The sequence below is a fragment of the Lithobates pipiens genome, unplaced genomic scaffold, assembly GCF_037356315.1.
Source record: "Lithobates pipiens isolate NorthernLeopardFrog02 unplaced genomic scaffold, aLitPip1_a1.2 Scaffold_1, whole genome shotgun sequence".
Lineage (NCBI taxonomy): Eukaryota > Metazoa > Chordata > Amphibia > Anura > Ranidae > Lithobates > Lithobates pipiens.
In genome coordinates this window covers 98,004,417-98,076,505 of record NW_027507685.1, presented here as the reverse complement: position 1 = coordinate 98,076,505, position 72,089 = coordinate 98,004,417, and the positions used below count along the sequence as shown (strand labels likewise).

The following is a 72,089-nucleotide window of genomic DNA, read 5'->3' as shown; positions in this document are numbered from 1 at the left end:
TAAATAGGTGCGAGTTAGGTAAAGTATATTGTTGTTTCAAAAGTCTGTATTTTGCCCTCAAAATAGATCTGAATAATGTATTTGATTCCCCTGCTTGCCCACACGCTAGGGTTAGGAATGGAACCGAATTCTGGTAAGTTTGGGTTAAACCAAAGAGGATTATGCAGGGAAATGTGTCCTGAGGGTACGGGGTGTATTGAATTAGCCATTGACCATGCCCTTATGACTGCTCTCATTGCAGAGGTGAGAGGGAAATGAGCTCTGGGGCCTCGGTAAAATATGTTCCGTAGCGCCTCATACGATCCCAAACACGCTGCTTCCAGGACCACTGGCGCATTGGACTCATCCGAGACCAGCCAGTTGTGGGAGTGGGACAAAAGAGCCGCCAAGAAATAGGAGTGGAGGTCCGGGCAAGCCAAGCCACCCTCTCCCCAAGGTCTCTGCAGCACCGCCAGCTTAAATCTCGACTGACTGGTGCCCCAGAGAAAGGACACCAAGATGGAATTTTTCGTGCGGAATACTCTTTTTGGGATCCAGACTGGTGCATGTCTGAGAACATAGAGGAAGGCAGGCAGAAGCTTCATCTTAAATAAATTGATCCGCCCAGTTAAGGAGAGAGGGAGATGTGCCCATGCCTTCAGTCTGGCCCGCATCCCATATACCAGTGGCTCCAAGTTGAGAGCATGATAGTCAGAGGTAGAAGTGGAAATGTGGATACCCAGATATTTGATTTTGTCTGTTCACAGTAATGGCAGGTTGGGATCTGCTACATCTTTTGCCTCTCTATCTATCGGCATAATTTGAGATTTATCCCGAACAGCTAGTAAAATTAGAAAGAATGGTTAGCGTCACTCTAAGAGACTGGGCAGGATCACTCAAGAAGCGGATAAGATCGTCTGCATACAAAGCTACCGTATATACTCGAGTATAGGTCGATCCGAATATAAGCCGAGGCCCCCAATTTACCACAAAAAAATGGGAAAACGTATTGACTCGTGTATAAGCCGAGGGTGAGACATGCCTGTCCATCCCTGTGTGTCCGTCCATCCCTGTGTGTCCCTCCATCCCTGTGTGTCTGTCCATCCCTGTGTGTCCGTCCATCCCTGTGTGTCCAGCCGCCCTGTGTCCTGAGCCTGTGTCCTTCTGCACATACAGCGGCCATGCCAGGATCGCCGCACCTCTTCTCGTCTGTGACAGACGGCGGCCATTCCACTGTTCAAAAGCCGTGCCTCCGTCTGTGATAGGCGGAACACTCAATTTCCCAGCAGTCTGTGTTCCGCCTATCACAGACATCCTCTCATCCTCGTCCGTAGTATGAGGATGAGCAGATGTCCGTGATAGGCGGACCACTGACTGCTGGGAAATTGAGTGTTCCGCCTATCACAGACAGGGAGGCGCGGCTTTTGAATAGTGGAATGGCCGCCGTCTGTCTGCACGACACGCTGATCGGGTAGACAGACGGCGGTGACTCGAGTATAAGCCGAGGGGGGCACTTTCAGCCTAAAAAAAGGGACTGAAAATCTCGGCTTATACTCGAGTATATACGGTACTTTCTCTTGTATAGATCCCACCTGTATCCCTCTAACCTCGTCCGCCTGTCTGAGGGCCAAGGCAAGTGGCTCCATCACCAAGGCAAAAAGAGCCGGTGACAGTGGACTCTTCTAACGGCAAAAGGTGCTGACAGAGCACCACCAATCTTAATCTGCGCCGTTGGTTCCTTATATAAAATAGTGATCCATTTGCGAAATTCTTCTCCAAAACCCATAACCTCCAGGACGGAGGACATAAACGGCCATGCTACCGAATCGAACGCCTTTTCAATGTCTAGTGTAAACCATTACCCTCTTGGAGGACTCAGTGGGAGGTAATTGAATATGGGTAAACACTCTACGTAAGTTTATATCTGTGGATTTCCCTGGAATGAAGCCCGTCTGGTCTATATTAATCAGGGATGGTAGAACCATTCGCAGTCTGATGGCTAGAATTTTTGTCAAGATCTCGAGGTCGTAATTTAGTAGAGAGATTGGTCTGTAAGAAGTGCAGAGAGAGACATCCTTGCCGGGCTTAGGGATAAGAACTATGTGTGCCTGATACATGGAAGGGGGGGTAATGCCATCTGTTTTTTACTGTCAGAGAAGACTTTTAACAATTTTGGTGCAATTAAAGAGGCATACATTCTGTACCACTCACCAGGTAGACCATCAGGTCCTGGTGTCTTCCTGCTAGGAAATGAGCAAATTGCCTCTTCTATTTCCTCTGTGGTAAAATCCTTATCCAGAAACTCAATATCCTCAAGAGTGGGTAGATGTAGGGAATGGAGAAACTCCCTATGCCTGTCCTCAGACCAGCCAGGGACTACATTATATAAATTTTCATAGAAGGATCTGAATTCATCAAGAATCAGTTCGGGTGCAGATACCAATTGACCATCCGACCCACAAATTTCTGACACCACTGTCTGCATTTTTGAATCCGCCACCAAATTCGCCAGGAGTTTGCTATTTTTGTCACCGGACTCAAAAATCCTCCCCGCCAGAGTCTTTAAGTCTAAATGGGTAGCCGCTGCAAGATGTAGAGATAAAGCCCTTCTTGCCTCAGCTAGCCGGCTGTAGTGATCCAGTCGGTGAGTCAGAAAAAGCCTCATCCGCCCTAGCCTCTTCCTCCTCGAGTGTCTGAACCTGGCAGAACATCTCAGAGCGGACCACTTTAATAGCCGAGATGTATTCGCCTCTGGCGTTGGCCTTAAAGGCATCCCAGACCATCTGCGCTGAGGTTGAGTCCTCATTAATCTCCCAGTATTGTTGCAGCTTAGGAGAGACTTCCTCCCCCACCCTCGAGTCCTGCAACCATTTGGGAGCCAAACGCCAACACTCTCATCCCATGGTGTCCGACAACTCCAAGATGACCTCCAAGAGTGCGTGAGCAGAGAGGCCTGCAGGCAAGTACGAGGCCCCTCTCACCACCGCTAGGGCACCGGAGTTGCCAAAAACCAGGTCAATCCTGGAGCCCGATTTATGAGTGGAGGAGTGAAAGGAATAAGCCCTAGCAGTTTGATGCCTCCATCTCCAGATCTCAGTATAATTAAATGTTTGTGCCCATTGAAGCAGGTCCGATTTGGATTGGACGAATCCAGGGACGGATCCAAAATAGAATTAAAATCCCCAGCTATATATAAAATTTGGAGAATTGTAGTGGAGCCAGAAGTTCACACAGCCTGTAGAGGACCTGTTGGTTAAAGGGGGGAGGCACATATACATTTACGAAAGCATAGACCACCTTTTTGATCTCTAACAGTAGGATTATGAAACAGCCCCCCTGGTCAGTATGGAGGTGAACGACATTGTATGCCTGGGATTTAGCCAGGATCTTGTTCCCCAGGAGATGGGTCTCCTGCAGAAACAAGACATGGGGCCTATGATTGTTCAAATATTTAAACATTAATGCCCCTTTTACCTTGTCGTTAAGACCTCGGACATTCCATGATATCAGTCTTAAAGAGGGATTCCACCTAAAAAAAAAAATATTAAAAGCCAGCAGCTATAAATACTACAGCTGTTGACTTTTAATAAATGGACACTCACCTGTCCCGGGTTCCAGCGATGCCGGCAGCCGAGGCCGATCGATCGCTCGGCCCTCGGCTGCTGCCGCCACCATTCTAGGTGAGGGAATCAGGAAGTGAAGCGAATCGGCTTCACTTCCCAGTTCCCTACTGCGCATGCGCAGTAGGGAAGTGAGGTAAGTGAGGCCTGCATTTCTTTAGATGCTGTTCTGGGTTCTTTTATGTCCTGGTGTTCCCTGTTAATGCTGTCATACACTAATACAAGACTGATGGAGTGCTTGGTAAGTGCAGCTTTTGGAATGCTTTTGACTGTGTAATATTTGTACTTATGAGCCTAGCTGGGGGCCAAATAAAATCTTATAGTGGGCCGGATGTGGCCTTTGGGCCATAGATTGTTGACCATTGTCCTAGGTCAACAGATTTTTCTTCATCCTGCATGTAAACCTGGGTTTCTCAACCAGGCTTTAATGGAACCCTAGGGTTCTTTCAGAGGTTGCTATGGGTTACATAGATGGCTATGGTTCCTCTAGAGATTGTTGCAAGTTCCATGGAAGCCTAGGGTTCCCCCAGAGGTTGCTATGGGTTCCACTGAAGCCTAGAGTTCCTCCAGAGGTTGCTATGGGTGCCATGGAAGTCTAGGGTTCCTCCAGAGATTGCTATGGGTGCCATGGAAGTCTAGGGTTCCTCCAGAGGTTGCTTTGGGTGCCATGGAAGTCTAGGGTTCCTCCAGAGGTTGCTATGGAAGTCTAGGGTTCCTCCAAAGGTTTCTAGGGGTTCCTCCAGAGATTGCTATGGGTTCCATGGAAGCATAGAGTTCCTCCAAATTTGCTATGGGTTCCATGGAAGCCTAGGGTTCCTCCAGAGGTTGCTATGGGTTCCATGGAAGCCTGGGGTTTACCCAGAGGTTTCTATGGGTTCCTTCAGAGGTTGCTAGGGGTTCCTTAAGCAATGAAAAATTTCTGCCTCTCAGATAGGTTCCCACTGACACCATTGATCTTGAGCTATCTGTAAGGGGGTAATTCTTTACAATGACCACAAGTGCAAGGAGCATTCTTCCCACTGACCATCACACTAATGTTTCATGAGTTGTAGATATAGAAATTTCTAGCAGGGCTTCCCCGAGACCGAAGTTATTTCAAGGGTTCCTCCATGTTGAAAATGTTGAGAAAGGCTGCTCTAAACAGAATATACTAAGTAACATTTTGGTTTCCTCTCTGCTCCATTCCTGATTTGCAGTCACTTGTTTGTTACTTTTCTTTTCCACCTTTGTTCTATTTCACATTGGTGCTGCGCCCTCATCTCTCTCACCATCTGTCTAGATCGCAGCTGGCCCTGGATCTAGTTTTGGGTGCTGACTGGTGTCAGGCACGGACAGCCCCCGGAGCCGCTAACACGGACTCCCAGCCAAGACACAAACCACAAAGCTCCCTGTTTCATCGGGAGCACAAGGACCCGGCTATTATAGCTGCCTTCAACTTACTACAGTACTATGGAGGAATCAAACGTTGACTTCATACACAGCAGTTTTACAGCGGCACGGACGGCGGTCTGCAGCTGGCGTAGCAGAGTGGTGATAGTCATTGGTTGTTGCCCTATTCATTATTTCTTTATGGAAATCCTGGCTCTTATTAAGCTATAGAAAAACAGGGCAGGGAAATAGTAAAATTATATATATATATATATATATATATATATATATATATATATAATACAATGTGTCTATTTTTATTTACCGTATTCATCTTTATTTTAGGCTCCTTTGTAGGTCTTGAAATCAATACAGCATTAACTGCTTCAATACCGGGTACTTTTACTCCCTTCCTGCCCCGGCATTTTACAGCTTTCAGCGCTGTCACACTTTGAAGGACAATTGAGCAGTCATGCACCACTGTACCCAAATTTCATTTTTTATAATTTTTTGCACACAAATAGAGCTATCTTTTGGTGGTATTTATTCACCACTAAATAAACCAGAGTGATTCCACTTTATAAATCCCTATGGGAGCTGCTGCATCCACTAGGACAAACTAGCAAAGTAGAGTCAAAATAAAAATATATGGAAGGTGGTAGGTGTGGCAGTGCTCTACTAATTATATTGTACTTACAGTGAGGGGGAAAAAAAAAGTATTTGATCCCCTGCTGTTTTTGTATGTTTGCCCACTGACAAAGAAATGATCAGTCTATAATTTTAATGGTCGGTTTATTTTAAACAGTGAGAGACAGAATAATAACAAAAATATCCAGAAAAACGCATTTAACTAGATGCTGACCGCCGGCCGTCAAATGACGGCCAGGCGGCGCACCTATTGGGGCGGGAGGCCGTCATATGGCGGCCTCCCGTTTAAACAGGGAATGCGCGCGATCGCGCGCGCGCATCCCTGTTTCTTCGGTGGCGGCATGTCACGGAGACACCGCTCGCCACCGAATGGGGTGAACAGCCATTGGTTATGGCTGTTTACCACGTGATCGGCCGTGATCAAGTCACGGCCGATCACAAATGGTCACACCCCGGCTGTGCACGGTGCATGCGCGCGATCACGAGCGCGCTGCGCTTGCACGTCGGTAAACAGCCATTGGCCGGCTGTTTACCCACGTGATCGGCTGTGAAAGGATCCCAGCCGATCACTAAAATGTAAACAAACCGCGGTAACGAGATGTTACCGGGTTGTTCTCCTCCTCACACACCGATCGTGTGTGAGGAGGAGATTGCGGTAACATCTCGTTACCGCCTAGTGTACACCAATCACACTGATTGCGCCCCCCCAATAAAGAGGACCTGTCACCACCCCTCATAGTACCCGAGTACCTATCACGGCCCATCAGAGTACCCAAGTACCTATCACGGCCCATCAGAGTACCCAAGTACCTATCACGGCCCATCAGAGTACCCGAGTACCTATCACGGCCCATCAGAGTACCCGAGTACCTATCACGGCCCATCTGAGCACCCAAGTACCTGTCACGGTCCATCAGAGTACCCGAGTACCTGTCACAGTCCATCAGGGTACGCGAGTACCTGTCACAGTCCATCAGGGTACCCGAGTACCTGTCACAGTCCATCAGGGTACCCGAGTACCTGTCACGGTTTAACAGTGTACCTGAGTACCTGTCACAGCCCATCAAAGTACCCGAGTACCTGTCACAGCCCATCAAAGTACCCGAGTACCTGTCACAGCCCATCAGAGTACCCGAGTACCTGTCACAGCCCATCAGAGTACCCGAGTACCTGTCCCAGTCCATCTGAGTACCCGAGTACCTGTCCCAGTCCATCTGAGTACCTGTCCCAGTCCATCTGAGTACCCGAGTACCTGTCACAGTTCATCTGAGTACCCGAGTACCTGTCACAGTTCATCTGAGTACCTGTCACAGTTCATCTGAGTACCCGAGTACCTGTCCCAGTCCATCTGAGTACCCGAGTACCTGTCCCAGTCCATCTGAGTACCCGAGTACCTGTCCCAGTCCATCTGAGTACCCGAGTACCTGTCACAGTTCATCTGAGTACCCGAGTACCTGTCACAGTTCATCTGAGTACCTGTCACAGTTCATCTGAGTACCCGAGTACCTGTCCCAGTCCATATGAGTACCTGTCACTGCCCTTCAGAGTACCCAAATACCAGTCACCAAGCCATCAGAGTACCTGTCACCAGTCCATCAGAGTACCCGAGTACCTGTCACCAGGCCATCAGAGTACTCGAGTACCTGTCACCAGGCCATCAGAGTACCCAAGTACCTGTCACCAGGCCATCAGAGTACCCGTGTACCTGTCACCAGGCCATCAGAGTACCAGAGTAGCATGGGCGTCTGCAGAACTTTTTCCAAGGGGGGGCATCATTTTAAGGCCACTCATGCTCCGCCCCTTTTTGACAATCTCATGAAAATCTTTACACTGGTAATACATTTGTGTTATATAAGAGATAATTCATCTTCACTTTGTATTGGGAGTGACTCTGGCGGCTGTGTTCCAGGCCCATATAGCCTAGAGAATCTACATCTCTTTACATTGCAATACATCTGTTGTGGTCATATATTGATCTCATACTCTCACTGTATTGGCTGTTTTCATCAAGATAAGAATATGGCCACAACAGATGTATTGCAATGTAAAGAGATGTACATTCTCTAGGCTATATGGGCCTGGTACCCAGCCACCTGAGTAACCTTGCGGACGCCCATGCTTTCAAATACCAGCCCTGGAAAAAATGTCACACCAGCCCCACATCATTATTATACCAGCCCAACAGCATTACGTCATTATTTTCTTGTTCATGAAAGGAAAACCATACATTTTACCAGTTAGTAGTGGTAAGTGATCAATCATCAAGGGGGACCCCAGGAACTCAGAAGGTGGGGGGGGGGGACCACCTTCTGCAGAAAGAATACTAGAAGGTAAGGGGGGTGGGTTACTAATATAAGGAGGAAACCCTTTATATCAGTGCCCCTTACATTATCGTATTCACTCCCCCCCTTACATCAGTGACCCCCCCCCCCCCCCCCGTCTGGCCTGGCGGTGCTTTCACTGACCTCCTCTCAGGTGCACTGTGCAGGGCTCAGTCAGTCGGCTCCAGCTTGGTGGCTCTGGTTTTATCCTATAGTCTCCTGTCCACAGTCCACACAAGTTCTCCCATGACCCCCATCCCAGCGGCGCTCCCACTCTTGACTCCTCTCCAGACTCCCTTAGAGACTGCAGACATGCTACAGGAGATGGACAGAGACTGCAGACTTGATGCAAGAGTTCAATGCAGCCTCACCAGTGCCCATCAAATGCAGCCTCACTGTGCCCACCAAATGCAGCCTCACTGTGCCCATCAAATGCAGCCTCACTGTGCCCACCAAATGCAGCCTCACTGTGCCCATCAAATGCAGCTTTACTGTGCCCATCAAATGCAGCCCCTCCTGTGCCAATAAGAACAGGGGTAGAGAGCACGGTAGGCTGAGAGCACTGGGGGGGCTAAGAGTGTGGGGCGGTGAAGAGCACTGGGAGGGCAGAAAAACAGGGGTGGAGAGCATGGGGGCTGGAGAGTACTGGGGGGGTACAAACAGCCGGGGGGAGTGGAGAGTACCAGTGGGGGCCAGAAAGAACAGGGGTGGAAAGCACTGGGGACTGGAGAGCACTATGGGGGAGTGGAGAGCACTGGTAGGGTTGGAGAGCACATGGGTGGGGGCAAAATGCAGGGGTGGAGAGTACGGAGGGTAGAGAGCACTGGGGGGGGGGGGGGCTGGAGAGCACCAGGGGGGCAGAAAGGACAGGGGTGGGGAGAATGGGGGGCTGTAGAGCACTGGGGTGGGGGCTGGAGAGTGATGGGGAGAGCTGAAGAGCACTGGGGGGGAAAGAACAGGGAGGAGAGCAGTGGGGGGGGAGTGGAGAGCATAGGGGGGAGAAAGAACAGGCGGGGGAAGAACAGAGGGGAGAGCACTGGAGGGTGTGGAGAGCACTGGGGAGGAGAACAGTGGGAGAGCACAGAGGGGAGAGGACTGGGGGGAGTGGAGAGCACTGTGGGGGGAGAGCACTGGGATAGTGGCTAGAGAAGGATGGGGAGAGCTGGAGAGCAGGGGGGGCAGGAGAGTGTGGTGGTGGAGGAGAGCACGGGGGGGCAGGAGAGTGTGGTGCGGTGAAGAGCACTGGGGGAGCAGAAAAACAGGGGTGGAGAGCACAGGGGCTGGAGAGTACTGGGGGGGTACAAAGAGCAGGGGGGAGTGGAGAGTACCAGTGGGGGCAAGAAAGAACAGGGGTGGAAAGCACTGGGGACTGGAGAGCACTGGAAGGGTTGGAGAGCACATGGGTGGGGGCAGAATGTAGGGGGAGTGGAGAGTGCTGGGGGGAGCCAAAAATAACAGGGGTGGAGAGCACTGGGGGGGGGGGGGGCTGGAGAGCACTGGGGTGGGGGCTGGAGAGTGATGGGGAGAGCTGAAGAGCACTGGGGGGGGAGCACTGGGGGGAGTGGAAAGAAGAGGGGGGAGAAAGAACAGGGGGAGAGCACTGGAAGGCGTGGAGAGCACTGGGGGGGAAAGAACAGGGGGAGAGCACGGAGGGTAGAGGACTGGGGGGGGGGCGGAGAGTGCTGTGGTGGGGGCGGGGGGGAGCACTGGGGGAAGTGGAGAGCATTGGGCGTGGGGAACAGGGGGGTGAGCACTGGGGGGAGCACTGGGATGGTGGCTAGAGAAGGATGGGGAGAGCTGGAGAGTTGGGGGGGCAGCAAGAACAGGGGAGGAGAAAACTATGAGGGGGGCAGGAGAGTGTGGTGGTGGAGGAGAGCACTGGGGGGGCAGGAGAGAGTGGTGGTGGAGGAGAGCACTGGGAGGGCAGGAGAGTGTGGTGGTGGAGGAGAGCACTGGGGGGGCAGGAGAGAGTGGTGGTGGAGGAGAGCACTGGGGGGGCAGGAGAGTGTAGTGGTGGAGGAGAGCACTGGGGGGGGGGAAGCGAGTGTAGTGGTGGAGGAGAGCACTGGGGGGGGGGGCAGGAGAGTGTGGTGGTGGAGGAGAGCACAGGGGGGCAGGAGAGTGTGGTGGTGGAGGAGAGCACTGGGGGGGGGGCAGGAGAGTGTGGTGGTGGAGGAGAGCACTGGGGGGGGCAGGAGAGTGTGGTGGTGGAGGAGAGCACTGGGGGGGGCAGGAGAGTGTGGTGGTGGAGGAGAGCACTGGGGGGGGGGGGGCAGGAGAGTGTGGTGGTGGAGGAGAGCACTGGGGGGGGGGCAGGAGAGTGTGGTGGTGGAGGAGAGCACTGGGGGGGGGGGGGCAGGAGAGTGTGGTGGGGAGGAGAGCACTGGGGGGGGGGGACAGGAGAGTGTGGTGGTGGAGGAGAGCACTGGGGGGGACAGGAGAGTGTGGTGGTGGAGGAGAGCACGGGGGGGCAGGAGAGAGTGGTGGTGGAGGAGAGCACTGGGGGGGGGCAGGAGAGTGTGGTGGGGAGGAGAGCACTGAGGGGGCAGGGAGCACAAGGTGAACTGGGGACAGTAAAATAAGTTGGATTACCCCCCCCCCCCGATCCTCCTCCTTGGGGATTCCAGGGGGAGGCACTTGACCCCCCTTGCCCCTTGCTGCGGACGCCCATGCAGAGTACCTATCTCCAGCCCATCAGAGTACCCGAGTACCTATCTCCAGCACATCAGAGTACCTATTTGCAGCCCATGTCTCATAGAATATACGTTGGGATGTTTGCTTTCCAAAATGGAGTCATTTTGTGGTTAATTTCATTGTCCTGGTGGTCCAGGACCTTCAAAAGTGTGATGGGTAGGAATGAAATGAGATGTGTCATTTATGCTCCTAGAACGCCTGAACGTACTACTTCAATGTTCGGCCTCTCTATGTGACCAGGCTGTGTAAAAGTCCTACACATGTGGTATCGCCATACTCGGGAGGAGTAGCAGAATGTGTTTTGGGGTGTAATTTTTGCTATATACATGCTATGTGTTAGAAATATCTCATAAATTGACAATTTTGTGTAAAAAAAAAAATGCGGTTTAATTTTTTTCCACATAATCCAAAAACTTCTGGAAAAAAATTAACCGTTCAAAAGACTCATTATGCCTCACAGATTATACGTTGGGGTGTTTGCTTTCCAAAATGGGGTAATTTTATGGGAAATTCCATTGTCCTGGTACTCCAGGGCCTTCAAGAGTGTAATTGGTGGTTGAGAAATGAGATGCGTCATTTTTGCTCGTAGAACGTCTGAAGGTACTACATCAATGTTAGTGCTCTGTATGTGGCCAGACTGTGTAAAAGTCTCACACATGTGGTATCGCCGTACTCGGGAAGAGTAGCAGAATGTATTTTGGGGTGCAATTTGTTGCATGCATATGTTGTGTGTGAGAAATAACCTGATAATATGACAATTTTGTAAAAAAAAATAATAATAAAAAAAAAATCTTCATTTTGCAAAGAATTGTGGGGAAAAAATGACAACTTAAAAAAACTCATCATGCTACTTACTTAATACCTTGGAATGTCTACTTTGTAAAAAGGGGTAATTTGGGTGGTATTTGTACTTTCCTGACTTGTAAGTGTCTCAAGAAATGAGACTCACCTGATGTACTGAAGGCCTGATCAGATGTGATCAATTTTCAGCGATTGGCACCATAGTTTGTAGACTCTATAACTTTCACAAAAACCAAATAATATATACTAATGTGGGTTATTTTTACCAAAGATATGTAGCAGTATAAATTTTGGCCAAAATGTATGAAGAAAAATTACCAATTAGCAAAAATTTATGACAAAAACAAAGAAAAAGGCATTTTTTTCACAAAATTTACGTTTTATTTTATTTATAGCACAAAAAATAAAAAACTCACTAGTGATTAAATACCACTAAAAGAAAGCTCTATTTGTGTGGAAAAAAGGACGCAAGTTTCATATGGATACAGTGTTGCATGACTGAGTAATTGTCATTCAAACTGTGAGAGCGCTGAAAGCTGAAAATTGGTCTGGTCAGGAAGGGGGTGTAAGTGCACTGTATTGAGGTAGTTAACAAACGTTATAAGTTGCATTTTAATGGGTGAAATAATTATTTGATCCCCTATCAACCAAGAAGATTTCTGGCTCCCAGGTGTCTTCTAAACAGGTAACAAGCTGAGATTAGGAGCAGTCTTAAAGGGAGTTCTCCTAATCTCAGTTTGTTACCTACATAAAAGACACCTGTCCACAGAAGCAATTAGATTCCAATCTCTCCACCATGGCCAAGACCAAAGAGCTGTCCAAGGATGTCAGGGACAAGATTGTAGACCTAAAATTACTTTTGTTTTGGCAGAGTGAACCCCATCCACAAGGGTTATTCACTCTATTTTTATGGCCCATTTGCCAGTTCTGGATGTCACCTCAGCTTCCGGGGGATGCCAATATACACCTCCCAGCGCCTCCGATTCATACCACCACTACCATCTACTTTATATTACTTGTCATCCATAGGTAAGAGTGGTTAGGACCATTGTTATGCTCCCCCTTTTTTCTATGTGTATAATCAATTACCATTGATTATTACTATTAATATATATCTACCACAGGTGTTTCCAATATACAGCTGCTCCTGATGAGTGGAGACAATCCACAAAACACGTCAAGCTTTTTACCAGTGGATGTCATGCCCCATTAGCCATGATTTTATTATGGGTTTGATCTACTTCAATCATTAATTAATTTTATTGGTTATTACTGTGTACACACTTTGGAATGTACTGTCTGTTTATTGTTTATCTTATCATGTGTAATAATACCTTTGTATCATGAATTCTATTGTGCTATGCGATTATCATACTGTTTAATTCTGATTATTACATATTTTATTATTTATTATTAATATATCCACTGTACTACCTCTTGATATGCTCCCAATAAACTAGTAATTTAATATATAATATTGATTGAATTCATTTACCCCAAGTATCTGGTTTCATATAAAGTCCCGCTGCCCCTTTCTGCCCCCTTTCCCGTCTTTTTACCAAGTATCGGGGATGGAGTCTTGTGTACTGGATGGTCATGGCTCATATAAAGTCCCAATTGCATTTATTTCTTCTAAGATTGTAAACCTACACAAGGCTGGAATGGGCTACAAGACCATCGCCAAGCAGCTTGGTGAGAGGGTGAAAACGATTATTCCCAAATGGAATAAACACAAAATAACTGTCAACCTCCCTCGGTCTGGGGCTCCATGCAAGATCTCACCTCGTGGAGCTTCCTTGATCAACGAGAACGGTGAGGCGCCAGCCCAGAACTACACAGGAGAATCTTGTCATTTATCTCTAGGCAGTTGGGACCATAGTCACCACCACCAAGCTAAGGGGACAGGACAACTTCACTGCATTAAAGGGATGATGGACAGGACCATGTACCGTCAAATTTTGGACGAGAACCTCCTTCCCTCAGCCAGGGCATTGAAAATGGGTCATGGATGGGTATTCCAGCATGACAATGACCCAAAACACATGGCCAAGGGAACAAAGGAGTGGCTTAAAAAGAAGTACATTAAAAAGGTCCTTTAATGGACTAGCCAGTCTCCAGACCTTAATCCCACAGAAAATAAGTGGAGGGAGCTGAAGGTTTGAGTTACCAAACCTCAGTGTCACATACCTGGTGGAGATCGAGCTGTAGAGAGGGCTTTCTCTTGCACCGGCTGTCCAACTTCCCTGGTAGAGATGACAGGGTGTGAAGGACACAGAGTGGCACGAGGGCCGATGTAGCAGGTAGCACCGGCTGGGCCTTGGCAGGAACCCGATTGGCTGCAGATCACGGGATAGGCACAGAGAACAGGAACTGCGTGTCGCTGGATCGGCACGCGGAAGCGTGGTTGAAACATAAGCCAGGGGGTCATCAACAGCCGGGGAGAGCAGGTACTGGAACGTGAGGCAGAAGCTAAGACAGGATGCAGGCCAGGTTCGGTACACAGTTGGGCAGCGAGGTACAGAAGCATAAAGCAGGAGCAGGGTCAAACACAGGCTGGGGTCACAGGTAGGCAGGTGGAAATCCAAGGGAAAGATGAAGTGGGGCCAAACACAGGGTCAGGTGAGGCCGGGCCAAACACAGAAAACTGGAACAGATCAAGGCACAGGCAAACAGAAACAAGCATCGTTGGTCCATTTAAATAGGCTGACTGGCGCCAGTACGTGCACATGCGTGCTCGTGCCCACGCATGTGCCAGTACATGTTATTCTTTGCACACACACTGGTGTGCCCGCTCTTGTGCGACGATGCGCATCTGTTAACCGGACTTCTCTTACATTCAGCCTCAAAACCTTAATGACTTGGAGATGATCTGCAAAGAGGAGTGGGACAAAATGCCTCCTGAGATGTTTGCAAACCTGGTGGCCAACTACAAGAAACGTCTGACCTCTGATTTCCAACAAGGGTTTTGCCACCTAGTACTAAGTCATGTTTTGCGAAGGGAATCAAATACTTATTTCACTCATTAAAAAGCAAATAAATTTATAACTTTTTGAAATGCGTTTTTCTGGATATTTTTGTGGTTGTTCTGTCTCTCACTCTTAAAATAAAACGACCATTAAAATTATAGACCGATCATTTCTTTATTAGTGGGCAAACATACAAAAATCGAAATTTTAATTTAAATGAATCACCACAAGATGGCATTGCAGATACAAATAGGCATGAGTACGCCAACCTCCTAAAATACATTGCAAAACGTATTCGAAAGAAGGAAACATGGACGTTAGAGGCACATCTATAGCATTGAAATACAAAATGATAGGGCTGTTAATGATTAAAATGTTCGTGTTCGATTCATTGTTTTTTTTTTAAATCGATTAATCGACTAATTTCAATTAATTATAAAACGCACACACAGTTTTAACAATACTGTAATATCCACATCTGCCCCATACTGTAATGTTTACACTCTGCCCCCATACTGTAATACCCACATCTGCCCCCATACTGTAATGTCAACATCTGCCCGCCCCCATACCATAATACCCACATCTGCCCGCCCCCATACCGTAATATCCACATCTCCGATTGTCTGCTCTGTCTAGAATAGACAGCAGTCAGACCCATCCGCAGAGTAGAGACGGCACAAGCAGGCGGGTGATGATGACGTCAGCGAGCCGCTATTAGGCCGCCACCAGGTGGACCAAGATGGCTGCTGCTCCGGAGCTAGGCTGAAGCTGCAGCCTTTCCTATGGGCAAGGCCGCGGAGCTCAATTCGCGGATCGTCCTCGATCAAAATTATTTTGATTGATCAAAGAAATTAACGATTAATCTAGCAATTAATCGTTAATTTCCGCCGCCCTACAAAATGAACTTTTATTCATCTTTAAAATTCAAATCATTGACGTGACGTGTTAAAAAACAAAACATTGTGTTTGGTCTAAACGATGCTCACACCACCTAACACGATCAACTATTACCGCAGTGGAACCGATCGATCAATAATGATTTAAAATGAGATGATGTCAAATGGAAGAAGCTGTTCGGTGGTAGAGATGTAGTGAAGAAAACTCTACATGTTACGCACCATTAAGGGCTTCTTCAGGAGGTATGCAGTGGTGAAAAAGTATACGAAACAATATATGCAGGCAAACTTGGCGGGATCATCCACCAATCAGCGGTTTCTCATGACTTAAGCAATACAGAGCCTGAAGGGTCCTTATAACTTGTGTGGGACGGGGGTAATAACCATATCCTCAGCAGCCAAACTAGGGAACTTTGAACCAGGCACTAGCACCATACACATGGAAAGGGGAAGCCCAATATGGCTATTCCTATGTAAAGTCCACTTAAAGTGTAGGGGGCCAGTACAGCTCCAGCAGTGTTAAGGCCAGAGCCAGTAAATGTAACGAAGACCCACCATGCGTATCTCTCCAGACAGAGTGAATCTAATTGGGACCCCTGTCTTTACACAAACAAGAACATTAATGACATCTCAGTCTTAGTCCGTAGGGTTCAATATTGAGTTGGTCCACCCTTTAGCAGCTATAAGAGCTTCAACTCTGGGAAGACTGTCCACAAGGTTTAGGAGTGTGTCCAATGGGATGTTTGACCATTCTTCCAGAAGCGCATTTGTGAGGTCAGGCACTGATGTGAACGAGGAGACCTGGCTTGCAGTCTCCGCTCCAATTCATCCCAAAGGTGTTCTATCGGGTTAAGGTCAGGACTCTGTGCAGGCCAGTCAAGTTCTTCCACTCCAAACTCGCTCATCCATGTCTTTATGGACCTTGTTTTGTGCATTGGTCCAAATCATTTGGTGGGGGGGGGGGGGGGGGGGGATTATGGTGTGGGGTTGTTTTTCAGGGGTTGGTCTTGGCCCCTTAGTTCCAGTGAAGGGAACTCTTAAGGTGTCAGCATATCAAGACATTTTGGACAATTTCATGCTCCCAACTTTGTGGAAACAGTTTGGGGATGACCCCTTCCTGTTCCAACATGACTGCACACCAGTGCACAAAGCAAAGTCCATAAAGACACGGATGACCAAGTTTGGGGTGGAGGAACTTGACTGGCCTGACCTCAACCTGACAGAACACCTTTGGGATAAATTAGAGCGGAGATTTGAGGCAGACCTTCTCATCCAACATCAGTGCCTGACCTCACAAATGCTCTTCTGGAAGAATGGTCAAACATCCCCATAGACACACTCCTACACCTTGTGGACGGCCTTCCCAGAAGAGTTGAAGCTGTTATATCTGCAAAGGGTGGGCCAACTTAATATTGAACCCTATTGACTAAAGTACACACGATCGGATTTTCAGCAGAGAATGGTCTGTTGACAGACTGTTGGCCTAAAATCTAACCGGTCGCACCATCAGACAATTGTTGTCCAACTTTCCACTAACAAGCGTTGGATGGGAGGCTAGTAAAGTTTTGGCAGACAACAGTCTGTTGTCAGATTTTCTGATGGTCTGTACACAGGTCTGTCACACAAAAGTCCAAAGTACAAACACGCATGCTCTGAATCAGTACTCACCAAACACTGGAAGTGCGTTGCTGGCCAAATCACCAGGTGAAAATAGAAGGGGGGGAGCCTAAAAAAGGAAAACGAATGCAACCACCACATCTAATAATTCGTAAGCTGCAGTATATGACATTTTTGTTTTTGGGTTTAATAACGCTTTAATGGAGACAGGGGATCCTTGTCTGCTTTTTGCATCACTCCTTGTCATGAACATTGTACCAACATGTGCAGTTAAGTCATTGCGAACATCTATGAGTACACATGTGCATCTATTGCCGCAGCCAGCCTGAGTGCCCAGCAGGCTTCTAAACACTCCTGATTGGGGCAGGTGTGCACTGCAGAGACCCCCATGCTGCAGTACTGAACTAGGACCAGCAGATGGCGAAGGCCTATAAATTCTATATAGATTCCTTACAATAGCTCATTGCATCTGTTCTGGGGAGACAAAGGAAAATTTAGTTGGATCTTAATATTCTTAAATTTAAACTAAAGTTGAGGTGGGGATTGTTGATTTGCACTGTATGGCACATCAGAAAGAAAAAAAAAAAAAAAAAACCCTCACAAGATCGAGAAGTTTTTGTTTTGCTAGCCAGTGAATGTAATATGTACAGTGCATGCGTAGGCTGAGGCACATGACATCACACAGAGATCTTGTATGAGACTAACCTTACCGGTTTGGCATGTTTTATCACAAGTTTCAGGAAACGTGGCAGAAACATGTTTTTCTAACCGTGTTTTTAATGCATAATCATAATGCAAACAGATGTCAGACAGAGCTGAATCCACGGCATCAGCAGACTAACCTGTTGATCAAGAACAGCCTGAGTGTCCAGCAGGCTTCTAAACACTTCTGATTAGGGCAGGTGTGCACTTGCAGAGCATCATGTGCTGCAGTAACGAACTATGACCAGCAGATGGCGAAAGCCTATACATTTTGTATAGGTTCCATACAATAGCGCATTACTGTGAGATCTTGCAGTTTAGGTAAGAGACGTTCATTATTACTATTATTATTATAATATAGGATTTATATAGCACCAGCAGTGTGCACAGCTCCTTACCTTACAATTTTTGCATGTTTCAGGAAACATGGGTAGAAACAAGTGTTTCTAATGCATAATAATAATAATAATAATGAAAAACACAAGTCAGACAGACCTGAATCCACAGCATAACCTGTTGATCAGGAACAGCCTGAGTGTCCAGCAGGCTTCTAAAGACTCCTGATTAGGGCAGGTGTGCACTGCAGAGCCCCATGCTGCAGTACTGAGCAAGGACCAGCAGATGGCAAAAGCTTATTGCATCTTTTCAGATTGGCACAAAAGAGCAGTGGCAGTGCGTCCATAAGGGCACACGGGCACCGCCTTCTCTCTCCTGTCACCCCTTTTATCACCAATAGATTCATGCATTGGCTGCTGCTGCCACTTCTTACTTACGCGCCCGGCCCCTTTTCGGGCACCTGAATTACAGCGGCGGAAGGGGGTTTTGAAGAACCTGATTAGGCTTTAATAGGCGTCAAGAAAGGTGACCTGCGAGCGCCATGCTGGGCACTCGCAGGTCACTCAGCTGTGTTAGAAAAGCAAATGAATATTCACTTTCCTAACACCTCTCCGCCAATCAGGTGCTCGAGTCTGTTACCCGTCACCTGAAGCAACAGGCGCTGTGATTGCACGCCTATCAGGCATTCAATCATAGCAGAGGATGGGAGAAGACATTGAGGAGCATCGAGGAGCTGTCCAACCGAGCCAGGGTAAGTGGAGATGGCGGTAAAGCGGGGGGGGGGGGGGGCACATTGGCAGCATTTGACATAGTACAGTGGGAGCATTTGATGGGCAAATGGCTGCATTTGATGGGCACAGTGGGAGCATTTGATGGGGCACAGTGGCAGCCTTTGATGGCACAGTGGCTGCAATTGATGGGCACAGTGGGAGAATTTAATGGTACAGTGGCTGAGACTGATGGTACAGTCATGGCAATTGATGGGCACAGGGGCTGCGTTTGATGGTACAGTGGCAGCAATTGATGGGTGCAGTGGCTCAGTTTGATGGTACACTCGTGGTAATTGATGGGCACAGTGGCTGCGTTTGATGGTACAGTGGCTGTGTCTGATGGTACAGTCATGGCAATTGATGGGCACAGTGGCTGGGACTGATGGTACGGTCATGGCAATTGATGGGCACAGAGGCTGCATTTGATGGTACGGTGGCAGCAATTGATGGGCACAGTAGCTGCGTTTGATGGTACAGTGGTGGCAAATGATGGACACAATGGCTGTGATTGAAGGTACAGTGGTGGCAATTGATGGGCACAGTGGCTGCGTTTGGTAGAGTGGCGGCAATTAATGGGCACAGTGGCTGCGTTTGATGTGCACAGTGGCTACTTTTGATGGTACAGTCGTGGCAAGTGATGGGCACAGTTGCTGCGTTTGATGTGCACAGTGGCTACGTTTGATGGTACAGTCGTGGCAATTGATGGGCACAGTGGCTGCGTTTGATGGCACAGTGAGGCTGCAATTGATGGGCACAGTGGCTGCGTTTGATGGGGCACAGTGGGAGAATTTGATGGGTACAGTGGCTGCAATTGATGGGCACAGTGGCTGCATGTGATGGGCACAGTGGCTGCGATTGATGGTACAGTGGCTGCGATTGATGGGCACAGTGGCTGCGATTGATGGGCACAGAGGCTGTGATTGATTTTACAGTGGCGGCAATTGATGGGGGTTTTTTTCAGAATTTTTCAGTTTGTGCCCCCCAAAAATTCTGAGCACCAGCCACCACTGCAAAAGAGTATTTAATTGGATCATAATATCCCCCCACCCCTCCCTGAAATCCCTCTGCTCACCCCCTAAGGCGGCATTTACTGTGATCCCACTTGCGATTTTGTTAAGCAATTTGCACACAAATCTCGCATGTCGCACTCAGGGCACCCTGTTCACTTCATGGGCCGACCCCATGCGTGTGTGCCACCCGAAATGGAAACTCATGTTCCTTTTTTCTTTTTTTTTAAGCGACAAGCGTTTTTTTTTTTTTAAAACGCACGTTTTGCCCCCGATCGCATTGTGCAACAGTCAGGGGAAGAATCGCATCGCGTCTGGAGTGCCGCTAAAGAGTAATGGCACCCAAAAAAGCATGTCACGTGTTCTGCTGCGAATCGGGATTGCTGATAGAATTGCTGCGATCCCAAATTGTGAGGTGTGAACGGGGGCAACGTGAAAATGCTACAAAGTTTACTTAATTTCTTGAAAGTTAAATCCTTACTTATATAATCATAGTCTTGCATGTGGATTTTACATAGCCGGGCAGGTGCTCTCTCTTGATTGGACATTAAGTTGTGGGGGGGAGGAGGCACTATATCGGAAGTTGATGTTTGATTGGTTGAAGATGATTGTGTTTTGTAGATAAAGGGGCATCCCTGGAGTGCCTTTGGATGTGCACTCCCTGTAATTTCCTCCAACAGCCACTTGGGGGCTGAATTTTAAATGACACCTTTAAGAGCTTGATCTGGACAGCTGTTTATTATACCGTGAAATAAAAAAATGAACACGCACTGTACTTTTTAATCGAAACAGACTAAGGTTTTCTTTTGGCAATATTGTTTTGTAAAAATTATTTTGTCTTCACTGTTGTCACCATCAGGAAGTGGCTGCAAAGAGGCTGAGGCAGATCAGCAGCACCGAGCTGCAACAAAGGATCAAAAGAAACCAAAAAGAGTATTTTTATATATATATATATATATATAAAAAAAAAAAAAAGAAAAGAAAATCTAAATATATATATATATATATATATATATATATATATATATATATACACACACACACACACATACATACATACACACAGTATCTCACATAAGTGAGTACACCCCTCAATATTTTGTAAATATTTTATTCTTGATAGAAAAAACTATTAAACTATTTGATAAATATAAATTTGATAAAATAATATATATACAGTATCTCACAAAAGTTAGTACACCCCTCAAAATTTTGTACATATTTCCTTCTATCTTTTCATGTGACAACACTGAAGAAATGACACTTGTCTACAATGTAAAGTAGTGAGTGTACAGCTTGTATAACAGTGTAAATTTGCTGTCCCCTCAAACAACTCAACACACATTCATTTCTAAACCGCTGGCAACAAAAGCAAGTACACCCCTAAGTGAAAATGTCCAAAAGTGTCAATATTTTGTGTGCCCACCATTATTTTCCAGCACTGCCTTAACCCTCATTAATAAGTTAATAATAATAATTTAATAATATGTAATAATAAGTTAATAATAATTTAATAAATGTAAATAATTATAAAGTATTATATTTAAATGATACTTAAATTAAATATTAAATATGTAAATAAATTAAATTAATATTTAATAATAATAATAAAATTCAATAAGTATAATTTTTAAATATTACATAAAATACATTAATTTAATATAAGTTAATAATACATTAATAATAATAATACATTAATAATACGTTAATAATTTAAATGTAAATCATTGTAAGTATTATATTTAAATACATTTATTTAATTAATATTTACTTAATAATAATAGAATTTAATAAGTATAAATCATTTTAAAGTATTACATAAAATACATTAATTTAATTAATATAATTATTATTATTATGATTATTATTATTTAAGGTACTTATATAGCACCATCAATTTACACAGCGCTTTAATATAATACTAATTATAATTAATATTATTATTAACAAAAATAATTTTTATTAATAATAATAATTATAAATACATCCTTCACTATTCTATTCAAGACTAAACATAGATCTATATATATTTATTTACACATTTTAAAGCTGAACTCTAGGCAAAAAAAAAAAATGTAAAAATGTACAAAAAAAAAATATATTCCTCAAGAGCCACCAAGGATATAAATTCACTTTTTTGTGCACCAAATGTCTTTGCAAGCCCAGATATTACCTTGTAAATGCAGCTTGTCCTACTGTGCAGAGTACTGGTGGACCGCGGGAGGGGCCCAGCAGGCTCCCACCCACTGCAGGAAAACTACAGGAGCGGGCAGAGACAAGACCAGTCACCCTGCATATGGAGAGGAAGCAGAGCTGTGGGACGGGCCCAACAGGCCCCACCCACTGCAGGAAAACTACAGGAGGGGCGGAGACAAGACCAGTCACCCTGCACATGGAGAGAAAGCAGAGCCGTGGGAGGGGCCCAGCAGGCCCCACCCCTTGCAGGAAAACTACAGGAGGGGCAGAGACAAAACCAGTCACCCTGCACTAGGAGAGAAAGCAGAGCTGTGGGAGGGACCCATCAGGCTCCACCCACTACAGAAAACTACAGGAGGGGGCTGAGGCAAGACCAGTCCCCCTACACAAGGAGAGAGAGTAGAACTGTGGCAGGCTCCACCCACTGCAGGAAAACTACAGGAGGGGGCGGAGACAAGACCAGTCACCCTGCACTAGGAGAGAGTGTAGAACTGTGGGAGGGGCCCAGCAGACTCCACCCCTACAGGAAATGGCAGGAGGGGGCGGAGACAAGACCAGTCACCCTGCACAAGGAGAGAGAGCAGCAGTGGGCGGTCTTTATTACAGGAAGTCTCACACTAAATGACTGCACAGATCTGGAGGAAATACACAAATTGCACAGAGATTGCAGAAAAAGGCACATGGTGAATGGATTTAGACAGGATTTGCTGATCCTTTGGGCTCCATTCACACAATGATCGCAAGTGGAATCGCTGCGATTCCGTCCTAATGATTTCAAATGGCTACAAAACACGGGGCGCTTTTACAATGCCATGACTTCTAAGGGCGTCCTAATCGCACTCGGGGACAGGAAGCCGCCAGTACGTCTAAAGGGACACCGTGGATGTCCCTTTTTTCACGTTTAAATAACCACCTATAGGTTATGAGTGGCTGTGAGTGATACCAGGAAGGATAATGGAGCCGGCTGTGTGGAAACGTTTGCTGGCCTCGGTCATTCTGGGCTTTGTATTGTATCGATCGGATGTGGCTGGACTGAAAAATGGCCTGGCCCTCACGCCTCCGATGGGCTGGCTGCACTGGCAGAGGTTCCTGTGTCAGACCGACTGCAAAAACTACCCGACTTCTTGTATCAAGTAAGTATTGGCAGGGTCAGGTGACCGAGAGAATGCTTTGAGGAAGTGCCAGAAAGACGTATTTATACATTCACCAAACATTCACTGCAGGTGTGCGCCCCTTAGGGCTCGTGTACTAAGGTTGCCACCTCATCCCTTTAAAACCGAACACATATTAATTGCACAGTTTCTGTGGCTGATTAAGGTGATAATTAACCAGTTGCCGACCGCCGCACGCCGATGTACGTCGGTACAATGGCACGGGCAGGCATAAGGACATACATGTACGTCCCTTGCCTCCCGCGGGTCGGGGGCCCGATCGGGCCCCCGCCCGGTGCCTGCGGCGGTCGGTATTCGTTCGGGAGCGATCCCGGACGAGGGGACGGCCATTCATTCATGGCCACCCCCTCGCGATCGCTCCCGACGAATAGAAATCCCCGGTGACATCACTTCCTCTCCTGTAATGTAAACACAGGAGAGGAAGTGATGTATTCTCTCCTCCGTGTCGGTATTTTTCGTTCCGACACGGAGGAGAGCGGATCAGTAAGTTGCACCAACACTCACACACACAGTAGAACATGCCAGGCACACTCACACCCCCCCTTTACCCCCCGATCACCCCCCCAATTACCCCTGCCCCCCAGTCACAGTGACACCAATGTCATTTATTTTTATTTTTTTTTGCATTGGTGTCATTTGTGACTGTAATAACTGTTAGGGCAGTTAGAGTTAGCCCCCTTTAGTTCTAATGTACCCCCCTAACCCCCCCAATAAAGGTTTAACCCCGTGATCACCCCCCGTCGCCAGTGTCACTAAGGCTGGGTTCACATTGCAGCGGTTTATGAGAACGGATGTGATTCGCACCGCACTGCAGTGCAAATCACATCCGATCTCTGTGCGATTCGAGTTCAGCCATTCGCCGCACCCGCCGCACCCGCCACACCCGCCGCACCCGCCGCAAATTCGCACGGGACCCTTTTTTTGGCCCGCAGCAGAATCGGATCGCATGGGTGTTCACACCATGCGATCCGAGTTTGCAGATCGCACTGCGATATGCGAACTGATCTGGGGGTGTCAGTAACATTTCACTGACACTCCCAGCAGTTCGCATAGGGCAGTGTGAACTGCCGCCGGGAGGCATGCGATGCGGGAACCCGCCGCGGATTCGCGGCGTTTCCGCATCGCTCCAGTGTGAACCCAGCCTAATAAGCGATCATTTTTCTGATCGCCGTATTAGTGTCACAGGTGACGCTAGTTAGGCAGGTAGGTATTTAGGTTCGCCGCAGCTTTTTATAGCGCCAGGGACCCCCATATACTACCGCATAAAGCCCCCTGATTGCCCCCTAGTTAACCCTTTCACCAGTGATCACCATATAACTGTTACAGGTGACGCTGGTTGGTTAGTTATTTTTTTATAGTTTCAGGGCACCCGCCATTTATTACCTAATAAAGGTTTAACCCCCTGATCACCCGGCGGGTGTCATTTGTGACTAATAACTGTTAGGGCAGTTAGGGTTAGCCCCCTTTAGTTCTAAGGTACCCCCCTAACCCCCCCAATAAAGGTTTAACCCCGTGATCACCCCCCGTCGCCAGTGTCACTAAGGCTGGGTTCACATTGCAGCGGTTTATGAGAACGGATGTGATTCGCACCGCACTGCAGTGCAAATCACATCCGATCTCTGTGCGATTCGAGTTCAGCCATTCGCCGCACCCGCCGCAAATTCGCACGGGACCCTTTTTTTGGCCCGCAGCAGAATCGGATCGCATGGGTGTTCACACCATGCGATCCGAGTTTGCAGATCGCACTGCGATATGCGAACTGATCTGGGGGTGTCATTAACATTTCACTGACACTCCCAGCAGTTCGCATAGGGCAGTGTGAACTGCCGCCGGGAGGCATGCGATGCGGGAACCCGCCGCGCATTCGTGGCGTTCCCGCATCGCTCCAGTGTGAACCCAGCCTAATAAGCGATCGTTTTTCTGATCGCTGTATTAGTGTCACAGGTGACGCTAGTTAGGCAGGTAGGTATTTAGGTTCGCTGCAGATTTTTATAGCGCCAGGGACCCCCATATACTACCGCATAAAGCCCCCTAATTGCCCCCTAGTTAACCCTTTCACCAGTGATCACCATATAACTGTTACAGGTGACGCTGGTTGGTTAGTTATTTTTTTATAGTTTCAGGGCACCCGCCATTTATTACCTAGTCTCACTAGTGTACCCCTAAATTTAGGGGTGTCTACTTTCCAAAATGGGGTCATTTGGGGGGGGGTTTGTGCCATCTTGGCATTTTATGGCCTTCAAAACTGTAACGCCCTTAGAAAGCCTGAAGGCGGTGCTTGGTTTTCGGGGCCCCGTACGCGGCTAGGCTCCCAAAAAGTCCCACATATGTGGTATCCCCATACTCAGGAGAAGCAGCAGAATTTATTTTGGGGTGTCATTTCACATATGCCCATGGCATGCGTGAGCAATATATCATTTAGTGACAACTTTGTGAAAAAAAAAAAAAAATAAATAAGTTTGTAATTTTCCCGCAACTTGTGGCAAAATATAAAATATTCCATGGACTCAACATGCCTCTCAGCAAATAGCTTGGGGTGTCTACTTTCTAAAATGGGGTCATTTGTGGGGGTTTTGTGCCATCTTGGCATTTTATGGCCTTCAAAACTGTAATAGGTAGTGAGGAGTGAAATCAAAAAATTACGCCCTTAGAAAGCCTGAAGGCGGTGCTTGGTTTTCGGGGCCCCGTACGCGGCTAGGCTCCCAAAAAGTCCCACATATGTGGTATCCCCGTACTCAGGAGAAGCAGCAGAATTTATTTTGGGGTGTCATTTCACATATGCCCATGGCATGCATGAGCAATATATCATTTAGTGACAACTTTGTTAAAAAAAAAAAAAAAAAAAAAAAGTTTGTAATTTTCCCGCAACTTGTGGCAAAATATAAAATATTCCATGAACTCAACATGCCTCTCAGCAAATAGCTTGGGGTGTCTACTTTCTAAAATGGGGTCATTTGTGGGGGTTTTGTGCCATCTTGGCATTTTATGGCCTTCAAAACTGTAATAGGTAGTGAGAAGTGAACTCAAAAATTTACGCCCTTAGAAAGCCTGAAGGCGGTGCTTGCTTTTCGGGGCCCCGTACGCGGCTAGGCTCCCAAAAAGTCCCACATATGTGGTATCCCCATACTCAGGAGAAGCAGCAGAATTTATTTTGGGGTGTCATTTCACATACGCCCATAGCATGTGTGAGCAATATATCATTTAGTGACAACTTTGTGTAAAAAAAAAAAAAAATTTTTTTTTTTGTCATTATTCAATCGCTTGAGGCAAAAAAATAAAATATTCAATGGGCTCAACATGCCTCTTATCAATTTCCTTAGGGGGTCTACTTTCCAAAATGGGGTCATTTGGGGGGGTTTTGTACTGCCCTGCCATTTTAGCACCTCAAGAAATGAGATAGGCAGTCGTAAACTAAAAGCTGCGTAAATTCCAGAAAACGTACCTTAGTTTGTAGATGTGACAACTTTTGCGCAAACCAATAAATATACAATTATTGACTTTTTTTTTACCAAAGACATGTGGCTGAATACATTTTGGCCTAAATGTATGACTAAAATTGAGTTTATTGGATTTTTCTAATAACAAAAAGTAGAAAATATCATTTTTTTTCAAAATTTGCGGTCTTTTTACGTTTATATCGCAAAAAATAAAAATCGCAGAGGCAATCAAATACCATCAAAAGAAAGCTCTATTTGTGGGAAGAAAAGGACGCAAATTTTGTTTGGGTACAACATTGCATGACCGCGCAATTACCAGTTAAAGCAGCGCAGTGCCAAAGTGTAAAAAGACCTCTGGTCATTTACCAGCAAAATGGTCCGGTCTGAAAGTGGTTAAAGAGGAAGACCCTGATGGGTTTACTTCCTCTTTTTTTCCCTGCAAAGGTAAAGCATAATGGACTACTATGCATCGCATAGTAGCTCATTATGTGTCACTTACCTGACACAGGAGCCAGCGAAGTCGCCGCTGATCCCTGTAGTCCGCCGCATCCATCTTGCTGGTGGCGTCTCGCAGCTCCGACCAATGACAGCGGCGAAGCCGCGATGACGTCACTCCCGCGCATGCGCACGGGAGTCGCGTCTCGCAGCTCCGCCTCTGCCATTCGGCGAAGCCGCGATGACGTCACTCCCGCGCAAGCGCATCCATCCATTCTTGGATTTGCCGCATTTAGTGCGCCTGCGCGCCGCTGTCTACGGCGCATGCGCCGTAGACAGCGGTGCCCATTTTCGGGCAAATATCTCCTAAACCATATAGGTTTAGGAGATATTGCTTGGACCTACAGGTAAGCCTTAATCTAGGCTTACCTGTAGGTCAAAGTGGTTTGAAGGGGTTTACTTCCTCTTTAAACTCACTTGGTGCCTTATCTGCATGAAATTAGCCTCAGAACCTGTGTAACTCATATGTGTTTGGGTTTAAAGGGATGAGGTGGCAACTCTATCGTGTACATACGTGGCTATGTCTACTATATTAGTTTAGAATACATTTAGGTTTGTTTCCCGAAGCTGCATTAGTCCCGGGGTCTACATGTATGCATACGTTTATTCGAATGGGCTGCGGTGCCTTGCGCTTCCTGCGGGGAAAAGTTCCTGCACCCTTTTTAAAACATAGCTGCTCAGAAATCATGCGATTTCCAAGTGCGGGAAACTGCCCACGTTTTGCAGTGCGTAGGGGGTGCCTTTACAAATGAATGGCCCCCCCCTCGTGCGTTTTCTGTGCACCACCACGTTTTCTGTGCGGCTGCGTGAAAATTTGTGATTTACACCCCCCCCACCGCCGCATGCATGTCAATGTATCGTTAACCGCTTGCCAACTGTCCCCATGTACATGTACAGCAGGGCTCTCCTGCGCAAAATCACATACATGTACTGCAGGGAGGTTGCTCTCCTGTGCGAAATTAGGTACCTGTACTGCGGGGCGCTGGCTCTCCTGAGTGAAATCGCAAAATCACGTAAATGTACTGTGGGGCAGTGGCACTCGTGTGAAATCACATACATGTACTGCGGGGCAGGGGCTCTTCTTCACAAAATCACGTACATGTACTGGGGGGGGGGGGGGGGGCGGTGGCTCTCCTGTGCGAAGACATGTGCATGTACTGCGGGGAGGAGGCTCTCCTGCGCAAAATCAAATTCATGTACTGCGGGGCAGTGGCTCTCCTGTGCGAAATCAAGTACATGTACTGCGGGGCGGTGTCTCTCCCGCGAAGAAATCACGTACATGTACTGCGGGGCAGTGGCTCTTTATGCGCGAAATTGCGAAATCATGTACATGTGCTGCGGGGCAGTGGCTCTCCTGTGAGACATCACGTACATGTACTGTGGGGAGGCGGCTCTTTCTGCACAAAATTGTGAAATCGCATACATGTACTGCGGGGCGGTGGCTCTCCTGCGCGAAACCACGTATATGTACTGTGGGGCAGCGGCTCTCCTGCGTGAAATCACATACATGTACTGCGGGGCAGTGGCTCTCCTGCATGAAATTGCAAAATCACGTACATGTACTGTGGGGCAATGGCTCTTAATGCACGAAATTGTGAAATCACGTACGTGTACTGCGGGGCGTTGGCTCTCGCGCAAAATTACATACATGTACTGCGAGACAGTGGCTCTTCACAAAATCACGCACATGTACTGCGAAATCATGAAATAACGTACATGTGCTGCAGGCAGTGGCCCTCTTGCACGCGCACACCACTGGCAATCGCAGCAGGAGCCAATCAGCAGGATGTCTGCCGGAAACCCGCCAATCTTTCCTGAGAGAAGGGCAGATCGCCGTTCTGTGACAGGAGAAGACAGAGATCCGGTGTTTCTGCTAAGCAGGAACACAGGATCTCGGCCTTCCCACAGTACAAGCACCCCCCACCCCACCACAAACTGTTAGAACTGCATACACACTATTAGATTTTCTGCAGATTTTTGTCTTCAGATTTACCACATAATATGAGGTCAAACCATAAGAGATTTTCAATTTGTATGCAATCAGGCAGACCCCTTGCACTACATGGTTTTGGTAAATCTGAAGACAAAAATCTGCAGAAAATCTAATAGTGTGCATGGGGCCTAAGAAAGCACTTCCTAGGCACACACTTATCCCATTTCCCTTTAGTACAGTGTCATTAGTACAGTGACAGTGCATATTTTTAGCAATGATAACTGTAATGGTGTCACTGGTCCCCAAAAAAGTGTCAGTTAGTGACCGATTTGTCTGCGAAAATATCACATAAGTCGCCGATCGCCACCATTACTAGTAATAAATAAAAATTCCAGTATATATCCCATAGTTTGTAGACGCTATAGCTTTTGCACAAGCCAACAATACCAAAAATATGTATACATATTGGAGTAAATTGATGAAGAAATTTGATATTTATTTATTTTTATTTATTGGAAGTGTTTTTATAGCAGAAAGTAAAAAAAAATTTTTTATTTTTTATTTTTTTCAAAATTGTCTTTTTTTTTGTTTGTTTTATAGCGCAACAAAAAAAAAAAAAAAACATAGAGGTGATCAAATACCACCAAATGAAATCGCTATTTGTGGGGGAAAAAAAGAATGTTAATTTTATTTGTGTGCAACGTCGTAATTGCTAAAACCAACGCAGTGATGTATCGCCAAAAATTGCGTGGTCATTAAGGGTAAATCTTCTGGGGCTGAACTGGTTAAAAAGCCCATAGATTATGCAATTTTCTTTCACAAGTGGAAGGAAGGAAAATTTTGCTTGATTTGTCCATTAACTCCTTATACCAGTGACGGAGAACCTTGGCACCCCCAGATGTTTTGGAACTACATTTCCCATGATGCTCTTGCACTCTGCAGTGTAGTGGAACATCATGGGAAATGTATGTATGGTACCTCTGCACCAGCCAAGTGAAAGCAATACAGGGGGAGATGGGATACTGCTGCATGCACTGAAAAAGGGTAAACTCCTGCCCAGATAGAGTAAATGTGTATATGTGGTAGTGCTGCGCCGTATATAAATAAGGGGGATGGGGGGGGGGAAGGAAGGAGGATAATATAAAATAAAAATGGATAATTAATATGGGTGGGGCTAATTAGTGAAAATGCTGAAAAGTGAGTTACCATTATCAAACTGTTGGTTGTTATTCACTTTGTGTGTCACTGTAAAGGCCGGTACACACGGTCGGACTTTTTGACAACAAACATGCAAATTAGCTGTTTTGGAGCAACATCCGACCGTGTGTACGCTCCATCGGACAAACTTTTTCTGTTTTCATCTGACTTTTGTTGGCTGTGCGAATGGACAAACTTTCTGGCAACAAAAGTCCGATGGAGCAAAGTCCGACCGTGTGTACGCAATACAAACTTGTGGACCACGCCCTTTGTACAAAAATCCACGGAAAAGTTTGTGAAAAGTGCGACCGTGTGTATGAGGCTTTAGACGTAATTGCTCAATTTAAAATGATATCACAAAAAATCTTCAGCGCAAAAAAAAATATATAGAGGACCAAAGTGCACATGTGCTAGAGTGTTAACTTCCCTATATGAATCTATAACCAATAAGTAAAGTGCCAAAGCTTAATAGTGCAAAATCCTCATTGCAAATTTCACTGTAAACCTCACAATACATGTAAATATATATGGTAGTTATTAAGCATTCATAACTGGAATGTGCAGTACATATTTCGAAATTGTGCAAACAAGCAAAATTATCATAAATTAAAGTGCTAGTGCCTTTGAAAAATCAAACAATTAAACAGGCCGGGTAGTGGTAAATGTGCCAATGCCTCTCTCTCTCTCTCTCTCTCTCTCTCTCTCTCTCTCTCTCTCTCTCTCTCTCTCTCTCTCCCCACACTATATAAAGCCGCCAGCGTGGTGGCCTTGTGTAGTGTGTTCTTTATTTGCCGATTTTGCATTCTTGCTTTTCTGTAATTGAGCTGTTAGCAATCTGCAGGAGTTTGTGGGTGTTGTCTGCGTGCCCTGACCGCAGTATACACCATTTTATCCACCTATATAGCTAGCTATATTGCTCTTTTGTAATAGAGCTTGCAGTCAGTTGTAGGAGATTCTGCGTGCTCTGACCGCAGAATACACCGTTATATCCACCTACATAGCTAACTATCTTGCTCTTTTGTAATAGAGCTTGCAGCCTGCAGAGCATATAGGGCAGGCCCCTACTTTCAAACATCCAACTTACAAACATCTCCTACTTGTAAACGGAAGGAGACAACAGGAAGTGAGATGAAAAAAGACGGACGGCAAAACTAATTATACAGGGGTGATAACCCTTCCCTATGTTTTTCAAAAAGCTTAAAAATAGTTTTTTTGACTGGAGCTACACTTTAAAAATGTACCAGTTCAAAATTACACACAGATTCTACTTAAGGCTTCATGCACACGAGACGCAGATGCAAACGCTGCTGGACACATGTTGAAACCCGCGTTTAGAAACGCGCGTTTAGCCGCGATTTTTACAGCGATTTAGCGGCGTTTTACCACGTTTGCGTCTAGAAGCGTTTAGTTAAGCTAACATCATAGACCCTCCCCAGCTCAAAAAAACAGTATTATTAACTATTTCAGCAATTTTGTGAGACCAGAGTGAGTAGCAGCAGCTGTGAGAGCTGCAGTGTACTTGTATTTAGCGTGTCACTTGCCACGGCACCTGCCACAAGTTGTGGATTGTCCACTTGCCACGTCATCTGCCACAAGTTGTGGATTGTCCAACTGCCACGTCACCTGCCACAAGTTGTGGATTGTCCACTTGCCACGTGACTTGCCACATCACCTGCCACGTCACTTGCCACGTCACCTGCCACAAGTTTTGGATTGTCCACTTGCCACGTCACTTGCCACGTCACCTGCCACAAGTTGTGGATTGTCCACTTGCCACGTCACTTGCCACATCACCTGCCACAAGTTGTGGATTGTCTACTTGCCACGTCACTTGCCACATCACCTGCCACGTCACTTGCCACAAGATGTGGATTGTCCACTTTCCACGTCACCTGCCATGCCACCTGCCACAAGTTGTGGATTGTCCACTTGCCACGTCACCAGCCACATCACCTGCCACAAGTTGTGGATTGTCCACTTGCCACACCACTTTCCACATCACCTGCCACGTCACCTGCCACAAGATGTGGATTGTCCACTTGCCACGTCACCAGCCACATCACCTGCCACAAGTTGTGGATTGTCCACTTGCCACATCACTTTCCACATCACCTGCCACGTCACCTGCCACAAGTTGTGGATTGTCCACTTGCCACGTCCCTTGCCACGTCCCCTGCCACGTCACCTGCCACAAGTGGATTGTCCACTTGCCACATCACCTGCCACAAGCTGTGGATTGTCCACTTGCCACGTCACCAGCCACATCACCTGCCACAAGTTGTGGATTGTCCACTTGCCACGTGACTTGCCACATCACCTGCCACGTCACTTGCCACATCACCTGCCACAAGTTGTGGATTGTCTACTTGCCACGTCACTTGCCACATCACCTGCCACGTCACTTGCCACAAGATGTGGATTGTCCACTTTCCACGTCACCTGCCATGCCACCTGCCACAAGTTGTGGATTGTCCACTTGCCACGTCACCAGCCACATCACCTGCCACAAGTTGTGGATTGTCCACTTGCCACACCACTTTCCACGTCACCTGCCACGTCACCTGCCACAAGTTGTGGATTGTCCACTTGCCACGTCCCCTGCCACGTCACCTGCCACAAGTGGATTGTCCACTTGCCACATCACTTGCCACATCACCTGCCACAAGTTGTGGATTGTCCACTTGCCACGTCACCTGACACAAGTTGTGGATTGTCCACGCCACGTCACTTGCCACATCCCCTGCCACAAGTGGATTGTCCACTTGCCACGTCACTTGCCACGTCCCCTGCCACAAGTGGATTGTCCACTTGCCACGTCACTTGCCACGTCACCTGCCACAAGTTATGGATTGTCCACTTGCCACGTCACATGCCAGTCACCTGCCACAAGTTGTTGATTTTCCACTTGCCACGTCACCTGCCAGGTCACTTGCCGCGTCACCTGCCAGGTCACTTGCCACGTCTCCTGCCACAAGTTGTGGATTGTCCACTTTCCACGTCACTTGCCACTTCACCTGCCACGTCACTTGCCACAAGTTGTGAATTGTCCACTTGCCACATCACTTGCCACCTGCCATGTCACTTGCCACAAGTTGTGGATTGTCCACTTGCAATTGCAATTGTTTAAAATATTTTTCTAATGGTTTTTCATCATTTGCAATCATTTTTGAGATTTTTAATGTAAAAAAAAAGGTCACCTTTAAAAACGCATATAAACGCAAACGTGGCTAAACGCGGTAGCGGCGTTTTGCCGCGTTTTACCACGTTTTGCCGTGTTTTGCGTCTGAAACGTGGAAATTTTTGCTTCTGAACGCATTTTTTTGCTTCTGGAAAAACGAGATTAAACGCAACTGCATAAAAACGGAAAAAAACGAGACTGTGTGCATGGACACATAGGATAACATTGAATGAGTTCAGGGGCAGTTGAAAAAACTGTCCAACTGCATCTGAACGCGCGTTTAACTGCGTCTCGTGTGCATGAGGCCTTACACAACAAATCTACACAGTCCCTGTCTTGTTTGTGCCATCTGTATACTGCTGTTCTGAGTATATAGGGCCTGGGGGCCACACGTCTTTCCTTTTTTTTAATATGGGTACGGGGTTCCCCTTAATATCTGTACAAGACCCAAAGGGGCTGGTAATGGGCAGGGGGGGCTACCCATGCCATTTTTCTCAATGATTTTCATCCATATTGCTGGAACCAGATATTACATTAAAAACGCAAACAGTTTGAAATTACTTTTTTTCCATTAAATATCATTTTGTGCAGGGACAGTTCTAAACACGGGAAACACGTGCCACTTCACAGGCATACTATAGGCACCCCCCAGGCATGATATTTAAAGGTCATTGTCAATGACTCTGGCGGGCGGCAAACTTGCGGCAGACCTTGTGGGCGGGAGGACTCTGAGGCTCAGCTCAGGAGAGGAGAAGTTGAACTGGAGAAGTCTGGCAGCTCAGAGTTGGGTTGGCAATGTGCTACAGCGGCTGCGGGAGTAGTTGGCGGAGGCCCCGGGACTGTCTGGCACTGACTGGGTAGTGGGCACAGGCTGGATCCTTACCACCAGTAAGTGTGGCTCTGTCTGGTGTGGTGTCTGTGGCTGGCTGCTCTCTCTCTCAGAGGCGCTGCTCAGCCTAGCAACCAGTTACACAGGCATATGCAGGACGCGGCTGCTAATGGGAACTGAGTTCCTGTTGAGGAAAAAGTACAGGAACTCATTACAAGCAAACAGATCACAGGTGAGGATGGTTACCTTTTTAACCACTTGCTTACTGGGCACTTAAACACCCTTCCTGCCCAGACCAATTTTCAGCTTTCGGTGCTCTCACACTTTGAATGATAATTACTCAGGCATGCAACACTGTACCCAAATGAATTTTGTGTCCTTTTTTTCCCACAAATAGAGCTTTCTTTTGGTGGTATTTGATCACCTCTGGGGTTTTTATTTTTTGCGCTATAAATGAAAAAAGACCGAAAATTTTGAAAAAAACCGCATATTTCTTTGTTTCTGTGACAGAATTATGCAAATTATTAATTTTTCTTCATAAATTTTGGCCACCATTTTATACTGCTGCATATCTTTGGTAAAAATAACCCAAATTAGTGGATATTATTTGGTCTTTGTGAAAGTTAGAGAGTCTACAATCTGTGGTGCGAATCGCACAAAATTGATCACATCTGATGCACTGGTGGCCTATTTTGCTTCTTGTGACCCGAACAAGTCAGGAAAGTACAAATACCCCCCAAATGACCCCTTTTTGGAAAGTAGACATTCCAAGGTATTTAGTAAGAGGTATAGTGAGCTTTTTGATGTTGTCATTTTTTTCCCACAATTCTTTGCAAAATTAAGATTTTTCATTTTTTTTTTTCTCCACAAAATTGTCATTGTAATAGGTTATTTCTCTCACGTGGCATGTGTATACCACAAATGACACCCCCAAAAAATTCTGCTACTCCTCCTGAGTATTACAATACCACATGTGTGTGACTTTTTCACAGCCTGGCCACATAGAGAGGCCCAACATGCAGGTAGCGCCATCATGTGTTCTAGGAACATAAATTACACATCTAACTTGTTGACTATTTATTACACTTTTGAAGCACCAGGACAATGACACGTGACACTGATGACAGATGACACTGATACGTGGCACTGATGACACTTATACGTGCCACTGATGACAGGTGGCACTGATGACAGATGGCACTAATATGTGGCACTGATGACAGATGGCACTAATATGTGGCACTGATGACAGATGGCACTAATATGTGGCACTGATGACACGTGGCACTAATACGTGGCACTGAAGACACGTGGCACTGAAACGTGGCACTGATGACAGATGGCACTAATACGTACCACCGATGACAGATGGCACTAATACATGGCACCGATGACGCGTGACACTGATGACAGATGGCACTGATAAGTGGCATTGATGACACGTGACACTGACAACAGATGGCATGTGACACTGACAGGTGGCACTGATGACAGATGGCACTACGTGGCACTGATGACACGTGGCACTGATGACACGTGGCACTGGGGGCAGGTAGCACTGGGGTGGATGGCACTGGGGGCAGGTAGCACTGGGGTGGATGGCACTGGGGGCAGGTAGCACTGGGGTGGATGGCACTGGGGGCAGGTAGCACTGGGGCGGATGGCACTGGGGCAGATGGCACTGGGGCGGATGGCACTGGGGCAGATGGCACTGCTGGGGGCGGATGGCACTTTTTATTTTATTTTTTTTACTTTTTTTTTTATTTTATTTTTTTACTACAGGCAGAACGGCTGCCGCTGCAGCCGTTCATCTCTCCCCTCTCACACTGTCTGTGCGAGGAGGGAGAGCGGCGCTGAGAGATGATCTCATATGTTTACATATGAGATCATCTCCCATTGGACACGCCGATCACGCTGTAAACGGCCGCTGTGATTGGCCGTTTACAGCGATCTGTGTTTGCCTGTCCCCGGGGGACACGGCGAACACAGAACTTCCGCGATGCGCGCCCGCGGCTGCGCGCATTGCGGAAGTAAACATCAGGACGTCCAGGGACGACCGCCCGGACGAACGCGCCTGCTCTACGGCCGTCATTCGGCCATAGGGCGGGCGCGAGGAGGTTAATAGCCAATCGAACCTCTTTGTGTCAAATTGTGTGCATGTTACCAAAATCACCAAGGTATGTAAACTTTTGATCAGGGTCATTTGAGTAGATTCTGTTGTGATTATGGTTTAAAAAGTGTAAACACAGTTGATTGATACCCTGTTTCCCCGAAAATAAGACCTAACGTGATTGTCGGTGATGGCTGCAATATAAGCCCCACCCTCCAAATAAGCCCTACAAAGATGGGGGTAGGGCTTATATTGCAGCCATCACCGACAATCACGTTAGGTCTTATTTTCGGGGAAACAGGGTATCAAACGTGATTGTCGGTGATGGCTGCAATATAAGCCCTACCCCCATCTTTTTAGGGCTTATTTGGAGGGTGGGGCTTATATTGCAGCCATCACCGACAATCACGTTAGGTCTTATTTTCGGGGGAAACCGGGTAATAAATGGCTTCAGCCAAACACTAACCATGAGTGAAAAAAGTTTGTTTTATTCATATTCTTTGAAAAATGGCCAAGAAATCATAAATTCTGCCAGCGTAAGTAAACTTATGAGCACAACTGTACCTTGCACTCTTACTTGTGCCTTTTGTATTGAAGCTTGTGTTCTTTCAATAAAATACTTGAACAAGTAGAAAAAAAAAAGGAATGGTGCCTCAAGGGCCTGGATAAAAGGAAGCAAACGTCAACATCTGGCCTGAAAGGGTTAACCTTTTCGTGTCATCCTGGGTCAAGCAGATGACTCAGATGTCAGTTGCTTGCTTTAGAAACACCTGACTGTGAGGTTGTGACATAGGCCAGCCTTCTGTTTTCTTCTTCAAAACATGCAAACAATGTGGGAAGAATGAGGGCACCAAAGATAAGATAAGAGTCCATTAAGTCTGTATTGTACACACTGGAAGATCACAAAAAAGTCTAAAGTGTTTTCAGGGGTCAACACCTCCCCCTTCATCAGGGATTAGGTGCTGGTAGTAAATAGAGAGATTACCGGGCAACAAATTACAAAGTAAGTCTTGGTTCACATGATGCGTTATTTCCAGTGGGTTTTGTGGTTTTAAACCAATGTTGCTGATTGGATGACCCCCGACCCCCCACCCGACCCTGGGATGTCACAGACCCAGCATGCACAGCAGCATTAGAGCGGCACAGTGGTGTAGTGGTTAGCACTCTTGCCTAGCAGTAAGAAGGGTTGCTGGTTCAAATCCCAACCACGACACCACCTGCCTGGAGTTTGCATGTTCTCCCTGTGCCTGCATGGGTTTCCTCCGGGCAGAGGCGGCTCTAGGCTTTGTGAGGCCTTAGGCAAAACCTAGACATGAGGCCCCACTCACGCCCATAATGGGAAAAATAATTCAAGCAATAAAAATTAACTGTATAAATTGTATATAATAAGAGCCTTAAACACTATGAACTATAATTTCACAGTTTCTAGAATTTTCTCTAGCAAAATCATTAAACATATATATATTACATGCACACAAATATAAATACAATTTGCGCAGCTGCTACTAGTAATGTGTAGTAGTAGAATAAAAGTCAAAAATCATATTTCTTCATTCACATGAAGCTCAGGTTAATATAACCCAGCACAGAGTTCCGCCTTACATCAGAGTCTGCAACAAGATTCCCCCTTACAGTGCAAGGGGAAATTTGATGTAAGGGGAATGCTGCAGACTGGAGTAAGGGGGAACTTTAAAGTACGGTGGGCTCTGGTGACTAGAGATCACCTTATATCAGAGTGAACAGCATTCCCATTTACATCAGAGTTCCCCTTTTTTATCAGGGTCCCTGGAGTTCCAACTTGCATTTAAAATGAGAACGCCAATGTGGGGGATACGCTGGTGACCACAGACCACAGAGTTAATACACTAAGGTGAAGGGGAGGTTACTAATATAAGGGGGAACCTTTATATCAGTGCCTCCTTACCTTACTGTATTCACTCCACCTTACATCACTGACCCTCATCAGACTATCCTGTCACTGACGTCCTCTCAGGTTCACTGGTGCAGGGCTTAGCCAGGCGGTCCTCTCTGGGCTCCGGCTTGGTGGCTCTAGTTTCATCCTCTATTATCCTCTACACAGTCTACACAAGTCAAACTCCTCCCCATCCTAGCAGCGCTCCAGCTCTTGACTCCTCTGCAGAATGCACAATAAAGAAGATGGTCAGAGACTGTGCAGACATGATTCAAGAGATGGTCAGAGACTGCGGAAATTATACAATAGGTGGTCAGAGACTGCAGACATGATACAAGAGATGATCAGAGACTGCAGAAATTATACAATAGATGGCCAGAAACTGCGGACATGATTCAAGAGATGGTCAGAGACTGCGGAAATTATACAATAGGTGGTCAGAAACTGTGGACAAGATACAAGAGATGGTCAGACTGCAGACATGATACAAGAGATGGTCAGAGACTGCAGACATGATACAAGAGATGGTCAGAGACTGCAGACATGATACAAGAGATGGTCAGAGACTGCAGACATGATACAAGAGATGATCAGAGACTGCAGAAATTATACAATAGATGGCAAGAAACTGCGGACATGATTCAAGAGATGGTCAGAGACTGCGGAAATTATACAATAGGTGGTCAGAAACTGTGGACAAGATACAAGAGATGGTCAGAGACTGCACACATGATACAAGAGATGGTCAGAGACTGCACACATGATACAAGAGATGGTCAGAGACTGCACACATGATACAAGAGATGGTCAGAGACTGCACACATGATACAAGAGATGGTCAGAGACTGCACACATGATACAAGAGATGGTCAGAGACTGCAGAAATTATAAAATAGGTGGTCAGAGACTGCAGACATGATACAAGAGATGATCAGAGACTGCAGAAATTATACAATAGATGGCCAGAAACTGCGGACATGATTCAAGAGATGGTCAGAGACTGCGGAAATTATACAATAGGTGGTCAGAAACTGTGGACAAGATACAATAGATGGTCAGAAACTGTGGACAAGATACAAGAGATGGTCAGACTGCAGACATGATACAAGAGATGGTCAGAGACTGCAGACATGATACAAGAGATGGTCAGAGACTGCAGACATGATACAAGAGATGGTCAGAGACTGCAGACATGATACAAGAGATGGTCAGAGACTGCAGACATGATACAAGAGATGATCAGAGACTGCAGAAATTATACAATAGATGGCAAGAAACTGCGGACATGATTCAAGAGATGGTCAGAGACTGCGGAAATTATACAATAGGTGGTCAGAAACTGTGGACAAGATACAAGAGATGGTCAGAGACTGCACACATGATACAAGAGATGGTCAGAGACTGCACACATGATACAAGAGATGGTCAGAGACTGCAGAAATTATACAATAGATGGCCAGAGACTGCAGACATGATACAAGAGATGGTCAGAGACTGCAGAAATTAGATACAAGAGATGGTCAGAGACTGCAGACATGATACAAGAGATGGTCAGAGACTGCACACGATACAAGAGATGGTCAGAGACTGCAGACATGATACAAGAGATGGTCAGAGACTGCACACATAGATGGTCAGAGACTGCAGACATGATACAAGAGATGGTCAGAAACTTCGGACATGATACAAGAGATGATCAGAGACTGCAGACATGATGCAAGAGATGGTCAGAGACTGCAGACGTGATGCAAGAGATGGTCAGAGACTGCAGACATGATACAAGAGATGGTCAGAGACTGCACACGATACAAGAGATGGTCAGAGACTGCAGACAGGATTCAAGAGATGGTCAGAGACTGCGGAAATTATACAATAGGTGGTCAGAAACTGTGGACAAGATACAAGAGATGGTCAGAGACTGCAGACATGATACAAGAGATGGTCAGAGACTGCAGACATGATACAAGAGATGGTTAGAGACTGCAGAAATTATACAATAGATGGTCAGAAACTGCGGACATGATACAAGAGATGGTCAGAAACTGCGGACATGATACAAGAGATGGTCAGAGACTGCACACATGATACAAGAGATGGTCAGAGACTGCAGACATGATACACGAGATGATCAGAGACTGCAGAAATTATACAATAGATGGTCAGAAACTGCGGACATGATACAAGAGATGGTCAGAGACTGCAGACATGATGCAGGAGATGGTCAGAGAATGCAGGCATGATACAGGAGATGGTCAGAGACTGCACACATAAAAACAGGAGACGGACAGAGATTGCAGAGATAAAAACAGGAGACGGTCAGAGATTGCAGAGATAAAAACAGGAGATGGTCAGAGATTGCAGAGGTAAAAACAGGAGACGGTCAGAGGTTGCAGACATAGAAACAGGAGATGGTCAGTGATTGCAGAGATAAAAACAGGAGATGGTCAGAGATTGCAGAGGTAAAAACAGGAGATGGTCAGAGGTTGCAAACATAGAAAGAGGAGACGGTCAGAGATTGCAGGGATAAAAACAGGAGACGCTCAGAGATTGCAGAGATAAAAACAGGAGACGGTCAGAGGTCGCAGAGATAAAAACAGGAGATGGTCAGAGGTCGCAGAGATAAAAACAGGAGATGGTCAGAGGTCGCAGAGATAAAAACAGGAGATGGTCAGAGGTTGCAAACATAGAAACAGGAGACGGTCAGAGATTGCAGGGATAAAAACAGTAGACGCTCAGAGATTGCAGAGATAAAAACAGGAGACGGTCAGAGGTCGCAGACATAGAAACAGGAGATGGTCAGAGGTCGCAGAGATAAAAACAGGAGATGGTCAGAGGTCGCAGAGATAAAAACAGGAGATGGTCAGAGGTTGCAAACATAGAAACAGGAGACGGTCAGAGATTGCAGGGATAAAAACAGTAGACGCTCAGAGATTGCAGAGATAAAAACAGTAGATGGTCAGAGGTCGCAGAGATAAAAACAGGAGATGGTCAGAGGTTGCAAACATAGAAACAGGAGACGGTCAGAGATTGCAAACATAGAAACAGGAGACAGTCAGAGATTGCAGAGATAAAAAAAGTAGATGGTCAGAGGTCGCAGAGATAAAAACAGGAGATGGTCAGAGGTCGCAGAGATAAAAACAGGAGATAGTCAGAGGTCGCAGAGATAAAAACAGGAGATGGTCAGAGGTTGCAAACATAGAAACAGGAGACGGTCAGAGATTGCAGGGATAAAAACAGGAGATGGTCAGAGGTCGCAGAGATAAAAACAGGAGATGGTCAGAGGTCGCAGAGATAAAAACAGGAGATGGTCAGAGGTCGCAGAGATAAAAACAGGAGACGGTCAGAGGTCGCAGAGATAAAAACAGGAGACGGTCAGAGGTCGCAGACATAGAATCAGGAGATGGTCAGAGGTTGCAGAGATACAAACAGAAGATGGTCAGAGAATGGTAATGACAAGCAAGCTCACTTTGCTGCAGCATCCATCGAACACTTGCAGGGGGTGGTTCCTTGGGAAGGGGGAAGACTTGTGCTGGGGGGTGAGGGGAGTGGATTTCATATCCATCCCCCCTTGTAGCACCAAGTCTTCTACAATCCTAAAATGCCCATATATTCTCTCCAAGTGGATATACAAACAAATCCAATTGTAATGCATGTTTACCCCCCCCCCCCCCCCCGTAAGTCTCACTTTTAGTCTATTAAAAAAGACCTCAGAGCAGCGCTGTCCCGGCAGAGCTGCGTGGCTGTCCTTCCTCCCCGCCTCCTCCTCTGTGTCCAGGAAAACATCACAGCAGGTGGAGGAGGGGCGGGGTCAGCGCGCAGAGCTCCGTATGTGAATGTCAGCCAGGGAGAGATGGCACTTTGCGGCTGTCATACAAAGCGCTGCTCATGGGAACCAAGGCATCCCGCGGGCATTCCGGGACTCTGATTCGCCAGCACTCCAGATTGGGACATTGTACAAGTTGCGTTACGATCCCAGGGATGTTGAGCTATGGGCAAATTAGGCTTTTGCGAGGCCCCTCGGATTGCGAGGCCTTAGGCAAACGCCTAAACTGCCTAATTAGAGAGCCGCCTCTGCCTCCGGGTACTCCGGTTTCCTCCCACACTCCAAAGACATGCTGGTAGGTTAATTGGATCCTCTAATTAAATGCTCTTGGATTCCCCTTACTTTCTCGACATGCCACTAAGTTGTAAGTTTTGCCCTCTACAATGTTGAACTAACTTCACATTGAGAAACCAGAAGACCTTTGGATCCCGTGCTTTCTAACCACACTTTTTTGAAAGGTTGTCTGTCCAGTGTTGGGTCTCCAACAGATGAGCAGGGCTGGTCCTTTTTGTCTTCCTTACCTATCCTGCAATAGAGGGAATCTGTTACTTTGCCATAAAATGACAAAGGGCATGTTTTCTTTAAGAGATAAAAATAAACTTTAAACACTCATGAGGCAGGTATTTTTTAACTGTCCTGCTACATTTTCTTAAGGAAGTAGTTAATAAAGAGAGAGAGAAGGTCTGCTTATATCTATAGTATAGTAGAAGGAACATGAACTAGTATTTTAGAGTTTCCGTATGACTCTAAATGGAATTTCCAGTTCACTTTGGTTACAGTAGATCCAGAGTCCATGTCTATTCATCCCAGGACCGGGTCTGTCCTATCTGCATGCATAAATGGTGGCCTGCACATGTTGGCCCATGCCCATTGAGTCCCTGACACTAGGTATGCACAGAGGCCCTGGAGGGGTTATATAAACACCTTACTGATGACTGGTGCTGGCTACCAAGTGTGTGATTACTATTTTTGCAGATTGCCCACCACTGGCCTGGATCGGCTGACCCTGATCATGTCTCCTGCCTTGTTGCTGACTCTATCCTTTGCTATTACTTTCTTGCCTGCTGCCTGCCTTGACTTCGGCCTGGACACTGACTATTCTTTTGTCTGCTGCCTGGATATGGACTACTCTTATGCCTGCCTTGACTTCGGCATGGACACGGACTACTTTTATGCCTGCCTTGACTTCGGCCTGGACAATGACTACGCTTATGCCTGCTTCAACTTCTGCCTGGCCCTGACTACTCTTTTGTCTGCTGCCTGGACACTGACTACTCGAATGCCTGCATTGGCTTCTGCCTGGACACTGACTACTCTTTTGCCTGGTGCTTTCATTGACTTCAGCCTGGACCCCAACTACTTTTACCTGCTGCCTGCCTTGACCTCTGCCCGGACATTGATTGCTCTTATGCCTGCTGCCTGCCTTGACTTCAGCATGGACACTGACTACTCTTTTGCCTGCTGCCTTCTTTGACTTCTGCCTGGACATTGATTACTCTTATGCCTGCCTTGACTTTCGCCTGGACACTGACTACTCTTATGCATGCCTTGACTTCTGCCTGGACACTGATTACTCTCCTTTGCTTGCTGCCTGCTTTGACTTCTGCTTGGACACTTACTAATCTTTTGTCTGCCTGGACACTGACTACTCTTTTGCTTGCTGCCTGCCTTGACTTCAGCATGGACACTGACTACTCTTTTGCCTGCTGCCTGGACACTGACTACTCTTTTGCTTGCTGCCTGCCTTGACTTCAGCATGGACACTGACTACTCTTTTGCCTGCTGCCTTCTTTGACTTCTGCCTGGACATTGACTACTCTTATGCCTGCTGCCTGCCTTGACTTTCGCCTGGACACTGACTACTCTTTTACCTGCTGCCTTCCTTGACCTCTGCCTGGAGACAAATTAGACTAGCCTGCTGCTTACCTTCACACCAACTGCTTTCTTACTTACCATCTGCCACAACCTCTGCTCTTAACTCTGGCCTTCCACTATATCGTACCCTGTTCCCACAGTGTAGCTACCCTGTTTCTTTGACACCTTGGTGGGGCAACCCTGAGGGTCACAACTTTGTGTCACAGACCAAGTTGTCACATGTATTCTGTGCCTCAGGTGAGCTTACGTCACCTGACAGGGGGTGTCGATCATTACATTGCAGAAAATAATCCCTGAATTGCGCCGGCAAGGAACCTCCTGTGTTCGGGACCCAAAAGGTAGCGGAGAACATGGTAGCAGCAGTGTAGTAGCTTTGCCTGCTACAGTGATTTCCAGCTTTCACAAGGATCCCACAGTTATGGTCCATACAGTGCATGGTTACTTTGGTCCAAGCTGGAACAAGGTAACTATGTAAAAATTTCCATACCTGGAATTTTTTATTTATTTTTGCTTTTTATCAGTACCTCCAAGGGGCAGCTTCAGGGTTGTGCAGCAGTGAAATTGAAACTTGGCTTACAGATTCAGTACTAATTTATGGTGGGCTCTACATGACTTGCCGCAGCTCCATTCAGCTGTTAATATTGGGGTTTCTTTCACCAGTGACCAGCTCTTCATGCAGATGGCGGATATCATGGTGTCCAATGGATGGCTGAAAGCGGGATATAAATATCTGTGCATCGATGATTGCTGGCTGGCTCCTCGTAGAGACAAGAACAACAGGCTACAGGCGGACCCTGACCGCTTCCCGGGAGGCATGAAGAAACTCATTGATTATGTGAGTCACTCACAGATGACATTTCGTTTTTAGTAAATTTTTGTTACTCAAAGCTGTAATTAACCCCCAAAAAAAAAATATAATAATATATTGTAGTTTTCCAATCCTTAAATGTGGTGGATGTGTTTCATCATTTGGCGACCCGTCAGAATGTGTAACAGAAGTGACATTTCGTCTACACCATCTTGCTACACCCTGCACTCTCCCACAGTAAGGAGACACTGAGAAGGGGGGGAAAGCGGACATCTTGTTACACCCACCGAAGTTTTGCATTTTACACTTATTTTTAACTGTAAACTGGTTGTAACGTTAAATACAGCACTTAGAACTCTGACAGTTTTGATGCTGAATTTTAAAAGGAGAGAACTTCTCCAGATTAGCAGACCTGTGAGATGAGCAGGCATGCCGCTTCTTTTAAAATTCAACATCTAAACAGTCAAACGGAGTTCTAAGTATCATATTTCACTCTATAACCTCAGTTTACAGTTAAAAATAAGTGTAAAATGCAAAACTACGGTGGGTGTACCAAGATGTCCACTTGCCCCCTTCCTACTCTAGCCTTACTGTGGGTGAGTGTGGGGTGTAGCAAGATGGCGGCAACGTAACGTCACTTCCGTTACACATTCTGATGGGTCCCCAAATCTGATGAAACAGGTGCATAATTTTTATTTATTTTTTTCCTTTTTATTTACACCTGGTAATCCTGATGTGTTTGAACTTCCTTTTAACTAATCAAGCTGACCATCAAAAAATAGCAGTTGGAAGCCCAAAAATTTTATCTAACACAGCTTACCAATATTTAGATGTTGTGGCTGTATTCATTTTCACCTGGTGACCCTGCCATTTAAGTCTTTTATATTTCAACTTCCTTTAACAGACCAAGTTGTCCATCAAAAATGGCAGTTGGAACCCCAAAAAATAAATCTATTACATCTTACTAATTCTTAGATTTATGAGCTCCATTCATTTTTATTGTTTTTGTTTACTTTTTTTCCTTTATTTTTTTTCTGGGGATCCTACCAAGTAAATCTGTTATTTTTCAGCTTCCTTAACAGGCCAAGCTGTCCATCAAAAATGGCAGTTGGAACCCCAAAAGAAAATGTATTACATCTTACTTATTCTTAGATTGATGAGCTGCATTATTAGATTTATTGTTTAGGATTTTTTTTCCTTTAATTTTTTTTTTCTGGGGATCCTACCAGTAAGTTTGGTAATTTTCAACTTCCTTTAACAGACCAAGCTGTCCATCAAAAATGGCAGTTAGAACCCCAAAAAATAAATCTATTACATCTTACTAATTCTTAGATTTATGAGCTGCATTAGTTTTCTTTTTTAGGCTTTTTTTTTTCATTTGGTGATCCTGCCAGTAAATCTGTTATTTTTCAGCTTCCTTTAACAGGCCAAGCTGTCCATCAAAAATGGCAGTTGGAACCCCAAAAAAAAGAAATAATTACATCTTACCTTACTAATACTTAGTTTAATGAGCTGCATTTGTTTTTTATTGTTTATGCTTCTTTTCCTTTTTATTTTTATTTTTTCTGGGGATCCAACCAAGTAAGTCTGTTATTTTTCAGCTTCTTTTAACAGGCCAAGCTGTCCATCAAAAATGACAGTTGGAATCCCAAAAAAAGAAATGTATTACATCTTACTAATTCTTAGATTTATGAGCTGCATTCGTTTTTATTGTTTAGGGTTTTTTTTCCTTTATTTTCATCCAGGGATCCTACCAGTAAGCCCTTGTACACACGGCCGGACATTCTGACAACCAAATCCGACGGATTTTGTCCGAAACTGTTGCATACACACGGTCGGACAAAGTTGTCGGAAAATTTGATTGTTCAAAACGTGATGACGTAATTTCATTACGATGGGACTACGTTCATGCTAGTAGCCAATAGCTTTGGTCTAGGAATTTGATCTGAGCATGCGTGGCACTTTTGTCCGATCAGAATTCTCTACACACAATCGAAAAAAGTCAGATCGGATCACGTTGTCGGAAAATTTTATAGCCCAGCTGGAAAACTTAGTCTGTCGGATATTCTGACGGAAACAGTCCGATGGAGCCCACACACAGTCGGATTATCTGACAACACGGTCCTATCGGACATTGTCCATCGGAATATCCAACCGTGTGTACAAGGGCTAAGACTGGTGTTTTTCGACTTCCATTAACAGACCAAGCTGTCCATCAAAAATTCCAGTTGGAAAGCAAAAAAAAATGCCAGTTAGAACCTGAAAAAAGAATATTACTATTACAGCTTATTAATTCTTAGATTTAGTAGCTACATTCATTTTTTTTTTTTGTACTTTCTTTTTTTTTATTTTCATTGGTTCCTTCTGGTGATCCTGATAGTAAGTCTGTTATTTTTCAGCTTCCTTTAACAGGCCAAGCTGTCCATCAAAAAAATGGCAGTTTGAACCTCCAGAAATGTAATATAGTGACTTCTGGAGGCAATTGGCTCCATTAGATTTTAGTTAGGGATATCAGAGTGAAGGGGGCTGAATACAAATGGGGCCCCTCCCCCTAATGACTGATAAGCGGCAATATAATAATTCTTTGTTTTTGGGGGGGTTTAATACTGCTGAACGCCAGGCTGATATAAAAGACCCAGATCAATTCAGCGCTGTATTAATTCTCGAAACTGATCTGATTTTATTAGGTACATGATCGCGGCCTACTTTTTGGAATATATCAAGATGTGGGCAACAAAACCTGTGCTGGATTCCCAGGAAGTCGAGATTTTTACGAGCTGGACGCACAAACGTTTGCGGACTGGGGGGTGGACCTACTCAAATTTGATGGATGTAATTATGGAACTCTGGAAGAGCTAGAAGAAGGTGAGACAAACCTGTGCTTGTATTCATGGAAAAGGAAGCACAATACGACTACCTACCTTGATGGCTAGGTCCATATTATCAGATCTTTATCCAAATAGTCGTGTGACTGCAAAAACATCTTTGTGTGGAAGGCTGGCCACGCTAAATCTTTAGAGCTGTGAAGACATTCCACTTTTGTCCCAACCTTTTTAAAGAAAAATTCCAGGTATGGCTATTATTACATAGTTGCATTGTTCCAGCCTGGACCAGTGTGACTCTATATAGGCCACACCTGTGGGATCACTCTAGAACCCTGGTGCCCAACCTGCAGCCCTTTTGTGAGGCCCTCAAGCCACTGTGGACATTATTCTTTGTTGACTTCTTGCCCTGTTTTAGCAATAATTTTCTAGCATTCTCATGTCATGTTTCTCCAGTCTATGCCCACCACCTGAAGCATGCCCTAGTGTCCAACAATTCCTACAGCATGTTCACAGTCACTGACAGTCTCCTGCAGCATGTCCACAGTCTCTGACCATTTCTTGTATCATGTCTGCAGTCTCTGACCGTTTCTTGTATCATGTCTGCAGTCTCTGACCATTTCTTGTATCATGTCTGCAGTCTCTGACCGTTTCTTGTATCATGTCTGCAGTCTCTGACCGTTTCTTGTATCATGTCTGCAGTCTCTGACCGTTTCTTGTATCATGTCTGCAGTCTCTGACCGTTTCTTGTACCATGTCTGCAGTCTCTGACCGCTTCTTGTACCATGTCTGCAGTCTCTGACCGCTTCTTGTATCATGTCTGCAGTCTCTGACCGTTTCTTGTATCATGTCTGCAGTCTCTGACCCATCTCTTGTATCATGTCTGCAGTCTCTGACCCATATCTTGTATCATGTCTGCAGTCTCTGACCCATATCTTGTATCATGTCTGCAGTCTCTGACCCATATCTTGTATCATGTCTGCAGTCTCTGACCCATATCTTGTATCATGTCTGCAGTCTCTGACCCATATCTTGTATCATGTCTGCAGTCTCTGACCCATATCTTGTATCATGTCTGCAGTCTCTGACCCATATCTTGTATCATGTCCGCAGTCGCTGACCATCACTTACATAGTTGGTGAGGTTGAAAAAAGACACAAGTCCATCAAGTCCAACCTATGCGTGTGATTATATGTCAGTATTACATTGTATATCCCTGTATGTTGCAGTCGTTTAGGTACCCGTTTAATAATTTTTTTAAATGATTGATGCCTCCCGCTGAAACCACCGCCTGTGGATGAGAATTCCACATCCTTGCCGCTCTAACAGTAAAGAACCCTCTAAGTAGTTTAACCTTAAACAGCTTTTCTTCTAATTTTAGTGCCTTTTTATATTCCCTTGTGCGGAAACGTTTTATCCCTATTGTGGGGTCACCAGTACAGTATTTGTAAATTGAAATCATTTCCCCTGTCAAGCGTCTCTTCTCCAGAGAGAATAAGTTCAGTGCTCGCAACCTTTCCTCATAACTAATATCCTCCAGACCCTTTATTGGCTTTGTTGCCCTTCTTTGTACTCGCTCAATTTCCAGTACATCATTCCTGAGGACTGGTGCCCAGAACTGGACAGCATACTCCAGGTGCGGCCGGACCAGACTCTTGAAGAGCGGGAGAATTATCGTTTTATCTCTGGAGCTGATCCCCTTTTTAATGCATGCCAATATCCTGCTTGCACCCCTGACCATTCCGAGTACTCCCCATTTATCACCACCCTCTGAACTCGCCCTTGTAGCCAGTTTTCAATCCATGTATTCGCTCTATGGTCCATGCCAAAGGACCTTATTTTGTACAGTAAACATTTTTGGGGCACTATATCGAATGCCTTTGCATGTGTCATGTTTGCAGTCTCTGCCCATCTCTTGAATCATGTCTGCAGCCTCTGCCCAGCTCCTGTATCATGTCTGCAGCCTCTGCCCATCTTATGTATCATGTCCATAGTCTTTGACTATAGGTGATTTGATAAAGGGCCACGCCCAAAATGTATTATAGCCTGCTGACTGATTTCCATCTGCTCTACAACTGCATCTTTGTTCCATCCCAAGCCTTGTGGTGAGTCAGTTCAACATCGCTCTGTCACATTCAACGTGCCACCAACTATACCAGCTGCATCCTCCGGCAGTTTGGAGTCCAATGTCTGGTCTTTTGGGGGCCTCCCCACATCACTGACCCTTACAGGTTCCACCAGTGGTCTGTCATCTCTTCCATTGGGTGGATGCCCATGCGACTTCTGGCACCTATACACCCTTTAGTTGCCCCCAGCACCGGACTTGAAATGCACAAGTCAGCCTGCCAAGGTTTGGGGTGAGATTGAAGTTTAACATTGATTGTCTGTCAGCCATGTTTTAACCCCTTTCCATTCTTGCAATACTTTTGATTTTACAATAAATCTTTTTACATGGCATAGACATTTTTATGACTTGAGGTATGCCATCACCCCCCCCCCCCCCCCCTCGCCCCATATCTCTTGTATCATGTTCATAGACTTTGACTATAGGTCAATTAGCCACAGCTCAAGGTACCCTTACCAACCTCTGGAGGAACCCCAGGTTTCCAAAGAATCCTGGTTGAGGATAGCTATTCTAGAGGGATGCCAAAGGTATAGTATATGCATACTTCCATTGGTCCAAGCTGGACCAATGTAACTATGTAAATAATTGCCATTCCTAAACTTCAGCTGTAAAATGTAATCATCCCTGGCAAAGTCACGCCTACTAGCGATGCAAAACACTCGTCAGTCACATGGTCATTTGGAAAACAAACTTAAAAAAAAAAAGTCAATAGTATTGAGATTTATTATGAAGTATATGCTGGAAAGATCAGAACAATTCTTATCTTTCCAGCACTGAGGTCATATATGTTTGAAGAGCACCTGTCACTTGGGATTTTTATTCAATGATTGTGTATATTGATTTGCGGCACCAGTCACTCAAGTCTGTTTAAATAAATAAAGTACTGATTAGTAAGTTGGAAGTACCCAGACCCCAGAATATAAGAACAGCGACACAACTACACCTTTTCAAACCCATTATCTTATACTCCACCCAGGTTGTTGTATTTGTAGGGGCAGCAACCACACATAAACCTGTCTTTATTCTTTCTGTAAGCCCAGTTTAGTCCTTTTATAGCATACTACAAATATATGTCAAGATGGCACCATATTTTTTTTTTGTTTTCTTTTCGTTCCTGCATATACACCACCAAGCCATTTATGAGGAACATTCTATTAATACTGGGTTGGGCCTTCCTTACTCTCTTGTATCACAGGTTCCATGTTCCACAAAAGATCCTTTGAGATTCTGCTCCATGTTGACATAGAAATGTCCCAAGATTTGGTAGCTACACATTCATACAGCGAATCTGCAATTCTACAACATCCCAGAACTGTTCTATTAGTTTCAGATCCATAGACAAGCCTAAAATCACAGATAACCATTTACTGTGAGGAGGATCTCAGAATACACGTTACACCAAACCTTGCAGTGGCTGGTCTACAACAGCGCAAGACCACATTGGGTTCCTGTAAGCCAAAAACAGAAAGCTGAGGCAGAAACTAAAGCCGCGTACACACGTAGCCGTCTGTCCGACGTACTTAGTCTGGCGGACTTCCCGCCAGACTGTCCTTAGGACTTTCTGAAGGGGCTACTTGCCCACACATGGCACTTTTTCAGCGGACTAATACGGCGTACTAAGTCCGCCGTACTATCCGCCCTACTTTTGAAATAAACGGACTCGCCCGCACACGCGGAGGAAAGTCCGCTCATTTCGAGCGGGTCTCCAGGTAGGTGGGGCCCACGAAGGATACGTCGCTGGACCCGCCGCCTGGTATGGACTTAAAGGGGAACCCCAACGCCGAAAAAAATCAGCATGGGGGCCCTCCCAGGTCCACATCAGACCCTTGTCCGAGCACGCTACCCAGCCGGCCAGGAAAGGGGGGGCCAGCGAGCGCCCCCCCCCCTCCTGAGCCGTACCAGGCCGCGTGCCCTCAACATGGGGGGTGCCTTGGGGAAGGGGGGTCGCGCGGCCCCCCCCCACCCCAAAGCACCTTGTCCCCATGTTGATGAGGACAAGGGCCTCTTCCCGACAACTCTGGCCGTTGGTTGTCGGGGTCTGCGGGCGGGGGGCTTATCGGAATCCGGGAGCCCCCTTTAATAAGGGGGCACCCGGATACCAGCCCCCCACCCTATGTGAATGAGTATGGGGTACAATGTACCCCTACCCATTCACCTGTAAAATAAAGTACAAAAAAAACACAACACACAAGGGTTAAAATAGTTTATTGCACAGCTTCGGGGGTCTTCCGTCTTAGGGGGTCTTCTCGCCGGACTCCTCCGCTATCTTCTTGTAGCTCTTTTGCTAGCGGAGGAGCCCGGCTTTCTTCCTCGCCGCCGGCCTCTTCTTCCGACTTCGGGGGTCTTGTCCCCCTCTTCGGTTCTTCTGCCGGGCCACCGCGCCTTCTTCTAGCTCTTTTACAGGCGATGGCCCGGTCTTCTGTCCTTCTCTTCTCTTCTTCTTCAGATGTTGCCTCGCCGAGTCCTCCACTCACAATGACGGGGACCGGGCACACGGCGACTTATATAGGGACAAGGGGCGGGGTCTTCGGTTGATGTCACATGGGTTGATGTCACATGGTGACCCCGCCCCCTTACGATGTCACAGTCTCGGAGGATGCTGGGACTGTCGCCATGTGACATCAACCCATGTGACATCAACTGAAGACCCCGCCCCTTGTCTCTATATAAGTCGCCGCGTGCCCGGTCCCCGTCGTCGTGAGCAGAGGACTCGGCGAGGCAGAAGACAGAAGACCGGGCCACCGCCTGTAAAAGAGCTAGAAGAAGGCGCGGTGGCCTGGCAGAAGAACCGAAGAGGGGGACAAGACCCCCGAAGTCGGAAGAAGAGGCCGGCGGCGAGGAAGAAAGCCGGGCTCCTCCGCTAGCAAAAGAGCTACAAGAAGATAGCGGAGGAGTCCGGCGAGAAGACCCCCGAAGACGGAAGACCCCCGGAGCTGTGCAATAAACTATTTTAACCCTTGTGTGTTGTGTTTTTTTTGTACTTTATTTTACAGGTGAATGGGTAGGGGTACATTGTACCCCATACTCATTCACATAGGGTGGGGGGCCGGTATCCGGGGGCCCCCGGATTCTGATAAGCCAGGGTTGTCGGGAAGAGACCTTTGTCCTCATTCCCGACATGGGGGGTGCCTTGGGGAAGGGGGGGCCGCGCGCCCCCCCACCCCAAAGCACCTTGTCCCCATGTTGAGGGCACGCGGTCTGGTACGGCTCAGGAGGGGGGGGGGGCGCTCGCTCGTCCCCCCCCCTTTCCTGGCCGGCCGGGTAGCGTGCTCGGACAAGGGTCTGATGTGGACCTGGGGGGACCCCCACGCCGTTTTTTTTTTTTTTCCGGCGTTGGGGTTCCCCTTTAAGTCCATACCAGGCGGCGGGTCCAGCGACGTATCCTTCGCGGGCCCCACCTACCTGGAGACCCGCTCGAAATGAGCGGACTTTTCTCCGGGCGGGAAAAGTCTGTTCATTTCAAAAGTACGGCGGACTGGCACACACACAGCCGGATTGTCCGCCAAAATGCGAGTCCGGCGGGAAGATTGGAGTGTAAAACTACTTTCTAAGTCCGCCGTACTTTCGGGTCAAAAAAGTATGCCGGAGGCTACACACGGGGGGATTGTCCGGCGGACTTGAGTTTGCCGGACTTTTCCACCCGCTTGTTTGATCGTGTGTACGTGGCATAAGGTTCATCAGACCAGGCTACATTTTTCCAGCCTTCAGCTGTCGTTTTGGTGATCCTGTGCCCACTCCAGCCTCTGCTTTTGGCTTACAGGAACCCAGTGTGGTCTTCTGCTGTTGTAGACCATCCACTTAGAGGTTTGATGTGTTGTGCATTCTGAGATCCCACCCCAGCTGTAACGGGTGTGAGTTCCCGTAGACTTTCTGCCCCCTCCAACCATTCTGGCCAATGCTCACTAGATATTTATGGTTTTTCCACAACCCATCCTTTCTGCCACTCTATCGTTGCAGGGTACCGTCGTATGGCTATTGCATTAAACCGTACTGGGAGAGATATTGTATATTCCTGTGAATGGCCGCTGTATGCTCGTCAAGAATCACATGTAAGTGGAAATAATATTCTATCTTTCTAAGTGACGAATGTTATTGTCTGTATTTATCTTTTATGGTCTACTTCAAAGAGTTTTCTACTTTTCAAAGTAAGGGTAGATCTCCTGGTTATTAACCTAACATGTATCTATCAGTCCTTGGATGAGGTGGCAGCAGTTTTTCTTTTTTCAGCTCCACAAAACTATGCTTTGAGCAGTTTGGTGTGGGGAACTTGCGTGTCCTGCACAGAGCCCTGACCTCAACCCTACTGAACACCTTTTGGGGTCAGGTCTTCTCATCCAACATAAGGACCTGACCTCAATCTTACTGAATATCTTTGAGATCAGGTCTTCTTATCTAACATCAGGACCTGACCTCAATCCTACTTGAAAACCTTTGGGATCAAGTCTTCTCATCCAACATCAGGACCTGACTTTAACCCTACTGAAAACATTTGGGATCAGGTCTTCCCATCCAACATCAGTATCTGACCCCCAACCCTACTGATAAAATTTTGGGATCAGGTCTTCTCATCCAACATGAGGATCTTACCTCGACCTTACTGAATATCTGTGAGATCAGGTCTTCTCATCCAACACTAGGACCTGGCCTCAACCCTATTAAATACCTTTGGAAAAAATTACAATGCCACAGGACAGGAAGAGAAGGAATTCCTAAGGCAGCCTTTCTCAACCTTTTCAACACAGAGGAACCCTTGAAATAGTTCTCCGGTCTCAGGGAACCCCTGCTAAAAATTAGAAATCTACAACTCATGATACATTAGTGTGATGGTCAGTGGGAAGAATGGTCCTTACACTTGTGGTCATTAGGAAGAATTATCCCCTTACAGATAGCTAAATAATCAGTGGTGTGAGTGGGAACTTATCTGAGAGGCAGAAATTGCCCAATGCTGAAGGAACCCCTAGCAACCTCTGGAGGAACCCTGGTTGAGAATCACTGCCCTAAGGGAATGCAGACTGAAAAATAACCCGGTAGAGTTTCTACCCTTGCCTATTCTATCTCAAATTAAAAATAAACATTTCGGCTTTACAAGCAATTTAAACTAAGGCCAAATAATAATTAATCATTATAACCACCTGCACCACGTACCTCTGCTGTGCACAAAAAGCATATGGCAATACTCTGCTGTTCCAAAAAACAATAGATTAATTTCTTATAGCGTCTACTTATAAAAAAAAAATCTATGTCTTTGTGATTTTTAATTGAAACTTACTTTTTTCTTACTATTCTTAGGTTAATTATACAGAAGTTGCTGAATACTGCAACTCATGGAGAAATTTTGGCGATATCGATGACTCGTGGGGAAGTGTGAAGACTATAGTGGATTTTACTGCTGCTCTCCAAGAACAGCTGGTTCCTGCAGCGGGTCCGGGAGCTTGGAATGACCCAGACATGGTCAGAGGATAACCGTTCTATTTTTAGGCCTAAATTAAATATAGAATCTTTTTACATTTACAAAAAATGGCAGCCATTTTGAAAATTCTAAATGTGAATAATTTAAACATATTCGGTATTACCCAACAAATGGGTATAGATCATGCCCACTAGATGGCTATGGTGGTTCCAGCGGTGATGGTGGTGTTGTCTCTTTTTTGCTGCGGTGGTTTTAATATGGCATTTATTACCTGGCTATAGAGGTGCTAATAGAGTGGTCATGTCCTGGTTACAGTAGTGATCACTCCCTTCCTGTAATTATGGTCACATTCTGGAAGTGGAGGAAAAAAGCAGAATGTGTTCCCAGTAGACCATATGTTGATGACAAGAAATGTGGAATCTTAAAGCAGGCCTTTACCAATTGCGTGCCCTAGACATCATCAGTGCTCTGAAGCCTCCTGGAATATGCATATCACATACAGTGCCTTGCAAAAGTATTCACCCCCTGGCATTTTTCATGTTTTGTTGCCTCACAAGCTGGAATTAACATGGATTGTTTGAGGATTTGCATCATTTAATTTACAGAACATGCCCCCAGCTTTGAAGATTGTTTGCTTCACAATATAAAAACAAAAACAAACAACAACTAGGACAAAATAACAGAAAAAGTCAATGTACATAACTATTCCCCCCCCCCCCCCAAGTCAATACTTTGTAGAGCCACCTTTATCACGGATCCAAGTCGCTTTGGCTCTATGAGCTTGTCACATCTTGCCACTGGGATTTTGCCCAATCCTCCTTGCAAAACTGCTCCAGCTCCTTCAAGTTGGATGGTTTGTGCTTGTGAACAGCAATCTTTAAGTCTGACCACAGATTTTCTATTGGCTTGAGGTCTGGACTTTGACTAGGCCATTCCAACACATTTACATGTTTCTCCTTTAAACCACTCAAGTGTTGCTTTAGCAGTGTGTTTGGGGTCATTGTCCTGCTGGAAGGTGAACCTCCATCCTAGCCTCAAATCACACACAGAGTGGTACAGGTTTTGCTCAAGACTATCCCTGTATTTAGAACCATCGATATTTCCCTCAACTCTGACCAGTTTCCCAGTCCCGACTGCTGAAAAACATCCCCACAGCATGATGCTGCCACCACCATGTGGTCAGTTTAGCGGTGGTGTTCTTTGGGTGATGTGATGTGTTGGGTTTGTGCCAGACATGGCATTTTCTTTGATGGGCAAAAAGTTAAATTTTAGTCTCCTCAGACCAGAGCACCTTCTTCCATACATTTTGGGAGTCTCCCACATGCCTTTTCGCAAACTCCAAACGTGCCATTTTGTTTTTTGCTGAAAGTAATGCTTTGCTTCTGGCCACTGTGCCATAAAGCCCAACTCTATGGAAGTATACTGCTTATTGTCGTCCTATGTACAGATACTCCAGTCTCCGCTGTGGAACTCTGCAGCTCCTTCAGGGTTAATTTTGGTCTCTGTGCTGCCTCTCTGATTAATGCCCTCGTTGCCTGGTCCATGAGTTTTGGTGTGCAGCCATCTCTTAGCAGGTTTGCTGTTGTGCCATGTTCTTTCCCTTTGGTTATGATAGATTTGATGGTGCTCCTAGGGATCAAATATTTGGATATTTTTTTTTTATAACCTAACCCTGACTTGTACTTCTCAACAACATTGTCCCTTACTTGTTTGGAGAGTAACTTGGTCTTTCATGGCAGTGTTTGGTTAGTGGTGCCTCTTGCTTAGGTGTTGCCGCCTCTGGGGCCTTTCAAATAGGTGTGTCTATGTAATGACAGATCATGTGACACTTAGATTGCACACAGGTGGACATCATTTCACTAATTATGTGACTTCTGAAGGTAATTGGTTGCACCAGAGCTTTTTATGGGCTTCACAACAAAGAGGGTGAATACATACACACATGCCAATTATCAGTTTTTTTATTTCTGAAAAATAGTTTTATATATATTTTTCTAACTTTACGTCAGCAACTTAGACTATTGTGTTCTGACATTGAACTAAAGGCTGTAATGTAACAAAGGGGGTGAATACTTTTGCAAGGCACTGTATGCCATGATACTTCAGGTGCTATGGAAGAGGGATGGACCCAGTGGCACGTCCTGAACCAGGAAGAGGGTACTGGCTACCAATGACATCTCCAACTAAGATGGCATAACACCAGGGGAAAAAAAACATGGTGGACATGGTGGTAGGGGGTGGTGAAGTTTCTCAATAAGTACTCCACTCAAAGCTAAAGTGAATGAAGAGTTCGAAAGAAGCACACCTCTCTTTAATCACATAGGAAATTTTATTGAAGAACTAACAGCAACACCAAACATTTTATGGATCTGTGTCTCCTTCAGGACTATGTATTTAAAAAGGTTTCGGACTGATGTGTTTTTAAATAGGGAGCAACATGAAAAGATGATGCTCGTAGCTAAATAGTGTTTTAGGCCAGGGTGCTCACCCTCTTTGAAGAGCAAGGGGCACTTAAGTGATTTGGTAACCAGGTGAGAGCCACAATGAACTATGGGGTTTAACTGTGCCCCCCCCCCCCCCGCAACCCATTGATCACGATCTGGGTCAAGGGCCACAGGTTGAGCACCCCTGATTTAGGCAGAGATCCAACAGGGACCTATGAATTGTCTAATGACCGGCCGTGGCCACTTTGCTCAGAAACACTTTAACTGGGTGTGCTTATTAACAAAGCACATTCCGGCTTTCATTTGTTTTTTGTTTTTCCTAGCAGTCCCTGTCCCCGGTTCTAGGGGGCAGGCCTTTTTTTTTTTTTTCCCCCAGCAAGAACACAGGGAAAGCAGTTCCAGCACTGAATGTGGCAAGGGGTGCTGGAGGGTCTATTGATGCTGACTGCCGGGGATTCTATAGTTGCTGGAGGGGGATATATTATTGTTGGGGGTGGGTGGAGGGTCAATCATTGTTGGGAGGGATTTACTCAGTGGCGGCCCGTGCATTGTGGGTGCACGGTCACCACCCCCCTCTCACTCCGCCCTCCCTATTCATGTGGCCAGCCCCTTTCAGGACACCAGACACATGAAATACTATGGTGGGGATAGGCGGGGGGGTGTGTATTTTTGAAGCACGTGATTAGAGCCAGAGGCTCTAATAGGCTTCAAAATAGGGCGGGCTCGGGGCACAGAGCACTTGTGTCCCGATCCCACCCTGTTGTGTGGCATAGCGAATGAATTTTCGCTATTTTCACACTAACGTTCCTCCCTGCCAATCAGCAGGCACGTCAGTGAGACCTGCCTCCTGAGTGGCCAAAGCATTAGGCGATCCTATTGGATGCCTAATGCTTTGGCGGAAGAGGAGACAAGCGAACACAGGAGCCATAGTCGAGAAGAGAGCCACTGAGGAAGAGGGTCCCGAAACTCGAGGAGAGGAGCGGTAAGGGCCACTGCGGGGGGGGTGTTTTTCGCGAAGTGACAGCCAAGCCTGGCTGCGTATGATGGGGCACAAGTGGCTGCGTTTGATAGGCACAGTGAGGATTTTGAGCACCAGCTGCCACTGGATCTACTGTTGAGGGAGGGGGGAGGGGGGGTCTACTGATGCTGGCTGTTGGGAGTCTATTGTTGCTGGGGTGGAACTATTGTTGCTAGCTACAGTGGATCTATTTTATTTATTTTCTTAACAAATTTCAAACATGTTACTTGGCACCACAAAATAATACTTGGTTCTGTATTCTCTAAAAGGGATGGAACCAGGAGGTGGGTTGGGGTGGAACCAAGGGACAATGCTTGGTGTTGGGTAGAGGGTGGAGCCAAGGGGTGGCTTGGAAAGGGTGAAAAGGTGAAAATAAGCCCTGCTAGTGGGGATCAAATATTGACTTGTAGAAGTGATCAGCCCAAGGTTCTAACGATGGTCAATCTTTGGTTGGGATATACCTCCAACTGAGCAGATCAATCTGGGGGAGCTATCATGCTGCTCAGAAAGGAAGTATCTTGAAATAGCAGTTGGGTTTTTTTTTTCTACCTTAGACCAAACAAAACTGTAAACTGGTTTATGGCACATCCTACTGGTTTCACAAATATCCCCACAGCCTTTTAGACCTAAAATTCCAAAGATCTTTAGATATTTGAGCACCTGACCTATTACCCTCTGAGACATGTTTTTGCTTTCACTATATTCTGCTCCATATATAACTTCAGACGTTTTCTCTTTTTTTTTTTATCAAACAGCTTGTTATCGGTAACTTCGGATTGAGTTATGATCAGCAGGTCACACAAATGGCTCTTTGGGCAATCATGGCTGCACCTTTATTAATGTCTAATGACTTGCGGGAAATAAGTAGAGAGTCTACAGCTCTCCTTCAGAACCAAGAGGTCATCGCCATCAACCAAGATCCTCTAGGGATACAAGGATACAGGTTACTCAAGGTAATAAAAGACAGTTTCTGGAATTCATAAAGATTGGGGCAGACTGATTTTTGCAAAAGTGTCTCGTGTGCGTTCTGAAAGTGGCACAGCATGCACCAAATTCATGTAGCGGTCTAGAACAAGGTTTCTCAACCAGGGTTCCTCCAGAGGTTGCTAGGGGTACCTTGAGCAATAACCAATTTATGACTCTCAGATAAGTTCCCATTGACGCCAATTATCTTCTTAGCTAAATGGAAAGCCGGCCATGGTGTAATTTTCTTTCCTACAACCACGGGTTGCAGGAAAGAAAATCACTTAAGTTCCCTATCAACATAATGTCCTTGGACCCCCCCCATTCTCAATCTGCACCTCCTCCCCAGGGTCAGCTGATAGCCACCCATGCCTTTCAACCTAATTTCTATGCTGATGATACCCAAATCTATCTCTAACACCTCAGCTCACTCATCACTAATACATAGACTTATCTGACTGGATGTCACATCCCTTCCTCAAACTCAATTTATCCAAAACCAAGCTCCTATTTCCTCCTCCCACGTGCCCCTTCCCCCTGACTTCTCTGTCAAAATCAATGACACAACCATTAACCCATATGCCAAGTTTCTAGGTGTAATCCTGGACTCTGAACTCTTCTTTTTGGTCCCCCACGTCTAATTGATGTCCAAAGCTTGCTGCCTTAACCCCTGCAACGTCTCCAAAATATGTCCCTTCCTAATCAATGACACCACAAAGCTCCCTGATCATCTCTTGCCTCAATTTACTGAAACTCACTCATCATAGGCTACCCCCCCCCCCACTTCAATCCATCAAGGTGTCTACTACCAGGCTCTGCCACCTTACCAACCATCAGTGTCTTCTGCTCCTGCTCCTCTCTGCCAATCCCTCCACTGGCTGCACCCAACGAATAAAATTCAAAATACAAACAACTTTCAAAGCCATCCACAACTCGGCCCCCAGCTACATCACTAACCTGGTATCAAAATACCAACCTAATCCTTCTCTTCATTCCTCCCAAGACCTCCTGCTCTCTAGCTTCCTTGTCATCTCCTCCAAGACTAGTGTAGAGCCTCTCACAGAGCTATTGTGTTCTCCCAGCGGGGGGGGGGGGGGGAGCCGTCCTTGTCGGGAGAACACACAGAGATTGCTAGCAGCTATAGCCCCTTGGCAATAATCGCATGAAAAATACATTATTCTGGTTGTACTCAAGTTGATGAATCAACCTTCCAACATTCGGGTCGTACCCAAGTCGATGAATCAACCTTCCAACATTCGGGTCATACCCAAGTTAATCAACCTTGGGTACAATCAGCCTTGCCCATACATGGTTCAGATCTCGGAAGGGTCCCTGCTGAACTGGCAGAGATTCACATGGTTTATGGCCGGCTTTAGGGTTAACTCATCCCAGTGACAAGTGTAAAGAACATTCTTCCCACTGATCGTCACACTAATGTATCATGACTTGTAGATATTGTTAGCAGGGGTTCCCTGAGATCAGAAAGTTATTTTGAGGGTGTGACGGAACCGATGACACACTCCGATTGAGTGCTTCCGTCTATATACCGCTTCCTAAGTCCTGGAACACAAGTCCAATGGATCTGGCTATAGGAACCCCCAAGCACTAGACACCAGGCTTGGAAGACATCAGGAATGACCTTTATTTGAGATCTCACACAAAATATATACAGCGGGGTGACTAAAACCTAACCTAATTAGCATGAGCTAATTATCTAAATCAACACTCAGATTGTGATTTAGTCTATTGCTAACATGGCATTTACATATCCAGTCTGTATGTCTTGGGGGGGGCACAGACCTGAATCCAAGTAACACCACCTCAGAGGTCCCCAGGTATACAGCTCACAAAGAACCCCATTCCCCCAAATGCGAGGGCCCATAATCACAAGGCAAGAGGCTCGCATTCAGTCCCCTCCAAGAGCCTTGGTCCCAGCTAGGTCTGTCACAGAGGGCTCCTGTTATGCTGAAAAGGTTGAGAAAGTCTGGTCTAGTACTTGAATTTGGCACCACTTTTTTTTTCCGAAGGTACGCAAGACCCTTGGCACAAATATCTGTCTCTGTACGCCCAAAGAAAGTTGGTTCGTAAGATCCGAATTGTCGGTGTTTGAGTTTTGAATTTGGCATAGGTTTGGTACCACAATGGAGAAGCGGAGCAAATTAGAATTTCATGAATTTGGCGTACGAGTCGCCATCAGAACCAAAACTGTCCCGGAAAGTTGTTTTTTTTTTAAATTGGGTACAACTCATTAATGAGGGCAATTAATGCCAGATAAGTGATGGAGCAGCTTTTCTGAATTCCCCCCAGTATCTATAAATCTTGTGGTTCTTAACGCCTTGGCGCCGGCCATACGCATATATGAAGTCAGCAGTTCCCATATTGGACCTTGGCCTGTTGACCTTTGAACTTACAGGGGAGGTCCCTATTCCAATCCCCGAGTCATAACCTTGTTTTTCCAGGGGAAACCCTAACCCCTACTTCCACATAGAAAGCAAGAGTCCTTCTTTGCAGCATACTGGCAGGGGGCAGGCTTTTCTACTTTGCTGTGGTTACTTTCTAGAGAAAACCGGCTGGAAAACTTTGCACCTATTTTTTTTATTTTGGTCCACCTGAACTTTAACTAATTTTATTAAACCAAAATTTTAAATAATTTGACTAATTTAACTAACTCGTATTTAACAAATTTGTTTTTACCAGTGATATTTAGATTTGCGACAATCTTTCATTGTTATTTCAGGTCAATAATTTTGACATGTGGGAGAAACCCCTCGCTAGTGGAGCTTTGGCAATCTCGGTAACAAATCGGCAAGAAATAGGCGGCCCTCGATATTTTCTATTGGCCCGGGCAATGGTGTGGGACGGACTGGCCTGTGACACCTGCTACGTGACGCAGCTGCTCCCGACACGCTACGAACACGGATATTTCAACTCCTCCCAAGTCTTGAAAGTGTGGGTGAATCCATCGGGAACTGTGCTGCTGAGGCTGGAGTAAGGAAAATCCACAGCTTCTCCATCTAAGTCGGCCAAATTCATTCCATGATGTTTTAGGTACTGCCTATTATTTATTTTTTTTCTTTCTAAAGCAGCCACAGCCTGAGTAGAAAAGCCTGTTACCTGCCAGCATGCATCATGCAGAGAATGACCTTTTGGCTCTCTGTGGGTAAGCAGTGGTATCTTTGCAGAGGTAGAACACGCCTCCAATCAGTAGGGATAATGACCTCTGTCGATTCTCAGAGGGCATGACCTTTACTAATTGCAGGAACTACAAGTCCGACTCGGAGAGACCCTACAGTATGCTGGCAGGGGACAGGCTTTTCTACTCAGAAGCCAGAAAGCTCCAGGGGAAAAAAAAAAACCCTTTTCCCTCTGTGAGTAAGCAGTGGTATCTTTGCAGAGGTCCGACAACCCTCCAATAAGCAGGGAGCATGACCCTTGTTGATAGCAGGGCTACAGGTTCCGACTCAGTAAGGGGCCATGTCAGTCCTCTGCGAAGAAACCACTATTTCCACAGAGAGAACAATGGTCCTTCTCCCTAGCATGCTCGCAGAGGACAGGCTTTTCTACTCCAGAGCCAGAAGCTCCAGAAAAGGACCACTGTTCTCTGTGGGTAAGCAGTGGTACCTTTGCAGAGGTCCGACTCTCCTCCAATTAGCAGGGAACATGGCTGATTGCAGAGCTACAGGCTCAACTCAGTAGGGCACATGTCAGTCCTCTGCAGAGAAACCACTGCTTCCGCACAGAGAACAATGGTCCTCTTTACAGCATACTGGCAGACAGCTCCACAAAAGGACCATTGCTCTCTGTGGGTAAGCAGTGGTATCTTTGCAGAGGTCCGACACCCCTGCAATCAGCAGGGCAGCATGACCTTTACTGATTTGCACAGCTACAGGTCAGACTCGGAGAGACCACTGCTTCCACACAGAGAATGATAGTTCTCTCTACAGCATGCTGGAAGGGGGACAGGCTTTCCTACTCCCAGTTGTGGTTATTTTAGGAAGAAAAATGTTCAACTGAGCTTTAAAGGCAATTAAGAAAATTGATGGCTAAACAGACAGATGCACCCCCCTCTGTAGTAGCCCCCAGCTCTGCTGATGCCCTACTCTGTAGTACCCCCATCTCTGCTGATCCCCCCCCAAGCTCTACTGATGCCCCACTCCATAGTACCCGCCCCCCCCCAGCGCAGCATGGGGTCCCAGGCACCAGGGGAAATAGGATTGTGTACAGAGGGGTGTCGACCAGTGTGGCGGGAGGGAAAATACTGACACTGATCCCTTGTGGAGCTCCTTGAAGCGGCTAATAGTTGGAAGGAGGGAGAGGAAGAGAAGCCATTTTTCAGCTGCTGCAGGTAGAATCAGACAAGGATATCGGCTCCAGTAATCACCCCCACCCCTCTCTTGTCTACAGATTCCCCCTTCTGCCTGGGCCTCCATGTGCCCCTTTTACCCACACTTCCGGCTTCCCCTCCTCTCACTCCCTCCGGCTTTCAAGTGCTGCAGGAGGGAACTACAGGGGGATAGGTTTCAGTAATTCCCCTGCCGCCAAACTGATCACCACCGTACCCCCCCACCACACACACATAGCGGAATTCCCCTCCTCTCACCCCCTTCAGCTTTCAACTGCTGCAGGAGGGAACTACAGGAGGGTTTGGTTCCAGTAACGCCCCCCCCCCCCCCCCACACTGATCAACCCCTCCTGTCCCGAGCCACCATGTGCTGTCAGGGGGATCAATTCCAGTAACTGCCCCCTCCCCCCTCTTCTGTCCACAATCCAATTCCCTCTTCTGCCCAGGCCACCATGTGTACCCCTTTCCCCTGCACTGCCAGCTTTCACTCCTGTTCTTCCCACTGGCTGTTGTGAGGAGGGGCGGGGCATTTCAAGATGGCAAGCAGCCCCTTTCCTGAGTGATCAGTGTTTTTTGGATTTAGAGGAGGTAGAGGGGCCCCTGTCAGGTAGATGGTACAGAGGGCTGAGATTGCTAACAGCAGCTCTAGTAACACGGTGGAGTTAGCCTTTAAGGAACTGAGGAAGGCAAAAAAAAAAAAATATATATATATATATATATATAAACTATGCAAATCTAATCATATAACTGCAAAGTGCCTGTGAAAAGATGTAAATTTCATTCAGATTTTATAAAAAAAAAAAATTATATATATTCTACAAATGTAAAGTGTGATTATATTTATTCTTGGTGCTGCTCAACAGAAATAAATTTCTGTCAAAGTGGAAAAACGGATCTCGTGGTCGATTGTTTTACTTGAACAAAACAGATCTGCTCAGGTTTTACAAATCCTGCACCTGGATTTCCTTTAGAATTTTGCTGTATTCATTCTGTCCTACAGACCCTGGGAGAGGATTCAGGGCCTGCTGCAGAAAAAGCACCTCTGCAACATGATGCTGCCACCACCACCAGGTTTCACAGTAGGGACGATGCAATTATCCCACAGCGCTTGATTATCTCAAACATGACATTTAGCCATATGTCTAAAAAGCATTTTAACCACTTCCATACAAGGCAAATTCCAGCATGTCTCTCCTACGTGTAAAAAAAAAAATATATATATATATATATATGACTGTTTGGGGGGGGGGGGGGGGGGGGGTTTGAGTAATTTTCTAGCAAAAAAAAAAATTATATATATTTTTTTTTTGGTTAGAAAATTACTCATAACCCCCAAAGTGTGTGTGTGTGTGTGTGTGTGTGTGTGTGTGTGTGTGTGATTATATATACACACAGTGCCTTGCGAAAGTATTCGGCCCCCTTGAACTTTTCAACCTTTTGCCACATTTCAGGCTTCAAACATAAAGATATAAAATTTTTATTTTTTGTGAAGAATCACCAACAAGTGGGACACAATTGTAAAGTGGAACGAAATCTATTGGATTTTTGAAACTTTTTTAACTAATAAAAAAATGAAAATTGGGGCGTGCAAAATTATTCGGCCCCCTTGCGTTAATACTTTATAGAGCCACCTTTTGCTGCGATTACAGCTGCAAGTCGCTTGGGGTATGTCTCTATCAGTTTTGCACATCGAGAGACTGAAATTCTTGCCCATTCTTCCTTGCAAAACAGCTCGAGCTCAGTGAGGTTGGATGGAGAGCGTTTGTGAACAGCAGTTTTCAGCTCTTTCCACAGATTCTCGATTGGATTCAGGTCTGGACTTAGACTTAGCCATTCTAACACCTGGATACGTTTATTTGTGAACCATTCCTTTGTAGATTTTGCTGTATGTTTGGGATCATTGTCTTGTTGGAAGATAAATCTCTGTCCCAGTTTCAGGTCTTTTGCAGACTCCAACAGGTTTTCATCCAGAATGGTCCTGTATTTGGCTGCATCCATCTTCCCTGTCCCTGCTGAAGAAAAGCAGGCCCAAACCATGATGCTGCCACCACCATGTTTGACAGTGGGGATGGTGTGTTGAGGGTGATGAGCTGTGTTGCTTTTACACCAAACATATCGTTTTGCATTGTGGGCAAAAAGTTCGATTTTGGTTTCATCTGACCAGGGCACCTTCTTCCACATGTTTGGTGCGTCTCCCAGGTGGCTTGTGGCAAACTTTAGACTAGACTTTTTATGGATATCTTTGAGAAATGGCTTTCTTCTTGCCACTCTTCCATAAAGGCCAGATTTGTGCAGTGTACGACTGATTGTTGTCCTATGGACAGACTCTCCCACCTCAGCTGCAGTTCATCCAGAGTGATCATGGGCCTCTTGGCTGCATCTCTGATCGGTCTTCTCCTTGTCTGAGCTGAAAGTTTAGAGGGACGGCCAGGTCTTGGTAGATTTGCAGTGGTCTGATACTCCTTCCATTTCAAAATGATCACTTGCACAGTGCTCCTTGGGATGTTTAAAGCTTGGGAAATCTTTTTGTATCCAAATCTGGCTTTAAACTTCTCCACAACAGTATTACGGACCTGCCTGGTATGTTCCTTGGTCTTCATGATGCTCTCTGCGCTTTCAACAGAACCCTGAGACTATCACAGAGCAGGTGCATTTATACAGAGACTTGATTACACACAGGTGGATTCTATTTATCATCATCAGTCATTTAGGACAACATTGGATCATTCAGAGATCCTCACTGAACTTCTGGAGTGAGTTTGCTGCACTGAAAGTAAAGGGGCTGAGTAATTTTGCACGTACCACTTTTCAGTTTTTTATTTGCTAAAAAAGTTTAAATTATCCAATAGATTTCGTTCCACTTCACAATTGTGTCCCACTTGTTGGTGATTCTTCACAAAAAGTTAAAATTTTATACCCTTATGCTTGAAGCCTGAAATGTGGCAAAAAAGTTCAAGGGGGCCGAATACTTTCGCAAGGCACTGTAGGGGCATAACCTGATCTAGGCTCTGCTCTTTGCCGTCCCAATAACGGAGCATAAGGCTCTGCAACGGGCGCTGATGATGCCTTGCCCAGGCCACCGCTGGAAAACATGATGTCATCAGCCCCAGGACTCTCATAACCTCCCTGATCTGGGCTTCCTGACCTGAATGAAGCTGGGCTACCGCCTGCTCTAACTACCTGATCTCCACTGAAGATATCCTGTAGCCTAGATACAGGACCTTCTGTGAGGGGGGTCAACTGGGATTTTTCCTGGTTGATCAGCCACCCCAGTGAACGCAGAAAAACCAATGCCTCCTGCACGTCTTTCTCCAGCTGTTGGGCCGACTGGACTATAAACAGTAGATCGTCCAGATATGGAATCACTGTTATAGCCCTGAGCCTTAAATGGAGCCAGCGCCTCTGCCAGTACCTTCGTAAAGATCCTTGGTGAGGCCGAGAGCCCGAAAGGAAGAGCTCCGAACTGGAGGTGAACCACTCCTGTGCTCGTCTGGACTGCTAACCTGAGAAACCTCTGGGACTCCAGATGAATCGGGATGTGTAAATATGCATCCCTGAGGTCCACTGTGGCCATGTAACAACCCCGAAACAGAAACTTGGTTACCGAAAAGATTGACTCCATCCGTAACCATTTGTATTTTATGAACCTGTTCAAGGGGCGGAGATTCAGGATCAATCTGAATTTCCCTGAATGCTTCTGTACCACGAAGACGGAGTAAACCCCCAAGCTTTGTTCCTCCAGGGGTACCTGTACCAGTACCTCTTGGTCTACCAAAAGAAGACCCAGAGCCTTTGCCTTCTCTTGGTCCCTTCGTAACCAGAAAATTCGGGAGGGGAACTGAACCAAACTCCAACCTGTAGCTGTTCCTTATTACATCTCGTATGAACGGACTTTCGGTTGAAGCGACCCATTGTGGGAGGAACTTCCCCAGCCTTCCCCCCACCGGGACACAGGAGTCACTGGGTTTTAGAGGAGGGCTGAGGAGGATTGAATAAGATTCCTCCTCTGCCCCTCCCCTTGTGACCCGACCAATGTTTTTTAGGGCAAACCTCCCTTTCCTGCAGGTTCTGCTGCCTAGAGCCTCGGAAAAAAAACACTTTCCTTCAACCTTCCTTTTCTTCTTATTCTGCATGCGCTCTAACGCCTCTTGCAAGCCAGGCCCGAACAAGTGGTCCCCTGAAAAAGGTAATCCACACAGCCTTAATTTTGAAGCTGCGTCCCCCGTCCAGGTCTTAAGCCATATGGCCCTTCTGGCTGCATTCACTAACGCAGCAGACCTAGCGGCTAATTTGACTGACTACGTGGAGGCGTCAGCCAAAAACCTCACTGCCTTGAACAGTAACGGGAAGGACTTCAACAGTTGTTGCCTGGATATGCCCGCTGAAATATGCGACTGCAACTGTGTAAGCCAACATTCTAAATTCCTGGCCACACAGGTGGCTGCTAGGGCTGGTTTAAGCCCAATCGAAGAGGCATCCCAAGCCCTCTTAAGCAGCACGTCTCCCCTCTTGTCCATGGGGTCCCTGAATGAACCCATATCAAAGGCCAAATCTGTCTTTTTTAGAGACTTTAGTCAAGGGGGCATCAAGCTTGGGGACCTTGTTCCAGGGATGCACCGCAGGCTGCCTGAAAAAAAAAAAAAACGGCCTCTTTTCCGGCTGCTCCCTCTCCAGCAGAATCGCCTCAATCAGCGATTTATGAATGGGGAATACCGTCTTTCAGTGCACTTAACCCCCTGATACATCAAGTCGTGCTTTGAAAGTTGGACCTGTTCTTTCCCGATTTCCAGCGTGTCATATATCACTTTAAGGTCACCCACGTCATCCAAAGAACTTGTATCTGGACGACCTAGAGGACTCTTCCTCCCCCTCTGACTCAGAAGTAGACTCTGTTCGAGAGGAAGCTAGCGACCTTGGTACCCTCTCCTTATCCACCTCTTCCTCCTGACTTGGCTCAGACAAGGAAGGCAAGCTCACGGCCCTGGGTATGGAGACAGAAGGACCCTGCATCCTATCCATCATACTCTGCATCCACTTTCCAGTCGTTTAAATCTCATCCTTTATGGATGTCAAAACTTTGTGACAAGCTGCCACCGAGTCCTCCTTCACCAGGCTACTGACACAGTCTAGGCAAAGCGGCTTCTCCCAACCGGTGCCTAACTTAGCCCCACACGCGGCACATTTCCTTCTGGGCAAAGGTATCTGGGCTCTGTCCTGTTTGACCTAAAAGAGAAGAAAAACGGGGTCCCATTAGAATACCACCCCTGACCCACACCACTGTGCTTCTAGGGTCTGCCTAGGAAGTGCCCCCCCCCCTCACCAGCAGGTTCCCCACCACAGGAGGGTACTATGGTCAAAGCGACCCCTCAACCCCCCAGTGTAAGTCCTGGTCTGCCCTCACCAAGCTTACCGGGGAGGTGCTGGAGTCTGCTGAACTAGAGTCCACCTGCACCACTGTGCCCTCCATGGTTCCTGTGTTCACTCAGTTTCCCTGAGCCTTCACACCGCTCCAGACGGCCCTGTAGCCACACCGCCACGCCCAGAGGACTGGAACAGGTCCCACAGCGCCCCCTGATGCCGCGATTCCGGCAGAAGTGCGTCTTTCGCAGTTCCGAATGCTAGAACACAAACTCCGCCAACTCACGCCGTTCGTTCCTTACGACCACACCGCTCCATGCAGCACCTAAACGCCAACCAGTGGACCCAAACCTCTCTCTCGCCCGCCATCCGAACGGCCAGGTATGAGCGGTTAGCGAGATAGTGTGGAGATTGCCGCACATCGGGGTCCCGTTCTCTCCGAACATCTCATGGCAGCGGGGACTGATAGCTACCCTCTCCTCCCTCCGATCGGACCGAGGGGTGCTATGGGCAAGGTCCACCAGGTGCTCCCCCAGGACACACCGAGAAAAGGAGCTCCACTACTAGATCCAAAGTGCTTTCCCATCCGGCAGGAAACACAAAAACTGAGGGCCTGGAGGACCACCCTTTTTATCTGATTGGGTTGACGCGTTTCCTGTACGGAGGGAGGAGCCCTATATCTGAGGCTGTCCTGGAAGCCGATAGGAGAAAACATATTCCTATTACAAGGTATATAAACATGCCTTGTAATATTAATAGGGCATGACCGGTCTTTATGGAGAGATGTGGGGGTCTATAAGACCCCACATCTCTCCACTAGGCTGGAAAGCCTCACAAAAAAAAAAAAATTATATATATATATTATCTATATTAAAAAAAAAAGGAGTTAGTTACCGGTAACATCCTTTTCCGGGAGTCTTTCAGGACAGCCACCGTAGAGAGACCCTGGCCCCTCCCCTCTTAGGAAACACCGCCTTCAGTTTCACAATTTAAGTCTGATCCTCCCTCCTTCCCCTCAGTTCTTCCAGAGTACCTCCGGCCAACGGGGGAGACACAAGAACATGTCAAACAAACAAACTTTTAATCTTACCCGACGGTCTCATGTGATGAGTTCCCAAAGATATCCAAAAACCTGGGTGGGAACCGGTGCTGTCCTGAAAGACTCCCGGAAAAGGATGTTACCGGTAAGTAACTCCGTTTTTCCAAAGGACAGCCACCGTAGAGAGGATAAGCGAGCACCTTACCTTAGGGTGGGACCACTGCTTGCAGCACTTTACGACCAAAGGCTTGGTCATTGGCTGACAGAAGATCCAATCTATAGTGCTTCACGAACATAGAAAAACTGGACTACGTTGCAGCTCTACAGATCTGTTCAGGAGCAGCACCAGCCCACTCTGCCCAAGAAGTTGCCACTGCCCTGGTTGAGTGTGCTCCGATCCCAACTGGGGGGTTCTAACCCCCGTCACGTAAGCCTGCCCAACGGCTGACCTTAACCATCTGGCTATTGTAAGTTTAGAGGCTCTGGAACCCTTCCTAGCCCCTGAAAATAACACAAAGTGAATCAGACTTCCTGAACTGACTTGTGTAATCTAAATTATGAAGGACACAACTTCTAACGTCCAATCTATGAAAAACATGTCCCTGTTCTCTCACCGAGATTTGATCAGAAAGTAGGCAGCACAATCTCCTGGACTCTATGAAAACTAGAGGCTACCTTAGGTAAAAAGACCGCATTAGTCTTAAAAAAAAATCAAATGGTCCGGAAAAACCTGAAAAAAAAAAGTGCCCTAACAGAAAGGGCTTCGAGTTCACTCACTCTCCTTGCCGTAGTGATAGTCACCAAAAACAGTTTTGAGAGTGATCAATCTTAACGAGCAAGATTCCAATGGCTCAAAAGGTTCTCCTGTAAGAACCTGTAAAACTAATGAAAGATCCCACACTGGGAAGGGGGAATTTGTTACGGGTCTCTGCCTACTTAAGGCTCTAAAGAACCTCACTATCCAAGGGTCTGTTGCTAGATGCCTTTCCAGAAATACGCTTAAAGCGGATACCTGACCCTTCAAGGTTCCAAGGGCTAAACCTTTATCTGCCCCTGCCTGCAGGAACTCTAGAACGGCTACCGAGCTGCACACATCGAAGGAGTTCTGAGCACCAGCTATTGAACCGCCTCCATACCTTCAAGTAAATGGTCTGAGATTCCCTTTTCCTGCAACTTAGGAGAGTGGCTACTAAACGATCTGAGAACCCTTTGCCCCTCAGCAATTCCTCCTCAGTAGCCAAGCTGCAAGGTTCCACCGCTCCACCTGAGGACAGCAGATTGGACCCCGAGAAAGAAGATCCTCCTGGACTGGGAGAATCCAGGGAGGTTCCACAGAAAGGCCCTTCAGAATGGAGAACCACGGCCTCCTGGGCCAGTGTGGCGCAATTAAGAGTAGTGTTCTCTGCCTGAAACTTCCTTAATAGTGATGGACGAACGTTTCGCCCGGCGGTCGTTTCGCGGCGAATTTCCGACATTCGCGGTCCGCACGTTCGAACGCCTTTTTCCGTCGTTCGCCGCGGCGGACTTACGTGTTTAATGTATACAAGAACTTTAACCTTTGGTGACACGTTTATCATGTGATACAGGACAGCCAATTGAGACATGACAGCACATGGACACTTGGACATTCCCCCTAACCTATAAATACACCCGATCCGGTGGCCATTTTACATTCTTTCTTCTGTTACGATAGGGACAGGTTCCTGTGTGGAGTAGGGAGAGATAAACCACTAGCTATTTGGTACACAAAAGTTCTTTTCAGGACTGGTATAGGTGTTAGGTGTTGATAGGTTTGCTGTGCTGCTGATTCTTGCAGCAGCCTGAGTGTCTTTTGTTAGTTTAGAGAAAGGGAAAGGACGGTGTATGCTACAGGGA

General features: G+C 46.5%; 1 protein-coding gene across 1 annotated transcript; it reads left to right on the top strand.

Annotated features, from left to right (window-relative positions):
* Positions 1 to 22,544: 22,544 nt before the first annotated feature.
* Positions 22,545 to 64,711, top strand: GLA (galactosidase alpha). The gene is made up of 7 exons (XM_077466040.1): positions 22,545 to 23,057; positions 44,546 to 44,720; positions 47,381 to 47,558; positions 53,598 to 53,689; positions 54,930 to 55,091; positions 59,268 to 59,465; positions 62,213 to 64,711. Exons 1-7 carry the CDS (start codon positions 22,879 to 22,881, stop codon positions 62,465 to 62,467), a joined length of 1,239 nt encoding a protein of 412 aa, XP_077322166.1. The 5' UTR covers positions 22,545 to 22,878; the 3' UTR covers positions 62,468 to 64,711.
* Positions 64,712 to 72,089: the final 7,378 nt, after the last annotated feature.

What these genes read in the sequence shown, in the direction of transcription:
- GLA (XM_077466040.1), top strand. Translation starts at nt 22,879, where the DNA reads ATGGAGCCGGCTGTGTGGAAACGTTTGCTGGCCTCGGTCATTCTGGGC. An exon ending in TACCCGACTTCTTGTATCAA is followed by an intron (nt 23,058 to 44,545) that starts GTAAGTATTGGC and finishes TTCTTTCACCAG; the next exon opens with TGACCAGCTCTTCATGCAGA. An exon ending in AAGGATACAGGTTACTCAAG is followed by an intron (nt 59,466 to 62,212) that starts GTAATAAAAGAC and finishes TTGTTATTTCAG; the next exon opens with GTCAATAATTTTGACATGTG.